This window comes from Rattus norvegicus, chromosome X (genome assembly GCF_021556685.1).
Source record: "Rattus norvegicus strain SHRSP/BbbUtx chromosome X, alternate assembly SHRSP_T2T, whole genome shotgun sequence".
NCBI classification, from domain to species: Eukaryota; Metazoa; Chordata; class Mammalia; order Rodentia; family Muridae; genus Rattus; species Rattus norvegicus.
In genome coordinates this window covers 119,911,440-119,983,528 of record NC_141554.1, presented here as the reverse complement: position 1 = coordinate 119,983,528, position 72,089 = coordinate 119,911,440, and the positions used below count along the sequence as shown (strand labels likewise).

General features: G+C 40.7%; 1 protein-coding gene and 1 pseudogene across 1 annotated transcript; one reads left to right on the top strand and one right to left on the bottom strand.

Moving 5' to 3' along the window:
* Positions 1 to 19,854: 19,854 nt before the first annotated feature.
* Hnrnpm-ps2 (heterogeneous nuclear ribonucleoprotein M, pseudogene 2) lies at positions 19,855 to 21,909 on the top strand (annotated as a pseudogene).
* Positions 21,910 to 25,703: 3,794 nt separating this feature from the next.
* Positions 25,704 to 66,564, bottom strand: Luzp4 (leucine zipper protein 4). Its single transcript, NM_001408923.1, is given in 8 exon segments — positions 25,704 to 26,341; positions 27,704 to 27,824; positions 33,056 to 33,105; positions 34,317 to 34,398; positions 43,184 to 45,456; positions 49,147 to 49,226; positions 49,938 to 50,063; positions 66,380 to 66,564. Coding segments are annotated over 8 exon segments (2,826 nt in total). The 5' UTR covers positions 66,399 to 66,564; the 3' UTR covers positions 25,704 to 26,266.
* Between the last annotated feature and the right edge of the window lie 5,525 nt (positions 66,565 to 72,089).

The window sequence follows — 72,089 nt, the reverse complement described above, 5'->3', positions numbered from 1 at the left end:
GGTGCCAAGGTATGTATGGCCTGGGCAGAGGCTTCTCAAGGACGCATGGGGAAGGAAAAGACCAGAAGATTGAATCTCAAAGGTAAAGTGTCTTTCAGCTCTGTGGTTCCCAAATCCTGAAAGTGAGTTTACTCAAGGCTGATTTATCCCCAGAATAGCTTCCAGTGACTCCAATCTTTGTTCTACCAACCCCTGTGTTGCACTCCATTGTCCATTGCTCTCTGCTCAGACCAGCTTTTTGGTCAGGATGTCCATCCACAGAAACGCATACATAATTCCATGTGCTACTGTGGTATGTATATTTGACTGATAGGAGATCAGGAGAAAATAGCTCAGGTGGCCATAAGAGATCATTTCAGCTTTACTACTTGAACATTTCTAGAACCATACCCACTGACCTGAACTCGGAACATCCTCTCCCCAGGAAATGCTTGAGACACTTAATAGAAACAGACCTATAATAACTGTATTTTCTGCCTTCCTTGCCAGCAATGTTTAGTAGAGACATCCACAACCCATATAACTAAGTACAGATATTTTCTCCACAACAATTCACAAAATTTTCTAAATCAGAAAAAAAGTCCATGAGAGCAGGCATTGCTGCAATTGGAAGCCGGGCTCTCCACTTACACTCAGCATGTGAGTTACTGTTGATCTGTACATCCCAGCTCGAAATTCTCCGATAAAAGTTAGATGCCCTTGTTTTTCACGTAACCCAATCAGGACAAGTGTGGACCTCCTATGGGAAGTCCTTCCAGTTGCCACTAATCCTTCCATAATGCCTGAAAAATCCATGTTCCAGCAAAGCAAAGGATCTCTTTCTTAAGCTAAATGCCTGTGGCATCTTGGGGACTAAGTAACGATGAAAGCAACAGTCAGGACTTGAGAGCAGCAGCTTTGGAAGAGGGATTTAGAAGTGGGCAGCCTATCTGAGTCGTAGACCATCCAAGAGGTCTGGGTTGGGGGGTCTGGCCAGTCAGTTGACTACTAATTCTGTTCTAAGCCATTTTTTATCTTTATTAACTTGAGTATTTCTTATTTACATTTTGATTATTATTCCCTTTCCCAGTTTCCAGGCCAACATCCCCCTAATCCCTCCCCCTCCCCTTCTTTATGGGTGTTCCCCTCCCCATCCTCCCCCCATTACCGCCCTCCCTCCAACAATCACGTTCACTGGAGGTTCAGTCTTAGCAGGACCAAGGGCTTCCCCTTCCACTGGTGATCTTACTAGGCTATTCATTGCTACCTATGAGGTTGGAGCCCAGGGTCAGTCCATGTATAGTCTTTGGGTAGTGTCTAAGCCATTTCTATCCCAAGCACACATCACTCGCCTTATCTTTCATCAGCCCTCCCTTCCTTGGGTAATTTTTGACAATATTGCTCTAGTAATGTGGTAAGGTTAGTACTGTTCCACTTACCCATTAGTAACTTCAGAGCATATAGCATTTTTCTTACTCTCTCCAACTCTGTGTATCACAGTCTGCACACTAATTATTTTCCCTTCACAGTGCTTCTCCAAAGACATTCAAGGAAATTTACCTGTACTCCAGTGCAACTTCTCAAGATAGGAAACTCATGCTCTTCAAAATAGATTTTATGAATGTCTTGATATCACAGCTACGTGAATTTCTGATCATGGGTGTGTAAAATGTACCTCATTGAAATATCAAGTCTTTAGGACAGCATCATTAAGGGGTGGGTGGTGGTCCAATCAGTGATGTGCTTGTTGTGCAAGCATGCAACATGAATTTGGATGCACATTGCCCATTTAAAAAAGCAGGGTGTGGTAGCATGTACCTGCCATCCTAGCCCTGGAGAGATGGAGACAAGTCTAGACACATTAGTGATGTGTAGAGGTTCAGTGAGAGACCCTGCCTCAAAAAATAAGGTAAAGAGCAACTGAGGAAGACAATGTACATTGACCAATGGCCTCCACATGCACACATATGCATGTTTGTATATTTAATAAGGAACTCTAATAACTATATGAAATTGGAAAGATAAACATAAATTATGTAATTTACTGGGAGGGGGCACAATATTTCTCTGTTTTAGGAGCCTTATGTGATAGAAAAGAACTAAATGAGCAAGAATGTGTGTGTGTGTGTGTGTGTGTGTGTGTGTGTTTGTGTATGATGTTTCATGTCACGTATTTTCCATAAGAAGCCTAACATTTGGCCGTTTAGTGATTGTGCACCATTGTGGTCAATAAGGTTGTTTTCAGTGGTGCTGCATGGATTGGCCCATGTTTAGACCTCTATTAAAAACTTGTATCATCATTTTCAACCATATTAAGTATATAAAGTAGGTGCTATGCCTGCAGCATCCTTGGTTTTGTCTACATGCCACAGAGAAGCCTAATAAAGTGAAGTGACCCCTTTGTGCATGGTCTCAGTGTGTAGCTCATGCTAGACATGAGTTCACTATGTCTCTCAGGCTGGCTTTGAATTCCTGACCATCTTCTAACTTCAAAGATAACAGACATGAGCTAACAGCATGTGGAAGCTGGTAATCTCCTTCCACATGGGGGACTCAAGGCTCTTTCTCAGCTCCAAAGGCTTGGGAGTTACCCACTGAGATAGCTCACTGGCCTGAGTTCCCTTCTCTTCAGCTCTCATTCTTTAAATCTAGGAGCTTTAGGCTTATCAAGTGACATATAATAGTGCCAGAATTCCCCCTTCCCCTCCTTCTGATTTATTTCATTTTCCTGGTGCTAGGGATTAAATCCAGGGCCTTGCAAGGGTTAGCATTGTGAGCTATATACCCACAGCCCATCTAATGAATTCCATTCAAGCTATAGAATAATGCCACAGAAATAAGTATTTGATACTTTAGTGATTAAAAACATGATTTGTATTTCAATGGAAATCTTACTCTAAAGATGAATATGCACATTGAAACAAAATTTAACATCTCATGTTGAAGCAAAATGGGTATGTCTGTTTTCTACAGGTTCTGTTTCAAACTCTCATAGCATCTCTGGAATATCCTGCTCAAGATCTAGCATCCATTGGAAACAGTGCTCAAAAATAATTTTTAATGTATAATCTACACCCTCACAAACAGATGGTCCTGAGTCATAGAGAATGATATCAATTTGCCTCATCATAGAGGGAGAATTGGGATTAGAAGGCACACAACTTTCACACCGTATAGTAATCTCTCATTCCTGCTTTCAGTAGAGACGTGCTATGCTTAACATATAATGTCTGAATACTTTGGATTCATGTGTTTTGATGTGAGGGGATACAAGTCTAGGCAGTCTAACTTCTGAAATTCTGTCCTTCATGTTGTAAAAGCACATGCCATAGTATCATTTACACAGTAGATGTTAAATATATGCCAATTCTTTTCTGGTCTTCCTAGAAGTGAGAAATATTTTAAGTCAGGGAAGTAAAGGAACCAGAAAGAGGAAACTAAACATTTGGCCACAGAATCAGAACAGATGGAGAGGCAAACATGGAGTTACTCTTCCTACTCGTAATCACCTCCTCTATTTCCTTCTTAGCATCTCCCCCCACCCCTGAAAATCATCCAGTTGGATCTTCTAGTCAATGTACTAGAGAGCTGGCTACCTTCCCACCCAGGACTTCATCCAAACCTACACCCACACAAACCATGTGTCTACTCCCTCCTGTATCTCATTAACGGCAATGTTGATGATCCAAACAGAGTGGGGAAATGATGTTTAAGAAGACACTGGGTGCCTGGATGCACTTGGCTCAGGCAGAATTTGCCTGTCTGCAGAAGTTCTCTCAGATGAAAGAGGGAAGGCTGCCTCCTGACTTCTCAGGGCACACCCTGTAATAAAGTGACGTTTGTGCTGAACGGTATCCTCTCTAAAGGGCTTCTGCAGAAGTGATCATTGGAGATCCTTACGTGGAACTTGTGAATGTGGCAGAGCTGGTTCATTTAGTATTCAGTGCATCCTACTGTATGCCCGACCTTCAGCTCTCCATGGATTAAGCATCTGAATAAAGTGAATACGTCCTCCTTCCAGCTCAAATCAAATCTCGCTCCACCCCCAGAATGTAGCGCCACCACTCACCAATTTGTTTTTTTAATGTATGTGTTCTGTGTCTAAGTGTGAATGAATATATTCGTGCATGTTTCGGGGCCAGAAACTACATGGCAAAAATCTTCCTCAGTAACTTTCCATCTTGTTATTTGGAGATGAAATCTCTCACTAAATCTTCAGCTCACCAGTCCAGCTTGACTGGCTGGTCAACAAGTGCCAGGAGTCTTCCTTTCTTCGCCTGTCCAACCCTAGGATTATAGGTGCACACAGAACCACAGCACACAGCTTTCTATATAAGTTCTGGGAGTTGACCACATGTCCTCATATTTGTGCCACAGGCACCTTACTGAACGGTCTCACCAGGTCCTCTGATTCTACTCCTCACAGGCCTTTGTTATATTATAATTCTATTGCAGAATTATTCGTTGGTTGTCTGGTTCTTCTGTTTGCACTGTAAGCTTCAAGAGGGTGAGGATTTCACAGTCTGCTAAAGGGCAACAGACAGGCACACCCAGAAAAATAATAAACTTGTCCTGATGTCTTGGCAAAAGTCTGTTTAGAGCAGGGGCCTAACAACAGAAGGAAGAAATTCTATTGCTCTTTGTCAGAAACAGCATCCCTGTGGGGGTTAATCTGATTTGATTCATTAAGTTCTTATAGGAGGAAGACTCATAAAAAGAAAAAGCAACACAGAATCATAAGGAGTAATGAAACAACAGTCTACTTTCTGGACATTTTGGTCTTTTCTTGAATGTGTAAGATTATAGTATGTGAATTAGTGAGAGAGGCATTTGAAGAAAACAGCTAGTCTGGGTGTAGTGTGTGATGCATACTACCAATATTTGGGAAACCAAGGCAGGAAGATCACGTAGATCTTGAGTCCGGGCAAGGCAAAATAGTGAGTTCTGGGCCAGCCTGTGTTACAGAGTGAGACCTTATCTTTTTTTTTTTAATTGGACATTTTTTTTATTTTCATTTCAAATGTTATTCCCTTTCTCAGTTTCCTGGACATAAGCCTCTATCTCATCCTCCTTCCCTTCTTCTATAAGGGTGTTCCCCTCCCCATCCACTCCACCTTTCCACCCCCTGACATTCCCCTACACTGGGGGTCCAACCTTAGCAGGACCAAGAGCTTCTCCTTCCATTGGTGCCCAAAAAGGCTATCCTCTGCTACATATGCAGTAGGAGCCATAGGTCAGTCCATGTGTAGTCTTTGGGTAGCAGTTTAGTCCCTGAGAGCTCTGGCTGGGTTGGCGTTGTTGTTCTTAAGGGGTTGCAAGCCCCTTCAGCTCTTTCAATCCTTTCTCTAATTCCTCCAATGGGAGTCCTGTTCTCAGTTCAGTGGTTTGCTGCTAGCATTCGCCTCTGTATTCGACATGCTCTGGCCGTGTCTCTCAGGAGACATCTATATCCAGTTCTTGTCAGCATGCACTTCTTAGCTTCATCCATCTTACATAGTTTTGGTGGCTGTATATATATTGGCCATATGTGGGTCAGGCTCTGAATGGACATTCCTCCAGTCTTTGCTCCAAACTTTGCCTCCATATCCCCTCTTATGGATATTTTGTTCCCCCTTTTAAGAAGGAGTGAAGCATCCTCATTTTTGTCATCCTTCTTCTTGAGCTTCCTATGGTCTGTGGATTGTATCTTGGCTACTTCGAGCTTTGGGGCTAATATCCACTTATCAATGAGTGTATACCATGTGTGTTTTTATGTGATTGGGTTACCTCACTCAGGATGATATTTTCCAGTTCCCTCCATTTGCCTATGAATTTCATAAAGGCATTGTTTTTGATAGCTGAGTAGTACTCCATTGTGTAGATGTACCACATTTTCTGTCCATTCCTCTGTTGAAGGGCATCTGGGTTCTTTCCAGCTTCTGGCTATTATAAATAAGGTTGCTATGAACATAGTGGAGCACGTGTCTTTGTTGTATGTTGGAGCATCTTTTGGGTATATGCCCAGGAGTGGTATAGCTGGGTCCTCAGGTAGTGCAATGGTGATACTGTATCTTAACCAGCCATAAAAACTGACCTACAGTTTCTCCTGCCTGCAGTGTTCTGGGACCACTGGAGCCTAGCAGAATCATCATCAGAGAGACCAAAGAGACTCCACCCAGCAAACAATGGGTGCAGAAGCAGAGTACCGCAGTCAAATATTAGGCTCTGGGAGTCCCAGAAGTGTGAGAAAAAGGATTGTAAGAACCAACAGTCTCTGGGATACTACAAGAACATGACCCACAAAATCAACTGACTGGGACTCAAGGGAACTCACAGAGATCAGGGAGCCTATAAAGGTCTGACCTAAGTACTTTCCATATATGTTGTAGCTGAATCACCTGGTGTTCTCTAACTCCTTTGCCTCTTTTCCTCCTCCTGGACAAGCCTTGATGTGGTGGTATATGCCTGGTCTTATTATAATTAATCGATGTTCCTGGAAGGCCTGCTCTTTTCTGTAAAGATGTGAATGTTGGGTATGCTAGAAGGAGAGGGGAAGTCAAGCTGTAAAATATGAAAGAAGAAAGAAAAGTTTTTTTTAAGACAGTTTCTAGAAGGTTTCCACTGACACTAAATGACTCCCTTACTTCCTGTCTGTGTCTAGCATTTTTGGTAATAACATTATTTCTATATTTGAAGTGGATGCTTACGGAACGTAGAAGGAAACTTATAAGATCCATTATGTGTTGTTTGTGAGCCCACAAGATACTGGGCAGGAACAGCCTTGACACTGGCTCTTTGCTCTCAGGCTTCCTCTGTTTGGTGAAGTAACTACACTGGTGCCAGTTAATCCATTTGTTATTTTCTCTTGGGCTCAGCTGCAGATCAAGCGTTGTCCACAACTCTTTCTGAGCTTTCTCAATGGATGCTTCTGGTCATTGTTTATTCATAGTGGTCAATGATTGTACATGGATGGGAAGTGGTCCTCAGCTTGTCCTTGCTCCTGATCTCTCACCTCCATTGGGGTGGGGGAGTTCTCATGTTTCCTCTTTATAATAGCTTATGGACGTGCTCCCTTTATTTAGAAAAAAAGAACAAAAACACAAAAAAAGGAACGAGATTCCCAGGACTTTGCATGTTGTGCTTTTCAATATAAACTGTACTTTTCTTTTTCACACTGATAGGAACCAATAATGGGGAATTTTCATTGCAATTACAATTAATCATGGGTAACAACTAATAATTTTATCTCCGAACTTTGAATAGATTTTCTTCTTTAAATCTTTTATTTTAAAAATATGTACATATATGTAAATGTGGGGAAAGTCTATGATGAGTTTAGTTGTAGTCATTATTCAGCCTCAACAGCCATTATATGCAACTCTCAATGCAGGCCAGTTATTTTCATGTCTTTGTCTCTATTTTCCATTACTAATTCTTTTTTGTTTGTTTGTTCGTTTGTTTGGCTTTGGATATCTGACTTAGGGCCATGCTACGTGCCTAAGCTTTACAGCCACCTCTCATTTCTGTTAATAGTTAACCCAGTTACATAAAGACTGGGTAAATTAAAAGTCAAGGAGTTCAGTTTGGCTCCTTGTTGTGTTAATTAATTAATTCATTAGTTTTGCCATGCTGGATAGTGAAGCTAGTGTCATGCAATTGACAGGTAAGGTCCCTGGCTTGAATTGTATTCCCAGTCATTCATCAGTCTTTCTTTCTTCTTTCATTCTTTAGTGAAAAACAATTTGTTTTATTTTGAGTTGAGCTCACTACATGGTCTGGTAGTTCTTGAACTTGTGATCCTCCTGCTTCAGCCTCCTGGGTAGTTAGTACCATATGTTTGTATCTCCAGGCTGAGAGTTTATGGCCTTCTTGCTAGAAGACTTCCAAGACAACCTGATTAGAGTCAAAAAGCTCATATGGGATATGGGACCTAACAAAACAAGATTTTATAGAAGACCATTTATTCAGGAATAAATTAATCCATGCTAGTGGTAGAATCCTGAACACCTTTTTTTCCCAGAAAAAAATTGTATTTATTCACTTTACATCCAGATCATAGCCTCCTCCTCTCAGGCTTTCCTCACACATCCCCTACCCCATTACCCTTCCTCTTCGAGTTTGAAAAGGAGGCGGCCCCTTTGGGTACCAATCCACCCCGGCACTTCTAGTCCCCGCAGGACTAGGCATCTCCCACTGAGGCCTCTCCACAATCAGGCAATAAAGTCAAGGTAAGGCCCCAACTCCAATTGTTGGGGGAACTGCATAAAGACCAAGCTCCACATCTGCTACATATGTGGAGGGGACTTAGGTAGAGTCCATGCATGCTTTTTGGTTGGTGGTTCAATCTCAGGAAGCACCCAAGGGCCCAGATTAATTGACTCTATTGGCCTTAGTGCCTATCCTGTTTGAGTCCCACAATCCTTCCCTTAACTCTTCCATAAGACTTTCAGAGTGCTGGTTTAATGTTCAGCTGTGGGTTTTTGTATCTGTTTCAGTCAGCTGTTGGGTGGAGCCTCTCAGGGAACAGTTAATCTAGGCTCCACTCTACTAGCATAGCAGAGTATTATTAATAGTGTCGTGGATTGGTTCTTGTTCATGGGATGTGTCTTAATTTGGGCTGGTGATTGGTCAGCCATTCCCTCAGTCTCTGCTCCATCTTCGTCCAAGTACCTCTTGCAAGCAGGACACACTTTGGATTGAAGGATTTATGGGTGGGTTGGTGTCCTTATCCATCCACTGGGGCTCCTTCCTGGCTATAAGGACGTTGCCACTTCAGGCTACATATCTGCCATGGCTAGGAGTCTTAGCTAGAGTCACCCTCATAGCCTTCCTGAAGCCTCTCCCATCACAAGTCTCTGGCACATCCTAGAGATACACCCCACCCCCCAGCGCCACACATAGCCTTGAACAAGTTGGTACAGGAGGTAACATCCTGAACAGAACAGCAAAAGTACAGAGACTAAGATCAACAATTAATAAATGGTATTTCATGAATCTGAAAAGCTTCTTTAAGGCAAAAGATACTATCGATAGGACAAAACAACATCATACAGAATGGGAAAAGATCTTCACCAACCCTACAACTGACAGAGTGCTAATATCCAAAATATATCAAGAAGATAACCCAAACCATCCAAATAACTCAATTAAAAATGGTGTACAGAGCTAAACAGAGAATTCTCAACAGAGGAATCTTGAATGGCTGAGAAGCACTTAAAGAAATATTCAAAGCTCCAAGTTATCAGGGAAATGAAAGTCAAAACAACCCTGAGATTCCACCTCACACCAGTCAGAATGACAACTATAAAAAACACATGTATTGTTGGGGGGAGGGCTGTAATCGGGGGAGGATGGAGAGGGGAACACCCATAGAGAAGGGAAGAGGGGGAGGAGGAGGGGTTAGGGAGATGTTGACCTGGAAACCGGGAAGGGGAATAACAATCGAAATGCAAATAGGAAATACTCAAGTTAATAAAGATGGAAAAAAACACACACACACACACACACACACACATGACAGCAGATGCTGGCAAGGATGTGGAGAACAAGGAACACTCCTCCATTGAATGGTGGGATTGCAGACTGGTACAACCATTCTGGAAATCAATCTGGCAGTTTCTCAGAAAACTGGGAATAGTTCTACATGAAGACCCAGCTATATCACTACTGGGCATATACTTAAAGGATGCTCCAACGTATAACAAGGACACATGCTCCACTATGTTCATAGCAGCCTTATTTAGAATAGCCAGAAGCTGGAAAGAACCCAGATGTCCTTCAACAGAGGAATGGATACAGAAAATGTGTACACAATGGAATACTACTCAGCTATCAAAAACAATGACTTCATGATTTTTGCAAGCAAATGGATGGAACTAGAAAATATCTGGTAACTCCAACCCAAAAAGACACGCATGATATGTACTCACTTATAAGTGGATATTAGCCATAAAGCACAGGGTAACAAAGAAGCCATAAATAACAAGGAAGGCCCAAAGGATGCCTGAGGAGTCCTCTTAAAGGGACTCCCTTCTCTGCCTCTTCCTGCCAATAGGCATGAAATCTCTATGTGCTTCAGAGATGACTGTATTCAAAACTAGCTGGGACTGCATTGCTTAAGAAAAGATATCCTCCCAAACTTAATGAAATTAAACCAACATAACATAAAAATAAAACCAACATAGCTTGTGATCTGGTGAGCTAAAAATAGGGTAGTTCTGATCCCCATAGCACCATCTCAGGCTATTCTATTGATAGGTGGGTTGGCCTGGAGGCCCAAAGAACGCCATTTTCAATTCCATGGGTTGATAGAAATAGAATATCTAAATGGAGGACTTTGGCATAGTAGTCTCTACACAGACTTCTTATGGTTTCCTTCTGAACAAGGATCCCAAGAGCACTCAGTGGGAGTTCCATGACCTGATCTGCCCCTGTTTTAGAAGACACACAACATACATCCTCTTCCACTGCTTATGAGTTATTTCTATTCTTAGACTTTTAACCGTTCATGCATGTCTCTTCTATACTCTCTTCATCTCCAGGGATTGTTCACAAGTGAATAGTGTATATCACCTTTCTGTCAAACTTCCTGAAAATACGGATTTACTTAATCATCGTCCCATTCTTAAAAGTCCAGAATTTTAATCAACCTTCTATAAATGAGGGGACATAAACCATGATATTTGGTTTCACTTGTCAAAAGCCACAAGACCAGCAGGGCGTGGTGGTCCATTCCTATAAAATTGGCATTTCGGAGGTGGAATCAGGAGGATCAAAAGTTCAAAGCCAAGTTTGGCTACACGAGGTTCCATTTTTATTGTTTTATTTATTTAAGTCACAAAACTAATATGTGTTTCAGACATGACCTGATCTTTAATTTACAGACTATGCCCTTTTCATATTTCAGTTTTATAATGGGGGCTCCTAGGGAACTATAAATAGTGAAATATATAGGCATTGCTTATTGAAAGGAATTTCCTAGCTGTAATGTAGAAGGAAGGCATATTGGAAAGGGCCAGAATGGACACAAAACCAACTCAAAGGCTGTAATTAGTCTAGGTAAGTCCTTCTAAAATTTTAATGTGCAGATGAATCACCCAGAGATCTTGTTAAAATTCAGATTCTGATTCCAGAGGGCTGGAATGACGCCCAAGATCCTTTCTCTAACAAGCTGCTGTTTGGCTGAAGGCCACATTCTGCAGAGCATGGGTGTAAGCAGGGGATGATGGAAAAACAGAGTGAAAAGACAGGATGTATAGGAATGGTATGCCAAGACGTTGTACCACTCCCAGTTTTCAATGGATTCATAGGGAGCGTTACAGGAGTTCAGATAATTATATTCCTAGCTAGCGACTGTGTAGCTTCATTTTGACTGGATTGAGAAACACGTAAGAGATAAAGCACAGTATTGATCAGAGCATTTTCCAGGGAGGATTGACTAAGAGGGGAAGTCCCACCCTGAATGGGAACCACACCTTCCCATGGGCTTGGTGGAAAGAAATAGATGGAAAAAGGAAGAGGGAGGAGATTGCCAAGGTGGACAGGTGTTGTCTCTGCTTCTGGGCCACCAGGTAGTGAGGAAGAGAAGACACTCCTTTACAGTGCAGCCCCACCTCCTTGGCTGAGCTAAGCACATAGGGCTCAGTGACTCGGCACTGAACTCTCTGAAACCTTAATTCAAGACAAATCCTTCCTTCAAGGGTGTAACAACAGAGGCACATACACTTAACTAAGGACAACTAAACTAGGGCTAGAACCCGAACCTGTCAACTTTTCATCCAGCTCATCTGCCATTGAGGGAATCCTACAGTGCAGTCACAAATTTCCTAAGCATATATTTCTTTATTACAACCCAACAACAAACATCTTGCACCTCACATGTTTTAATGTGCATTTGTTCTGTTTAAAGCTTAGTGACCTTATGTATAAATTCTTTGATTTTTCTAATTGGCACCATTTCTCTAGCATAAAGTTGACCATTCAATGAAAAGTCATTTGTTTTATTATATAAAGTTAAAAGTTAAGTAAAGAGGTATTTTCACATACACTCCTCCATTGTTGGTGGGATTGCAGACTGGTACAACCACTCTGGAAATCAGTCTGGAGGTTCCTCAGAAAATTGGACATTGAACTACCTGAGGACCCAGCTATACCTCTCTTGGGCATATACCCAAAATTGCCCCAACATATAACAAAGACACATGCTCCACTATGTTCATAGCAGCCTTATTTATAATACCCAGAAGCTGGAAAGAACCCAGATGCCCTTCAACAGAGGAATGGATACAGAAAATGTGGTACATCTACACAATGGAATATTACTCAGCTATCAAAAACAATGACTTTATGAAATTCATAGACAAATGGATGGAACTGGAAAATATCATCCTGAGTGAGGTAACCCAATCACAGAAAAACACACATGGTATGCACTCATTGATAAGTGGCTATTAGCCCAAATGCTCGAATTACCCTAGATGCACAGAACTCATGAAACTCAAGAAGGATGACCAAAATGTGAAATGCTTCACTCCTTCTTTAAAAGGGGAACAAGAATACCCTTGGGAGGGAATAGGGAGGCAAAGATTAAAATAGAGGCAGAAGGAACATCCATGCAGAGCCTGCCCCACATGTGGCCCATACATATACAGCCACCCAATTAGACAAGATGGATGAAGCAAAAAAGTGCAGACCGACAGGAGCCGGATGTAGATCGCTCCTGAGAGACATAGCCAGACTACAGCAAATACAGAGGCGAATGCCAGCAGCAAACCACTGAACTGAGAACGGGACCCCCGTTGAAGGAATCAGAGAAAGGACTGGAAGAGCTTGAAGGTGGCTTGAGACCCCATATGAACAAAAATGCCAAGCAACCAGAGCTTCCAGGGACTAAGCCACTACCCAAAGATTATACATGGACTGACCCTGGGCTTCAACCTCATAGGTAGCAATGAATAGCCTAGTAAGAGCACCAGTGGAAGAGAAGCCCTTGGTCCTGCCAAGACTGAACCCCCAGTGAACGTGACTGTTGGGGGGAGGGCGGAAATGGGGGGAGGATGGGAAGGGAAACAGCCATATAGAAGGGGAGGGGGAGGGGTTAGGGGTATGTTGGCCGGGAAACCAAGAAAGGAAATAACAATTGAAATGTAAATAAGAAATACTCAAGTTAATAAAGAAAAAAAGAAAAAAATGTTAATATGATCCACACCCTACAACCTCGCCTATTTCCCAGGAGACCTGCTCTAACCAGGGATACAGAGATACAAGTGAGACCTCTGCCTGGATAACCCCATCTGCTGGGACCACACAGAGTTTTGCAGACATGGGCTCTGCCCTGCCCTGTTGGCGCTCCATCTGCCTACTTGCCCATACCTCCACCTACACTAGATGCAGATGTGAGACCAAGGAAGCATTGCAAAGCTTGCTATGTAAGCCAGCCATCACCGTATGTGCTGTGATAAATAAATCCTATTTAGACTCCCCCCAAGCATCACATGTCCTTCCGTGGGTTTTGCCTCAGCAAAACACCATGTGAGTCTGTATCAGCTGACATATCTGGAAACTTCCACTTCATTCTGCCAATCAGCTCAAGTCTGAGGAAGTCACAAGAAGCCACCAGAACACCACCAGAAATTTTTTGGTGTTTCTTTCTATGAAGTTACAAGAATAACCACGGAGGAATGGCAAGGTGTACCAATACCATCCAGTGTCATCCACCGTCTGTTGGGTTATATTTATATTCCTTCTTAAAGTCATGTATCCTCTTTTGTGCTTCCTTTAGCAAAACAGCCTTCCACCTGTCTGCTCCAGTGAAACATTCCTTCACGAGTCTGCTTTAGCAAAACATCCTTTCACCTAAGTGCCCCAGAAAAACATTCTTTGACATAATTGTCTTTCCAAAGAAACCAGAAGTATCCACTACAGATGATGGTTGCCTATAAAGAGGCTATAAATAATTCCTTTAGAAATACAGGAAAACACAATCAAACAGGTAGAAGCCCTTAAAGACATACAGGAAAATACAGTCAAACAAGTGAGGGAAAGGAGCAAGGGGGTCCAAGAACTAAAAAATAGAAATAGAAGCAATAAAGAAACCACAAATGGAGTTAACCCTGAAGATGGGAAACCTAGGAAAGAGAACAATAGCAACAGATGCAAACATCATCAACAGAATACAAGAGATAGAAGAGAGGGTACCATAGAAGGAAGTCTCAATTCTGAACACCTATGCCCCAAATTCATAAAAGAAACACATTCATAAAACAATCTTTACAAAGGCTCAGAAAACACAGTGAATCTCATATAGTAAAGTAAGAGTCTTCAATACCCCACTCTCACCAATGGCCAGGCCATTGAAACAGAAACTAGACAAAGACACAGTGAAACTAACAAAAGTATGAGACAAATGGATTTGATAGATAACAACAGAAACTTCCATCCAAAAAAATAAAAGAATATACCTTCTTAGCACCTCACAGAACCTTCTCCAAAATTGACCATATAATCAGACACAAAACAAGTCTCAATAGATACAAGAAGATTGGAATAACCCTATTCATCTTATCAGCTCACCATGGGTTAAAGCTGGACTTCATCAACAACAGAAACACTGGAAAGACTACAGCATTCATGGAAACTGAACAACTCTCTACTCAATGATAACTTGATCAGGGAACAAAGAAAGAATTAAAAGTCTTTCTAGAATTAAACGAAAATAAAGGCACAGCATACATAAACTTATGAATGATAAAGAAAGCAGTGCTAAGAGGAACATTCCTAGCACTAAGTGTCCCCATAAAGAAATCGGAGAGATCTACTATTAGAAAGTTAACAGTTCACCTATAAGCTCTAGAACAAAAAGAAGCAAACACACACAATAGGAGTAGATGGCAAAAAGTAGTCAAACTCGGGCTGAAACCAATCACTTAGATTCAAAGAGAAAACAAGAATCAACAAAACCAAGAGCTGGTTCTTTGATAAAATCAACAAGATAGACAAACCCTTAGCCAAACTCACTAAAAGGCACAGAAACAGTATTCAAATTTACAAAATCAGAAATGAAAAGGGAGACATAACATTAGAAAATGAGGAAATTAAAAAATCATCAGGTCTTACTTCAAAAGCCTGTAGTCGACAAAACTGAAAAACTGGAATGAAATGGCTGATTTTCTAGACAGATACCACATACAGAAGTTAAATCAGGAACAGATAAACCAGTCAAACAACCCCATAACTCCTAAGGAAATAGAAGCAGTCATTAAAGGTCTCCCAACCAAAAAGAGCCCAGGTCCAGACGGGTTTAGTGCAGAATTCTATCAGACCTTCATAGAAGACCTCATACCAATAATATCCAAACTATTCCACAAAATTGAAACAGATGGAGCCCTACTGAATTCCTTCTATGAAGCCACAATTACTCTTTTACCTAAACCACACAAAGACCCAACAAAGAGAGAGAACTTCAGAACAATTTCCCTTATAAATGTTGATGCAGAAATACTCAATAAAATTCTTGCAAACCGAATCCAAGAACACTTCAAAATGATCATCCATCATGATCAAGTCGCTTCATCCCAGGGATGGGGATGGTACAATATATAGGGAAATCAATCAACGTAATCCATTATATAAACAAACTCAAACATAAGAACCACATGATCATCTCATTAGATCCTGAGAAAGCATTTGAAAAAATTCAAGGCTTCTTCATGATAAAAGTCCTGGAAAGATCAGGAATTCAAGGCCCACACCTAACCACAGTACAAGCCATATACAGCAAACCAGTAGCCAGCATCAAACTAAATGGAGAGAAACTTGAAGCAATCCCACTAAAATCAGGGACTAGACAAGGCTACCCACTCTCTCCCTACCTATTCAATATAGTTTTCGAAGTCCTAGCCAGAGCAATCAGACAACCAAAGGAGATCAAAGGGATCCAAACTGGAGAGGAAGAAGTCAAAATATCAACATTTGCAGATGATATGATAGTATATATAAGCAACCCCCAACATTCTACCAGAGAAATCCTACAGCTGATAAACACCTTCAGCAAAGTGGCTGGACACAAATTAACTAAAAAAACAAGAACAAGAACAAGAACAAGAACAAGAACAACAACAACAACAACAGTCCTCTTTTATACAAATGATAAATGAGCTGAGAAAGCAATTGAGGAAATCAGCCCCTTTCCAATAGCCATGAATAATATAAAAAATACCTTGGTTGGTGAAAGGCCTGTATGTCAAGTTTGTTATTGCTAAACACAAATGACCGTGAAGCCCCCAGAGCCCCGGAGGTAAGAGAGGAGGCCTGGATTTACTTAGTTCAACTGCTTGCTAGCCCTTGAGTCAGGGATAAGTTATTAAACTCCTTAGCTTCAGACTTCTTTCCAAAACAACAGAAATCCCAGTCATTTTATTACTTTTCAAATTTAAAATTCTATGACCATTCATTCCTTTTGTTCTAGGGATATGTCAAATTTAAAAGGGAACAAATGTTTGATATTCCCCACTTACCTGACAAGGGAAAGTGGCTTGGGGGAGCATTAGTTAGACCTGTGGGGGCAGAAGTATTGTTTAGGGGTCTGAATTACCCCTGCCCCTCTTTGAGCAGCTGCAAAACATATTCTCTAAAGGCTGCTCTTGAGGACAACTGTCAGATGTGGCTCTGAGAATGCCATTAATGCTACCATTCCTCTTGTTTACAAAGTGTCATAAGACAAATCATTAAACAGCCCCAAGATCATCTACCTAGATGAAACTGGGGAACAGCCCTGAAGAGCAGCTACTTTACAGTTTCTTTCCATTGTCCATTTTTGTAGTATCCAATGTGTTTAACGATAAAAGGACTATTATTATTATTATTATTATTATTATTATTATTATATTATTCACTTAAAGATTTTCATCATTAGGTTCTAAGTTAGGGCCAGGCTAATTTTTTTGGAGGTTGAATGCCGCCCTCTGCTGGCACTCTTTCAGACACAACAAAATGCAAACCCCACACAGCCACGTGCTCAGAAGTGAAAGCCAGAGTTAACATAATTTTACCCACAAAAATGATTACTTCTTTTATGATGTAAGTAAAATACGATTCTTTTAGAAAAGTATAAAATGTAGAAAATGCGAATAAGGAAACGTATACATTTCCCATCACTCTTCAGTCCTACACCTTGTTGAATTTTTTTTCTTTTCTTCTTTCCCTCTTTCTTTTCTTTGATCCCCCCTTCTGTGTGTGTGTGTGTGTGTTTTGTTTTGTTTGCTCGCTTGTTTATTTTGAAGTAGAACTTCCTATATAGCTGAGGCTGACCTTGAAACTGTCCTTTCTCCTGTGTGGGCTTCAGAGTACTGGGATATCAGGACATCACTACTCCCTGCCACGCAATCTGTATGTGCTCAGTGACCTCAGTAGATGCTGAAATGGTACTTCACTATTAAGCCCACCTGTTTTTTTTTTATTTTTTAGATTCTAAGACAAAAAGCATAACTTTTCTTGGTGGTCATGACATCTCATAGCTCTAAGCACTCAGGAGGTAGAGGCAGGAGGATTGCCATAAGTTCCTCATCTCATGTGGCAAGTTTGAGGCCCGACAGACACACATAGGGAAAAGGCGTGTCAGAGCAAAAGCAAACTCCACTATGAACGTAGAAATGAGTGGAAGAGCGCTTGATACATTGTTAGCTTACAACCTCCTGCAACTTCAGCTCTAGGGAACTCAACACTCCTCCATTCCCATATCCACACGCACCAACATCATTCAAAATAAAGCTGTTCTTTATCATTAGAAATGAACAGATTGAGACAGAGGGAGGACACAGAGCCCCACACAGAGACTTTAACGTCAACCATCCCAGGCAGCACTCTCAGTTGCTAATCATAATCGTTGCAGTGTGTCATCTGAGAGATTAAGTTTTTTTTTTTTAATGTGGGATTCTGAGGCCTGTAACTGGAGTCTCTTATTCAAGAGATAGGAAGTGGTGCTTTGGAACGTGCAAGTTCCCAGGTGATGCTGTCAATACTGCCCTGATGACCATCCTTGGAACATTACGTTCAAATGAGACAAGCATCGGGAATCGAGTTACTGTTGCTTTGTTCATGTACAGACAAGTGGAAGAATGCTTGGCTCTTTGAAGTGTTCAATATTATGATTTGTATTCCCTTGTTACTGTGTTAGTCAAGGCAAATAAGGAGAGACTTGTGAGTGAGTGAGTGACGCGGCTGAGGTTTAATCACTCATTCGTAGCAATTCTGTATTCTCAAACTATTAACATATGAGAAAATCTACCCTTTATAGAAGTAGAGCTGTCTGTTAAATAGTTCAATCTTTCAGAGCTGCCATTTATTATAATATATAGCATTGTACACACCCACCATTTGGTCTAGCCGTCTTCTAGAAACTAACCATATACAATGAATTAAACATATGTTGCAAATACATAGTAATGGAACTTCTCTATGAGCATAATTTAGCAAAAATCACTCTGGAAACAGCTTTGCAGTCCAGCAATGGAAATTGGATACATGCAATGGAGAACTTCATTGTGGAAGAAACCTCAGTGACAAGAAAAGAAAGGCGAAAGTAGAGAGAGCAAGTGGTAGATACTGTCCCTGTCCTTCCTCACTGCTCCCACATCCTGTGATGCCATAGGCAATCACTAGTTGTGCACAGTACACATTGAGTGGCAATGGGAAAAAATTGTAAACTGGTGGTATGCTATTTCTTACTCAGTGCTGCCATTCGTGTTTGATGCTCTCCTGCCCCCAAAACAGATTTTACTTTTGGGAAATAGATGCATTATATTGTGGATTCAAGTACTCTAGGAACCAAATTGTAAGAGAACATTATGCTGGAAAACAGGAAGGGCTGTACAGTTTGCAGACATCAACTATGTCCCTACTAAAGAAAATGGTAGAATAAGTACCAGGCTGGTGGCTGTCATACTGCTGGAACATGGAGATAGGGAGATAGCTATGACGTATTTAATGAAAAGGCCCTATTACTTCTGGGTTTGCATAAATATTTAGTTTGGTGATCTTTGAATTATGGTTTAAATTTCAAATTTGTTACTCCCCTCTCATACATAACAGAGGAAACTTTTTTTTTTACAAGTCAGACTGTTAAAGGAAAAACCTTTGGAGATGTGTTTTGTGGGCTGCTTTTGGATCCCATTCTGCAGGCCAACAAGGTCGAGCCACAACTCTTCCATCTATGAGACAGAAATTGCCCAGCAAGTACTCTTTACCTGCATCCCAGAGATGTTATCTTGTCTGAATCCTGGCATAATCTATTGATGCTTCCCAGGTATGATACTCAAGGTGAGAGAGGATGGAGACTTGACATACATAAATCCTGGGTTTGATCCCCAGAATTTTACAAGTGTGTGTGTTGCAGACCTGTATTCACAATGGCAGTAGGAGGTAGTAGCAAGAGAATCAGAAAGTCATCTGTGCATACATAGCAAATTCATAGCTACAGGGGAAGGAGAGAACCTGAGCTAGGCATGCCCATGCACCCTCACTCACACTTGTCAATACAACACCCAAAAGCATGACAACATCATTTTTTTAAACAGTGACAAGGGGCCAGTGAGATGGCTCAGGGCTTAAAGAATGTGTCAGGCAAACCTAGAGACTTGAAGTCAATCTCCAGAACCCAATAAAGGTAGAAGGAGATTGATTGGATCCGCCAAGTTGTCTTTTGCTCTCCACATGTGAGTCCCGGAAGTATTCACACTCTTGAGAATATGCAATCCCATACACACAAATAATAACAATTTCAACATTTTAAAAGTGTTAAAAATTCAGTTTGAAACCTTTGCATCTTGCAGGAGAAAGTCTGAAGGACTTCATGCACTAGTCAATTATCAGTATTAATAAAGAAAAATAGACACAAAGCCCAGACGCGGAGAAAATGGCGGCAGGGGTCGAAGCGGCAGCCGAAGTGGCAGTGACAGAGCCCAAAATGGAGGAAGAGAGCGGCGCGCCCTGCGTGCGGAGCGACAGCGGAGCTCCGGGCCTGAAGGGTGAAGAACGACCTACTCAGAAAGAGAAGAGGAAGGAGAAAAACATAAAAAGAGGAGGCAATCGCTTTGAGCCATATGCCAACCCAACTAAAAGATACAGCGCCTGCATTACAAACATACCTTTTGATGTGAAATGGCAGTCACTTACAGACCTGGTTAAAGGAAAAGTTGGTGAGGGAACATACGTGGAGCTCTTAATGGATGCAGAAGGAAAGTCAAGGGGATGTGCTGTTGTTGAGTTCAAGATGGAGGAGAGCATGAAGAAAGCTGCCGAAGTTCCAAACAAGCATAGTCTGAGCGGAAGGCCACTGTAAGTCGACGAAGATCCTGAAGGTGAACGTGCAAGGAGAGCAATGCAAAAGCCGGGAAGACTTGGAAGCACAGTATTTGTAGCAAATCTGGGTTATAAAGTTGGCTGGAAGAAACTGAAAGAAGTATTTAGTATGGCTGGTGTGGTGGTCCGAGCAGACATTCTGGAAGATAAAGATTTGAAAAGTCGTGGAAGATGCACGGTGACGTTTGAACAGTCCATGGAAGCTGTGCAAGCTGTATCTATGTTTAATGGCCAGTTGCTGTTTGATAGACCGACGCACGTCAAGATGGATGAGAGGGCTTTACCAAAGGGAGACTTTTTTTCCTCCTGAATGCCCACAGCAGCTTCCCCATGGACTTGGTGGTATCGGTATGGGGTTAGGACCTGGAGGGCAGCCTATTGATGCCAACCACCTGAACAAAGGCAATGGAATGGGAAACCTAGGACCTGCAGGAATGGGAATGGAAGGCATAGGATTTGGAATAAATAAAATTGGAGGTATGGAAGGACCCTTTGGTGGTGGTATGGAAAACATGGGGCGATTTGGATCCGGGATGAACATGGGCCGGATAAATGAAATTCTAAGTAATGCAATGAAGAGAGGAGAGATCATTGCAAAAAAAGGAGGAGGTGGAGCTGGAGGCAGTGTCCCTGGGGTCGAAAGGATGGGCCCTGGCATTTGACCGCATTAGCGGTGCTGGCATGGAGCACGTGGGCGAAGGCTTAAGCCATGGCATGGATCGAGTGGGCTCCGGCATCAAGCGCATGGGCCCACTAGGCCTTGACCACATGGCCTCTCCAGTATTGAGCGCATGGGCCAGACCATGGAGCGCATGGGTGCCGGTATGACCTTCGGCCTGAAGCGCATGGCTGCACCCATTGACCGTGTGGGCCAAACCATTGAGGGCATGGGCTCTGGTGTAGAGCGCATGGGTCCTGCCATTGAGCAAATCGGTCTAAGCATGGATTGAATGGTGCCCACAGGCATGGGGGCCGGCCTAGAGCGCATGGGTCCTGTGATGGATCCTTTGGCCACCGGCCTGGAGCGCGTGGGCACCAACAACCTGGAGTGCATGGGCCTTGAGTGCATGGACCTGGAACGAATGGGCGCCAACAGCCTGGAACGGATGGACCCTGCCATGGGCCCAGCATTGGGCGCTGGTATTGAGCGAATGGACCTGGCCATGGGTGGCACCGATGGTGCTGGTTTTGACCGAGGCATTGAGATGGAGCCGGACAACTTTGAAGGAAGCTTCGCAGGTTCCTTTGGCGGAGCTGGAGGCCATGCACCTGGAACAGCCAGGAAGGCCTGCCAGATATTTGTGAGAAATCTCCCATTTGATTTTACATGGAAGATGCTAAAGGACAAATTCAATAAATGTGGCCACGTGCTGTGTGCCAACATCAAGATGGAGAACGGAAAGTCCAAGGGGTGCGGTGTGGTTAAGTTTGAGTCTCCAGAGGTGGCTGAAGAGAGCCTGCCAGATGATGAATGGCATGAAGCTTGAGTGGTCGAGAGATTGATGTTCGAATTGATAGAAACACTTAAGCAGTTGCCTTTTTTAAACATCAATACCAGACCTCTGAATTTGTATTTTTTCTTGTTAACCATTTTAATTTGTTGGCTGGATATATAAAGATGTTTAAAAAATTCAGTTGCTTTTTGGGGTAATTTGAATTAATTTTTTAATGATTGGGGTTCCATTTGTTTGCATTGAGATTGCAATTGCACAAGTTTTTTTTTTTTTTTTTTTTTTTTGTAGTTGTGGCATATTGTTGACATCGAATATGACTTTGATAATAAATACCAGTTCCTGAAAAAATAGCTTATTTTTTCATAATTCAGCAGGCTTATGAAGACTAGTTTCTATTATTTACAAAAGGGACTGTCTAAATGTAAGATACATGCATAGACACTATACTCTCCATTTTATCATTTTATTTCTTTTTCTTGTTCCTCTTGAATAAGGAGGCACTATCAACATCTAGGCCCAGATAGCTATCATGAAAGTTTTTCCTGTACATTCTAGCATGTTTTAGCAGCATCTCTGGCGTGTACTCTCTAGATACTCCCTCATCTATCTTGGCAATTAAAAAATCCTGCCAACACTGTTACTTACTTGCTCCCTGGGAAGCAACTGTGCACCTGATTTACAGGTAATCCATTTCCTTGAATTTAAGTCCAATGTTTTGTTTAACCAGGAACATTTGCATACACCCACAACCCCAGCAACTTGGAGGTTGAAGCAGGACGATCTACCATTCAAATCTAGCTAAACAGCAAGGTTGAGTCCAGTCTGGCCTTTTTAAAGTGCTGTTTCAAAACAGTTGCTTTAAACTGTTTTGTTTTACTCCTTTATTTCCAGTCCCTAACACAGCAAAGGACCTGGAGTGCGACTTAGTAGATATTTAGAATTACAGGGGTGACAACTCTTTTTAGACCTGAGGCTAATCAGAATAGTGTGACTGAAAACTGTCTTTGAAATGATGAAACCTGGTTGACTGTTTTTATTCTGTCACTAACCTCTTTAAAACACACACACACACACACACACACACACACACACACACACACACACACACACACACACGTATGTGACTGTTTCAGAAAGCTAGCTGAGGATAAGCCAGCTAGAGAGCCAGTAAGCAGCCTTCCTCCATTTTCTGCTCTATTTTCTGATTATATTCTAGCCCCAACTTCCTCCAATGAAGGATTGTAGGCTGGAAGTATAAGATAAATCATCCCTTTCCTCCCCAACTTGCTAGTAGTCATGTTTGAATCACAACATCATAAAACAAACTAGAAGAAGGTGCAATATAGATGTTACAATGCTATGATTCATATATTTACTTTTGTTAACCTTCTTACTATGGTCTAGTGAGTTAATTTATTATTAACTTATTCATTAATATTAATATCAATAGAAATATCTTAGTAAAGATAGCTTGTTTCTTTTGTCACAATCACTTAGTGTAGAAATTTCAATTAGTCAGAGAGTTGTAGGGTTACGGGTCCTGGGTTCACTTTAGCCGCAGGGTATGGCCACTGGGAGGCAGGATTCAGGGAGTTTGACTGTGTTTACCCCATGCCTCAGCAGTCCGGGCAGACTGTAGGGAAGTGCCAGTGGGTGAGAAAGTGTAGTCTGAAGTACAGGACAGCCAGAGCTAGTTGGGGGTCCACAGGCCTGCAATGAGGTTCTCAGGCTCTTGGACACACAGGTGCCCTGGTAGCCTCACAAGAGTTGAGAATGGAGTTTGGGGCCTGCGGGCTGGGTCTAGTTCCTGGCCTGGGGGTAGCTCAGACCGATCCCACAGTGAGTCCTTGGTTTGGCTGGTGGTAGGCAGTGCAGAGAGGCCTTCTACAGATTAGACAGAAACTCTGTAGACAAAGACCTTTTCCATAGATCCCCACAGCGGATCCAGATGAAAATAGACAGTCTATGATTTCAAACCATTTATTGCCAAGTGTAAAACCATACACCATTTCTCAGGGTGGGCCTGAGATTAAATACCTTTTACAGGGAGGACTGTCTGGGAAGGAAAGTTTATTGGCTAAGCCTCCAGGCCTCCAAGTATCTCATTAGAATGGAGATCTCTGTCTTGAGCCTACATGACCACAGGTCTAGAGTCTTCTTTCCTATTGTCTTGGTCTGAGACGTTAGAGAGGCCTCATCTCCATGTGAGGGGGCTTGGGGCATTGCTCTTATGTGACTGATGCCACAAATCTATGGGGGCTGGGGAGCAGGCAAAGCTCCTACTGTCTCCAGGGCTTCAAAGAAAGCCTTTAGCTCAACAGAGGACTAGGCTACTTTCAATGTCCACTTCCCCACAGAGAGTGAGAACATTTTTCAACTCTTAGGAACACATTGCTAAGTGCAGTTTGCCAATAGGTAGCACTACAAGAATCACTTGGGTGTAGTCCTCTCACTACAGCCTTTTTAGCTTCGTGCAGAATTATTTAAAGATTTTTAAATAGGAACAAAATTGTGCTTTTTCTATTCTGAGATTCAACAGTCCAATTGCTACATGTGGGTATTTATGCTTTTTCAAATTTCTCTAATGACCATGTATTAATTTTGTATCATAAGAAATATTCTTGGGATGAAGAGTCAGCTCATTTGGGAGAGTGCTTAGTTACCATGCAGAAAACTGTAGGCATCTATAACCCCAGTACTTGGTAAGTGGAGGCAAGAAGCCCAGAAGTTCAGTTATCCTTGGCATCATAGCAAACAGGAGGCCAGCCTGGAATACATGAGTCCCTGTCCCCCAAAATGAAAATACATACAAATCTGTCACAATTCAAAATCATTTTTGAAAAGGGGGAAGAAATATTTTCTCTCAAAGCAATTTTTCATACAAATGGTATTAGGGCAGGGTCAGGCAAGGCAGGGCACATCTATATTCCTTGGATCTGGGAGGCCGTGGCAGAATAGGCACAAATTTGAGGCCAGCCTGGTCTCTACACATTATCTTTGGAGTAAGGATCAGGTCTTTGTAATATAAAGATAGCCAATGCTTTTGATGTTAAATCAAATGAATGATCACTTCGTATTTCAACCCAGTAATATAAATAATTGTCAGTTATTACTGTTAATTTAGTTAAGGAAATAGTGTCAAAGTATAGAGTTGATTTTTTTCTTGTATTGCCACAGTATATCTAATTGTCCATGCAGAAACTACTCCATGTGAGGACAGAACTTGCTATGTAATTCTTAAAAGTACTGGCTGCTTATTTACATTTCATGTCATTGTGCTAAAATACCCAGGTAAAAGCAACTCAGGGAAGAAAGAAAGAGGTACTGTAGCTCACTTTTAAGGTTACAAACTGCCAGGGGGGATGAAATCACAGCAATAGGAACTTAGGGACTTTTTCTCCTTTTCATACAGTTAACATTCACAGCCCAGGGAATGGTGCCACCCACAGTGGGTGGATCTTCCTACCTTAGTAGACCTAACCAAGACCATCCCCCAGAATCATATAGAGAGATCCTCTCCCAATTGACTCTAGATCTCATCAAGTTAAGAACTGGGATTAATCATCATACAAGCCTTTAGAATGTCTAACTAGGGGCTGAGGTCCAAATCATATTTTGATAATTCATCCATGCCAAGAATATTATTACTTAGTCCAAGTATTAATGGTTAGGAAAGGAATGACATTTATATTTAAATGTTATTTGAGCTGGAGAGATAGCACAACAGTAAATAAAGCATACCTACCATGCTTAAGGCCTTGGTTCTTTTTAAAATTATGTTGTCTTTAGTATGTGTGTGTACATGTGAAGGAAGTTAGATGATAATTTGTAGGAGCCAGTTCTCAGATTTAGTCAGGCTTGGTGGCAACAGTACTGTCTCACTGTCCCAAAGCCCTGCCTGCACTCTAGTCCGAGCACTGAGACAAAACAAACAAATAACAATGCTCAGTACTTTATTATCTTTCATGTGTTTGTAAAACCAACAATAAAAGAAGTTACATTTAGAATTATGACAAAAGTAAAAAAATTAAGCTGCTTTTCATGTTACAGTGTACATGTCTATAAAATGTAAAAGTATAAATGCTTCCTATTGCAATCCTCACACAGTTAAAGTCACTCACATGGACTGGTTTGTGCATAAAACCTTCTTATTGCTTGTATGGGTTCCGAGCTTAAGGATTACAGTAAATTACACACAGGTTCTCTAACATTGAAAAAAATCCATGTATTTCTGATAGCTGATTTCTTAAAATAACCCCATGGAAACCAGCTTTCTTCTTGCTCATCTCCTTGTTCATTTATGCAAACAGTGCTAAGCACTTATTCTTCAAATTGCTTAATATGAACAGAATCCTGACATCTAAATCTAAGAAAGAACATTAACAAGAACAGTCAGAAGTCTAACATTATATGACTGTATGTATGTTCTCAACTGTGGTTCCATGCAATTAGCTAGCAGCCAATGCCTGACAGGAAAAGGCAGTTTACTCTCCAGGTCTTCATATCCTATTGTTCATTCTGGCTTCTCTCAGATTCCTTAGTATGGTGAATCTAGCATGGAGCGACAGATCAGTCTGTAAAAGAGAAAATGTTTTAAGTTTGGGAGCTTAAAACTTAGTGAATACTCTTGAAATTTGGTTATTAAAAGTAGACTAGAGAGCCCAGTGTAGCACACACACCAGAATCTAGTACTTGAAGGTGGAGGCAGGAGGGCCAGGAATTCAACATCATCCTTTGCTACAATACTGAGTTAGACAGAAGTCAGCCTGAGCTACCTGTGACTCAAAAACCAAAAACAGAAAAAACAAGAAAGAAGGAAGGAAAGCAATCAAGCAGGCAGGTAGGTACATCGGTACATACCTGTACATCCAGATAATGGACGTTTGAAATTTGTTTGGCCAGAGAGTTGAAGGTACCAGAAAAAAGCAAAAGGAACATACTAGGATGGTTTGAGAAGACTGAGGAGGGCTGACATCTGTTTAGGTTTGGAGAATGTACGCCAACTCTCCTTGTGACTCTAGAATCTTGGGTAGTTTGCCTGACCCTTGGTCTACCCCTGAGGCTAATATTTAGTTCATCCATGCAAAACAGCAGACTCATAAACCTTTAATGGAAGAGAATATCACTACAAAGACCAAGCAGTGATATCTTTCACAGTGGAATGAATGGCAGGCTTAATTCTACATGCTCGAATTAAAATGTCTGCCCTATAATCAGAGGTTTTATAATCTATTGTGTGAGAGCACTCCTAGGTAGCAGAGTCTTCCTATTGTCTTTCTAGTATACAGCTGACTAGACTACCTCAAAGATTGCCTAAGTCAGACTTAATTCCAGTTTCATTTTAAATACATGACTACAAAGCCCAAGTTCTTTCCCCCGTATTTCAGACCTTCCCTTTTCAACATCATTTAAAACCCAAGTCAGAAAGTATTAGTATTGTAGTTTGTATGTTTTCTGTTTTCCATTATGAAACATAAAATTCATTCATTCATTCATTCATTCTCTCTCTCTCCCTCCCTCTCTCTTCTCCCTCTCTCTCTCTCTCTCTCTCTCTCTCTCTCTCTCTCTCACACACACACACACACACAGACACACACACACAGTGAAAGAGATAGAGATAGATAAATAGACAGACAAGACAGACAGACAGATGATACATAGAAAGAAACAGAGATAGAGACTCAGAGACGAATGTACAGAGACAGGCAGACAAAGATAGATCAAATACACATAAAGATAACTGAGGTTGGCTTATTTTCCTAATTTTTCTGTCTTTCACAAAGGCAGTGAACAGGAAAAGGTTCTTTAGTGTATTACAGGGTTCTCATTTTTCCTTTACGTAGAAGATAACCTTATTGAGTTCAAGTTGACCTAAACTAAACATGGCTTCTTTAATATCTAGTGAGCAAGCAATTCTACAATTCCATCATAAGTACCCGATTACTCTGTGCTCCAACATCGAAGTTCAGTCTCACTCCTTTTGGATGGCGTGTCAGAGTCTTAATGGCAGTGTATGTACCATCAACAAATTCAGCATCAACTTCAGGTCTCCAGCAACTGTCAATTACAGCATAATAATTACTAAGTCATTATAGTGACCTCTAATCAGATGAGCAACTTTGGGGCCTTCAACTTAGTGTCTGTAAGTTTCTTTTTTAGAGGTCTAAAAGAAGATACATTCAAATATCATCGATGCTCCCTTTAGAATCCATGGTCTAAATCAGGGAGTATGTCTACAGAATGCATTAATATGGCTTTCCCCTGCTGTTGAGAAAACTCAGGGCTCTAATGGACTAAGTGTGTGCTTTCTCACTCAATTATATTCCTAACCCTAGGTGGTATTATTATTAATTTATTTTACATCTTTAGGTGAGTTTTCACCTGTTAGATAGGGATACAGTTTTACTCTTCTTTAAGTATAGTATATTTTGGGACAAAAGTAATCACAACTTGCATAGGAAGAAAATGGATTTGTGAGTGCCTTGCACTGGGTTGCGGAGAACAGGGGAAAGAATGGTCTGAATGAGGAGCATGGCATTTTTGAGGTCAACAGTAAAAATATTCAAAAGTTAGATCATGATGAAGAATGCACATCTCTTAACCTACTAAAAGCCACAGACTTGAGTTGTCGAACTATATAATATACAAATTATAGCTTAGAGAAATTGTTTGAAGCTGTGCCTATAATCGTAGAACTCAGTAGGTAGAGGCAGGTTGATAAGGATTTAATGAATATCCTTGGAAACAGAAAGCTTGAGGCCAGTCTTGGCTGTGAGACCCTCTTAAAAAGAACAAAAAAAGAAACAAACAAAGCAGCTACTTGCTGATATGCACCTACCTACTTGCCTGAGTCCTAACTTCAAAAGTGTCACGTTCCCTTTCCCCATTTCTATCACTTTTTAAATAGTGGTTAAGTCCTAAGCCTGTTCTGACAGTCTGGGTATTCTTATTCTTTCTCTGCAGACTACTCTTCCCCATGAAGATGATTAATATGTTTGTTTTCTTGTGACTTCCTCTCTTTTGCTTCTCCATCTCCCTCCTCCTGGAAGCTGCTGATTTTTACAACTTGTCTGCCCTGTCTATGTCTTTTTTCTAACTCATAAAATTATTCTTAAAGTTAAACAAAAAAGAAATAAAAAAGGAAAAAAATTACAAAAATGTTAGCTGGAGGGTTAAGGGTCCAGAAAAGTGGTAGAACACTTGCTTAGCCTGTGTAAAACCAGACTTCCATTCTTAGCACAATAAATATTCCAAATGAAAATGGGACCAAAACGTCAGTGTGGGAGGACATATCTAGAATCCCCTAAAATCTGGAGACTGAGGCAGGAGGATTTGTATTTAAGAGCTACCTGATTACATAGAAGGTTGAAACTCTCTTATGATATCAAGATCTTGATGTCTCCCACCCAACAAAGAGACAATGGAAGACAATGTGGTAACACATACCAAGAATCCCCCAAACCAAGATTTAGGGCAAGAGAATCTTGACTTTAAGGGCAGCTTGGTTATATAGGAAATACTACAAAAGCCAGATTGGCTTACTTCAATATTTGTTGCAAAGGACCTCATTCATGTATGGCTGCTATTGAGTCTGGTTTGTGTTTTATTAGAATAGCTCTTCATGTAAGTAAACAGTACAGAAAAAAAATGAGATAGCATCTCATGTAGCCAAGGCTGGCTTAATCTCATTATATACTTGAAGATAACCTTGAACTTTGGATACTTTTGCCTCTACCTCCTGAGTGCTGGGATTTCAGATATAGGCCAGTACACTTGGTATGCATTTCTGGATACTGACTTAAGAGATTTATACATGTTAGTCTACCATCTGGACTATATCCCTAGTCTAAGAAGAAAATTTTAACTGGGTAGCTAAAATAATATCAGGGAATAGGTTTATCATATGCAGTCTCACACTGCTATAAAACAACAAATGTCCAAAGGCTGCATAATTATTTTGATATTATTACTTGAGTCCTTGTAGTCAGTAGTTCTGCGTAAGCCAGATACTTTCTATAACGACTTTCTGTCTTGTAATGAATATTGTTCCTTTTAGGCTTTGAATAGACTAAACACTGTATGAGGAAGGGGATAAGTGTTCAATGTATAATTAGATCAATAATATTTCCTTTCTCCCCTCCTTCCTCCATCTCTTCCTTTGTCCTTGCTTCCCTCCCTTCCTTCTGCAGTGAGTGCTCGGTATGGAACTCAGGGCTATAAAATTCTAGGCAAGCACTCTACTGAGTATTTTCATGGTAGTTTCCTCATAAATTTTCTGTTATATTTTCTCTGACTAACCTTTCCTTCCTTCTTTCCTTTCTTTCTCTTTTCCTTTAACAATATACCACTAGGCAGTGGTGCCACAGGCCTTTAATCCCAGCATGTAGGAGACAGACAGACCTCTGAAGTCATGGCCAGCCTGGTCTACAGAGTGAATTCCAAGACAGTCAGGCCTACATCGAGAAACCCTGTCTTAAAAACCAAAAACTGAAAACCAAACCAAAAACAAAACAAAACGCCCCCCCAAAAACCCCCTCAAACCAAAAACCCACCAACTTCCCCCACAAAAAAAAAAACTCAAAAAAACAAACCAGACCAAAACCCCAACATATACCTTGGTTATCCTAATGCAATCATAGGACAAAGGTAGAAGTGGAAACCAGGATGACTGACTGACAGTGAGAAGGATGTGTGGGTTGTGCTGAAGATGAAGCTGGTCTCTTTACAAGATGGACATGGGGGTAGTTCAAGTTTTGTTTTTGGAAGAATGGATTCTAACAAGCAGCAAGAAACAAGATTCTGTCCATAGCCAGAATGATCTAGGAAGTAGACACTTCCCCAGAACCTTCTATTAAGAGGGGACCCAGGGCAAAACCACAATTTCAGGCACGTGAGTCTCTAGCAGACAACTGGCAAGCAAACTTGGACAAATTGGGACAAAAAAAATACCTGGACAAAAAAACCCTGGACGAACCTACCAAACTGGGAGATGATGTATGGGGTCCTGTACTAAGGTATGGGGTGGTGAAAGGGCTACTAATGTTTTGAATGTCTTTTAAAATAACCCTAGCTTTCAAATCTGTTGAGTGACTGTTTGAGCTGAAGCCTTTGAAAAAATTTTGAGTCTGTGACTCATTCACTTCAGTTGACCCTGAGTACATTTTTTACATTGTACTAAATTCTCCACCTAGAGACATTTTGACATCATTTTTGTTTTGTATTTTAACATAAGGTATAAGATCTCTGAGCATGTTGTATAATATGCTAGGTTCCAAAGCAGCAGGTCTAAGAACATCCTTTCTGGAGGCCAAGGACATCAGGAGAATTCTATTTCTTGGTTTAGTATCTCTTCATTGTGCCTGGAAGCTCTGCAGGAAGAAGTGACTTGCGACAGAGGATTTGCCAGACACCACCTACTGGACTGACTTTCCTTCCCTAACCTCACATCAGCTTTTGTCCTAAGTTCTTAAAATAATCCCCAGAGTAGGACCTCAATGGTCCCCTGTCCCTGGAGAACCATCTTTCCTCTATAGGAACCATGCCTTCTTTCTTTTAAGCTCACTACAACAACATGCTTCTTCCTAAAACTCACCCCCCCCCCGGCCCTGTGGCCCAGGAAGGTCATTCTTCAAATGTGCAAGACAAGAATTAGAAAACAATTGTCCTTAGTGGATACTGAGTTTTCCAAGAGTCTACCTCTCTAATGCTGAGCTCACCAAGAACTGAAAAAGATACATGCCCCCACAACATTTCCCACATCACTTACTTGTTCAAATAATAAACCTCTTTACACTCCTGTTTCCTGGTTATGGTTATCCTTTTCCTACTCACCAAGACTGAATCCAATGCCTACAGCTATAGTAATTATTTAAGCAACAAAAGGTAATGAATATTCTAGTATTGCAAGAATCGCACCTCCTTTGTACTTCTTGTTGTGGAAAGACAATACTGACAGTAAAAACCCATATGGGCTTTGTAGAAACACAAACTGTATTTGACTATACCTTTTAGCTTTTATTAGCTAGATGATTTGGGTGAAGTTACAAAACAAAACAACACAAAACAAAATATCCCCTTCCTTGGCTGGAGCAGAAGTCCATGGCACAGTGGTATATCTTTTCACTTAGTGTGTGCACGTGATCCTAGGTTTGATTCCCAGTAGTGCCAGAATAAAAAACAACAACCACCCCTTCTTCAGTTTCAATCCATCATTGTAATATGGAAATGAAGTTCTAAGGCTAGATTAAACCCTGAATATAAAAGTACTTATTTAGAGCTTTCAATTATTTCGCAAGTACCTTTGCTTAGGTCCATTTCAAAGCTAGTATAGCAACATATTTCTCTTTCCCGTTTGTATAAATTCTCCTGGTATCTTTGGTAGAAAGATACCAGTGTATGAAGCCAAAATATATCATCCATCAACTAGCCTTTTCCCTGTAACAAATTAGTCATTTTGAGAAACACAAGACACATAAGCAGTTGTGGAAACTAAAGGAAAAAGTAAAAGTTGCCCTTTTATGACAGCTAGTCTCCCGTTATAAGCGTTTCTCTTCCTGCTGTATGAAGCGGCAGAAAAGCAATAAAGGCAGCCCTTGTTTTCCCTTCTTTTCCTGACCATCTCCCTGAACAGGCCTTTCCCTGTATCTCTGTTGCTTCAGCGCATGTTCAGCTCTGCTCTCGTGGTGTACTTGTGGTGAGCCTCACTGTCTCCCACATGTAGAGCAGGCAGTCATGTTACAGAACTTCAGCTTTTCTTATGTTTGCATTTCTTCCTGGTTTTGCTACAGGGGTTGATATCAACTGAGATATAAGAAAGTGTAAATAAACACAGAATTCTTGCCTCTCCAATGTCATCACAGGCTAAAGCCTTGCTACTAAAAGGTATGTTGCTATTCAAACAGACTAAAATGCCTGTTGTCATTCATTTAGCTTGTCTAGCACACACTGTTATTGCACAGAAGAGTTTTAAATTTTATGATTGAAATGAAGAAACAATAACCAAAGAGCATTAATTTTACCAGTGATAATTCCTGTAGAGCCATCCAGTTTAAATGCAAAATTATGATATTTTAGATGTGGTATCAGAATATGTTATATAAAACCTCAGAAGTAAAAATAAAGCTGATCCAGGCAGTTATAATTAAAGCTTTTCTAATGTGAGTAGGATTATTTATACAAATTGTTAAGGAGTTTCCAAAGTCAGATTGTAAGTCTATGTGCTGATTTTATATTTGATGCCAGTTTTTATATTTTCCTCTAAGAACTACACAAAGTCTGTCTAAAACTACCTGTCAAAACTTTCATCACTCTCTTCAGCGCTGCTGTAGCCGTCTTCTATCTAAATGGAAAAAGTTGAGATCAATTATTGAAATTACATCTTTAATCAACACAAGGTGATTTTTTAAAAATATAAATTGCAAGTCTTAGCATTTAAATGACAATATTTCCTCCTTTTCCTTGGTTCTTAATATTGTTAACTATGATCTTGGATATTTATTTATTTATTTTCACACTCCAGATTTTATTCAGATTTTATAAAGTAACCACATTTTCTGTATCCATTCTTCTGTTGTGGGACATCTAACTTGTTTCCAGCTTCTGACTATCACAAATAAGGCCATTATGAACATAGTGGAACATGTGCCCCTATGGCATGGTGGGGCATCTTTTGGGTATACTCCCAAGAGTGGTATTTTTGGTTCTTTTTTTTCGGAGCTGGGGACCGAACCCAGGGCCTTGCGCTTCCTAGGTAAGCGCTCTACCACTGAGCTAAATCCCCAGCCCAAGAGTGGTATTTTTGGATCTTTAGGTAGGTCTACTTCCAATTTTCTGAGGAACGCCCACATTGATTTCCAGAGTGGTCTTGGCCATTTTGTAAAGCTTTCACATCTTGGTTAACCATGCAAATTCCCACAATGAAGTGATTTTATTCCTATAACTATAGTAAACTGTTTTTCGAGATTCCTGCCTCTTTTACTGTTTGTGCTCTCTAGTTATGGTTAGTCAAGTCATATTGATCCTTGATATTCTTTAACTGAACACTGACTGGCTACTCTTAGCAATGACCAAGGTCCAGTCAAAAAGGAAGATTTCTGACCCCTTCTCCCTTTCCCACTTTCTAACTACTCTTGTGTCTAAGAGGGCTACTGGCTCTCTAGTTTCTTGAACTAGAGATCTCTCCACTACACATCTTTCCCCAAATAAAGCCTATGCTGTTATAGAGTGCCTCAGTCCTGTGTCTGTCTTTCATTCTTGCTAATCTTACAAGTGTAACATTTAATTTGATAGTGTACACACATGCAAGACTTTCAAAGGCAGTGTGCTCTTAGACATAAATCAGTCTAAGACTCCTTAACATGGCAGAAAACTGCAGCTTATAAGGTGACTTCCTCAAATCACAATCATGAATATAAATAAATACTAAAATTTTGAAGAAGTAAAAAAAAAAAACAAAAAACAAAAGACGCAAAAGGAAAGCCTATTAAAAAGAAAACACCACATGGAACCATGTAGCATTTTGAGGTGGAAAGTAGAAAGTATTACACTTACCCCTGCGTTCAGATTAAGTATCTCATTTCTTCGCCGTTCCTGAGCCCATAAGTATTCAGTTCTTTCTCTTATTGTAGAAAGTCTGGTATTTGTTATGAAAAATTAGACAAACATTAAAAAATCCATATCATTGACAGATTAGTCAGTATATGCAAAGGATTTATTTAATTTCATGTATGCATGCATGCATCTCTGTGAGAGTATACATATGTGTTGATGCATGTTCCTATATACACATGCAGATTCCAGACGAGGGCAGCATGTTTCCTCCATTATCAATCCCCACCTATTGTTTGAGGTGGGTTTCTCCTTGACAGTGGGTTTGCATTTTCTTGGCTAGTCTGGAATCTAGTAAGCTCCAGTGACTATCTTGTCTTTCCCTATTTCAGCAATTGGGCTACAGATTTGTGTAAGAACCCTGGTTCTTTGTATGGGTGCTGGGACTTGAACGCTACTCTCCATGGTATATCAAGTGCTCTAACTGCTAAGCTCCTATTTAACACTTTAAAGGAGAACATTGCTAATTATTTCTCTTTGCAATATTTATATGCAATCAGTTACTATCTGTATGCTACATCTATGAATTTTGCAAGGAAATATACCAAGTGAGGTAACCCAGATTCAGAAAGACAAATGCTGCATGTTCTACCTTTGCGGATTATCTGAATCCTTAGATATGAATATATAACCTCAGAAACCAGGAAAGTACAAGGGAACCTAGCAGGATGAGGAAGTCTAGAAAACAGGACAAAGGTGCTATGAAGGAATAATGAGAAAACAGGGGAGGGATTTAACTGAAAACGGGGAAGGAAATACAGAGGAAGAAAGGAACCCTAAATAGCACCAAGAATGGTTAACAAAGCCATAGGAAAACCTCAATTTTGTTTACTTAAAATACATACGTGTGTGCAGGTTGAAACAGATGTATGTAGTTGGAATGAAGTTATACAAGTCTAAGTGCCAATTCTCCCCACGAGGATCATAGACTACCCAAGAAAAACCGTGTGCTAGGTATGGGAACCTCCTCTTCAATTGTTAGTCATAGGAATAGAAGAGACTTCCAAAATAATATAGGCTATTGCTGTTGCCCTGTTTGCTTCATGTAACTTGAAGGTACAGCTGAAGACAGCTTACACTTCGCAAGGTGGGTTTGGAGGAACTGCTCAAAGATATACCTGGGCTGAGCTTGTGGCTTAGACGTAAATCACTTGCCTAATGTGCACAAGCTCTGTCATGATTTCAACAACAACAACAACAACAACAACAACAACAACAACACATACATGCACACTGTCTCTCTCCAATACACACACATACACACATACACTCACACATATACACATACACTCTCACATACACACAAACACACACAGAGGGGGAATCATCTGTCTGATAAAGACTTTTACGACTCTTTAAGAAAGGGTATAAAGGTAAGAAACAGATTGATTACCCTTACTTATATCCTATCATATCAATTTAGCATAATTTTTGATATATTATCTTGCCCACCAGCTTGGAAGATGCAAAAGCAATAGCTACTCTGAGTAGCAGATAGGCTTATTAGGAAGGGCCAGAAACTGGGAAACAAATTTAGGCAACTGCATGTGCATGTGAGTTTATATCATGAGCCACATAATTGTTCCAATGCTTGTCTGAATTGGAACAGGGTCCAGTTATAATACAAATTTGCTTATTAAGACATAGAAATGGGCCTTTCTACTGGGACAGACTGCTAGCTACTCTGCTCCCTGGAAGAGGCTATATCCTGAGGCATACCAGAGGAGCTGCTGCACTCAGCATTTGGTAAGAACCACACTCGCCCAGTCCCACAGCTGCCACTGGGGGCTAGTGGACTCAGGGACCCAACATCCTCCCACCTGACCAATCCCAATCCCCTTCCACCTGTTACTGCTAGACAGACTGCTAGTAAGTCTGCTCTCTGGAAGAGGCTCCACCCTCAGACATACCAGAGGACCCGCTACAGTTACAACATTTGACATCATACCCTGAAGCATACCAGAAGAACCACTGTAAGCAAAACATTTGATACTACATCCTGAGGCATCCCAAGAGATCTGCTGCACCCAGGGCATCTGATATCACAACTGGAGACATTCCAGGAGAACCACTGTACTCAGGACACCACAGCTTGAAGGCATCCCAGGAGTACCTCTGAACACAGGGCAACTGGGCAATTGATACCACAGACTGAAGACCTTCCAGGGGGCTCTGAGGCAAGCAGGGCAACTGACCCAAAAGACCGAAAGCCTCTGTGAGTGTGGCTACACACAAGGGAACAGAAACCACAGTCCATTGACTCCTTCCAAACTCCCTCCCCCAAGAACAGCTTCTCACAGTACAACAGTGTAACTGTTCCTCTGAAGACCCAACAGTCTGAAAGTCTCCCAGGAGATCTACTGCACTCAGTGCAACAAATCAGCACCCTCCAGTTGGAAGGCACCACAGGAGGTCTGCTACAGCCAGGACCACAGGCCTACCAGGAGACCTGGTGCAACCCAGGGAAAAAAGAGGCAGACTCCACACAAAGTCACCCAGACCAGCAAACAGTAGGGATAAACAGATGTCAAGAGGCAAGGGCAAGACTATACGCAACAGAAGCCAATATATGTGGTCATCTTTAGAACCCAGTTCTCCCACCACAGCAAGCCCTGAATACACCAACACCCTGAAAATCAGAAAGCTGACATAAATCCTATCTCACGAAGATAAGAGTCCTTTAAGGAGGATATAAATAAGTCAATGAATGATATACAGGAAAACACGGGTAAACAGGTACAAACCCTTGAAGAGGAAATAAATAAATCCCTTAAAGAAATGCAGGTAAACACAATCAAACAGGTGAAGGAATTGCATAAAGTGGTCCAAGACCTAAAAGTGGAAGTATAAACAATACAGAAAACACAAATGGAGGCAAACAAGGAAATGGAAAATTTAGGAAAGAGGTCAGGAATTACAAATGTAAGTATCAACAGCAGAATACAAGAGATAGAAGAGAGAATCTCAGGTGTAGAAGATACAGTACAAGAAGTGGGCACAACAATCAAAGAAAATTCAAACATAAAAAACTCCGATCCAAAACATCCAGGAAATTCAGGACACAATGAAAAGAACAAATCTAAGAATGATCGGAATAGAGGAGAATGAAGATTCCCAGCTCAAAGGACCTGAAAGCATTTTCAACAAAATCATAGAAGAAAACATCCTTAACCTAAAGAAAGAGATGGCTGACCCAAGTTCCATAGGGGAGTGCTGAACACTCAGAAGTGCAGACACTCCTGAAAACTCAGAGGAGACTACTCTCTGCCCACATTCCCAACCCAAGAGGATATCGCCTAGTGCCATCTGGTCCCCTGGGCACAGGGACCTAGGAGCAGTCAGGGGCAGAACCTTTCTGGTTTCTGACTGTGCTGAGAGCTGAAAGCCAGTTGCCAGGAATAACTGTACACCTGAGAACAGAGGTAAACCCAACTTTTCGCTACAAGTGACCTGTCTGGTGGACTCAGGACACAAAAAGGCAGAAGTCTTCTGGGACAGAGCACTTCCAGTTTCTGACTGTGCCTGGAACTGAGCTGAACTGATTCAACAGTTCCCCACACCCAAATCCTGTGGGGGAGAGAGCTGAACGGCCCGAAGTTTGGACAATCCTGAGACCACAGGACAGTGCACCACTTCTGCCCACCTCTCCCACATCCCTGGCACAAGGGGAACCTGAATAGTGCCCCCGAATAGAGGAATATAGGAGCAGTCAGTGGCAGGAACCTGTAGGGTCCGGCCTGCGCCCAGATCTGAACTGAACCTGTCACACAGCTCCCTGAACCCAAATCCTTTGTAGGAGAGAGCTGGTTCCTCAGAAGTGCAGACATTCCTAGGAACTCAGAGGAGACTACTCTCTGCCCACAGTCCCAACCCAAGAAAAAATCGCCTAGTGCCATCTGTGCCCCCTGGGCAAAGGGAGCCAGGAGCAGTCAGGGACAGGACCCTTCAGTTTTCTGCCTGTGCCTAAAACTGAAAGCCAGCTGCCATGCACACCTACACACCGGAGTAGCACAGCTTTCTGTTCCTAGATCTAGCTGAAAGAAAACAGGTCTACTGGAGTGCTGACACACAGGCCTACAGGAGGGTCAAGTCACTGTCAGAGACAGCAAGACAAGCTAACACCAGAGACAACCTGATGGCAAGAGGCAAGTACAGTAAACTAAACAACAGAAACCAAGACTACTTAGCATCATCAAAGTCCTCCCACCAAAGAAAATACTGGATATTCACACACCCCAGATAAAAAGACTTAGTTATAAAATCACATTTTATGATGATGATGGAGGACTTTAAGAAGGACATAAATAACTCCCTTAAGGAAATACAGGACAACAGAAGTAAATAAGTAGAAGCCCTTAAAGAGAAAACACAAAAATCCCTTAAAGAATTACGGGAAAACACAACCAAACAGGTGAAGGAATTGAACAAAACCATCCAGGGAGACAACTCTGGAGATAGAAAACCCAAGGAAGAGACAAGGAGAAATAGATGCAAGCATCACCAATAGAATACCAGAGATAGAAGAGAGAATCTCAGGGGCAGAAGACACCATAGAAAACATTAACACAACCCATCAAAGATAATGTAAAACGCAAAAAGCTCATAGCCCAAAACATAGAGGAAATCCAGGACACAATGAGCAGATCAAACCTAAGGATAATAGGTATAGAAGAGAGTGAAGACTCCCAACTTAAATGGCCAGTAAATATCTTCAACAAAATCATAGAAGAAAACTTCCCTAACCTAAAGAAAGAGATGCCCATGAAGAAGATACAAGAAGCCTACAAAACTCCACATAGATTGGACCAGAAAAGAAACTCCTCCCGTCACATAGTAGTCAAAACAACAAATGCACAAAACAAAGAAAGAATATTAAAAGAAGTAAGGGAAAAAGGTCAAGTAACATATAAAGGCAGACCTATCAGAATCACACCAGACTTTTCGCCAGAAACTATGAAGGCCAGAAGATCCTGGACAGATGTCATACAGACCCTAAGAGAACACAAATGCCAGCCCAGGTTACTGTATCCAGCAAAACTCTCAATTAGCATAGATGGAGAAACCAAGATATTCCATGACAAAACCAAATTTACACAATATCTTTCTACAAATCCAGCCATACAAAGGATAATAGATGGAAAACTCCAACACAAGGAAGGAAACCACACCCTAGAAAAAGCAAGAAAGTAGTCTTCTTGCAACGACACAAAAAGAAGAGAAACACAAATATAATTGTACCTCTAACAACAAAAATAACAGGAAACAACAATCACTATTCCTTACTATCTCTCACCATCAAAGGACTCAATTCCCCAATAAAAAGACATAGACTAACAGACTGGATACGTAAACGGAACCCAGAGGAAATAGAGAATGGATTGAAAGAGCTGAAGTGGCTTGCAACCCCATAATAACAATGCCAACCAACCAATGCTCCCAGGGACTAAACCACTACCCAAAGAGTATACATGGACTGACCCATGGTTCCAGCTGCATATGTAGCAGAGGATGGCCTTGTTGGGCACCAATGGTCCTGCCAAGGTTGGAATCCCAGTATAGAGGAATGTCAGGGGGAGGGTGGGAAGGAAGGGTCAATTAGGAGGGGAACACCCTTATAGAAGAAGAGAAGGGGGATAGGTTATGGGGCTTATGTCCAGGAAACTGGGAAAGGGAATATCATTGGCAATGTAAATAAAAATATCCAATAAAAATTTTATATGCATAAAAATTCACATGATCATATCCTTAGATGCAGAAAAATATTTAACAAAATACAACACCCCTTTATGTTAAAAGTATTGGAGAGATCAGAAATTCAAGGCCCATACCTAAACATAGTAAAAGCAATTTACTGCAAACCAACAGCCAATATCAGACTAAATGGAGAGATACTTGAAGCTATCCCACTAAAATCTGGGACAAGACAAGGATGTCCACTCTCCTCTTATCTATTCAATATAGTACTCAAACTGCTAGCTAGAACAACAAGGCAACAAACAGAGATCAAGTGGATACACACTTGCAAAGAAGAATTAATGGTATCACTATTTGCAGATGATATGATAGTATACATAAGTGACCCCAAAAATTCTACCATAGAATTTCTCCAGCTGATAAACAACTTCAGCAAAGTGGCTGGATATAAAACTAACTCAAGTAAATCAGTAGCCTTCCTTTATACGAATGATAAACAGGCTGAGAAAGAAATTATGGAAACAATTCCCTTTATAGCAGTCACATATAATTATAAAATATCTTGGGGTAACTCTAACCAAACAACTGAAAGACCTTTATGATAAGAACTTCAAGTCTCTCAAGAAAGAAATTGAAGATGATCTTGGAAAATGGAGAGATCCCCCATGCTCACGAATTGGCAGAATTAACATAGTACACAGATGGCCATCCTACCAAAGGCAAGCTACAGATTCAATGCAGTCGCCATCAAAATCTCAACTCAATTCCTCAAAGACATGAAAAGAGCAATTCTCAAATTCATCTGGAAAGGCAAAAAACCCAGAATAGAGAAAACAATTCTTAACAATAAAATGGCTGGGGAATTAAAAAAAACCTGCATGGTTTTGGTACAGAGACAGGCAGGTCGATCAAGGGAATAGAATTAAAATAAATTCTAGAAATAAACACACACTTGATCTTTGACAATGAAGCCAAAGACATACAATGGAAAAAGAAAGCATCTTCAATAAATGGTGCTGATCTAAGTGGATGTTTGTATGTAGAATATTTACCCATGTTTGTCACCATGCACAAAGCTCAAGTTCAAGTGGATCAAGGACCTCAACATAAAACCAGATACCCTGAATCCAATAGAAAAGAAAGTGGGAAAGATCCTTGAACTCATTGGCACAGGCAGAAATTTCCTAAACAGAATTTCAATGACGCACGCTCTAAGATCAAGAGTTGATAAATGAGGCCTCATGAAACTGGAAAGCTTCTGTAAGGCCAAGGATATCGTCAATAGGGCAAATCAGCAAATCGCAGACTAGGAAAAAATCTTCACTAACCCCACATGCAACTGAGGGCTAATATCCAAAATATATAAAGAACTCAAGAAGTTTACCACCAAAAAACCAAACAACCCAACCAAAAAATGGGGTATAGAACTAAACCAAGAATTCAAAATAGAGGGATCTGGAATGGCTGAGAAGTTCCTAAAGAAATGACCAAAGTCCTTAGTGATCAGAGAAATGCAAATCAAAACGACCCTGAGATTCCACCTTACACCAGTCAGAATGGCTAAGATCAAAACCTTAGATGTTAATAACACATGTTGGCAAGGATTGGAGAAAAAGCAACATTCCTCCATTTCTGTTGAGATTGTAAACTGGTACAATCACTCTGGAAATCAATTTAGATGTTCCTCAGAAAATCGGAAATAGACCTACCTAAAGATCCAGAAATATCCCAATATGCCCCACCCTGCCGCAGGGGCACATGTTCCACTATGTTCATAGTAGCCCTATTTGTGATAGCTGGAAACAACCCAGATGTCCCACGACAGAAGAATGGATAAAGAAAATGTGGTTCATTTACACAATGGAATACTACTCAGCTATTAATATTGAGGACATCCTGAGTTTTGCAGGCAAATGAATGGAACTAAAAAATATCATCTTGAGTGAGGTGTGTGCATGGTATGTTCTCACTAATAAGTGATATTAGCCAGAAAAGTACAGAATACCCAAGATACAGTCCACAGAACTCAAAAAGGTGTACAATCTAAAGGGTCCAAGTGAGGATGCCTCAGTTCCACTTGGGAGGGAGAAGAAAGCGACCACAAAGGGAGAGGGAGAGAGGGACAGAGGACGGAAAGGGGATGGCGGTAGGGGAAGAGGGAAACATGATCTGGTATTGGGTGGGGGGGGAAAGGACTGAAGCCCTGAGGCCAGCAGAAAGAATGGAAACAGGTCACCTTGGTAGGAAGGAGGTTGGGAGGACCCTTAGAATGTACTAGAGACCTGGAGAGCAAGAGATTCTGAGGACTCAAAGGAGGGGCCCTAAATGAAAGGCCCTTTACTGGATCCACCTCCAGCAGAAAGACAGGACATCAAGTGAGGGATGGGGTTGCTATCCCACAGCAAAAGCTCTGACCTATAATTCTTCCTGTCTGAAAGAAATGCATTGATGGAAATGGAGAAGATTCAGAGAAAAACAAAGTCCAATTACCTGCCCAAATTGGGATCCAGCTCAAGGGTAGACCCCAAGACCTGACACCATTACTGAGGCTATGAGTCACTCACAAAAAGGGACCTATCATGACTGTCTCCATAAGATCCAACAAGCAACTGAAAGTGTCATATGCAGATATGTGCACCCAGCCAATGAACAGAAGCTGTCAACCCCTCTGGCTGAATTAGGGAAAAGCTGGAGGAAGGCCACCATGTAGGAGGACCAGCAGTCTCAATTAACCTGGACCCCTGAGATCTCTTAGACACTGGATCACCAACCAAGAAGCACACACCAGTTGAGATAAGGCCTCCAACATGTATACAGCAGAGGACTCTTGGGTCTGGGTTCAGTTAGAGAAACCCTCCAGAGACTGGGGGCCCCAGGCAATTTAGAGGTCTGGTGGGGTGGGAGGGGTGGGAACATCCTTGTGGAGATGGGGGGTATGGGATGTGGAACCCTTTGGCAGTAGAGGGGAATAAAATCTGGAGTGCAAAAACAAACAAACAAACAAACAAACAAACAAGACAGCAAAAAAAGACACAGAAATAGAAAGCATGCTTAAATATTTCTATATCATTCAAAACATTGTACTAACATTGATAAAGTACTAATTTTGTTTCTACCTGTCAGTTTCAGACTCAGATTCTGGTGGTGATGCATCCCATGCTCCAATTCTTCCTCTTCGACCATGGTATCTTTCTTCTTGATTATGAACCACCCATGACAGGTTGCTACCAGCTCTCCATGAGCGGTCATAACGATCTCTCCGTGACTGGTTGTTCTGAGCTCTCCGTGACTGGTTGTTCTGAGCTCTCCGTGACTGGTTGTTCCGAGCTCTCCGTGACTGGCTGTTCCGAGCTCTCCGTGATGGGTTGTTCCGATCTCTCAGTGATGGGTTGTTCCGATCTCTCAGTGACGGGTTGTTCTGATCTCTCAGTGACGGGTTGTTTCGATCTCTCAGTGACTGGTTGTTCCGATCTCTCAGTGACAGGTTGTTCCGATCTCTCAGTGACAGGTTGTTATGAGCTCTCCATGACTGGTTACTATGAGCTCTCTGTGACTGGTTGTTTCGATCTCTCTGTGACTGGTTGTTATGAGCTCTCCATGATTGGGTGTTACGATCTCTCAGTGTTTGGTTGTTACGAGCTCTCCATGATTGGTAGTTTTGAGCATGGCCATGATAAGCTCTCCCTGAGTGGTCATGATGAGATCTGTTATCATGGTTGTGATGAGCTAGCACTGTGTGGTTATCATGAGCTCTCCCTCTGTGGGCTCGATTATCTCTCTCTGTGTGGTCATGATGAGCTGTCCCTGAGTGTCTAGGAAAAGCTCTCTCTGTATGGCTAAGATGAAACCTATTTGAGTGGCCATGGTGAAACCTACCTGCATGGTCATAATTTGGTCTACCTGAGTGGTTATGAAGTGGTCTAACTGAGAGGTTACGGTGTGGTCTATCTGAGTGGTCATGATTTGGTCTATTTGAGTGGTCATGATATGGTCTTACTGAGAGGTCATGATTTGGTCTACCTGAGTGCTCAGGGTGTGATCCTCCTGGGTGATCATGAGGTGGTCTAGCTGAGTGGTCATTAGGTGGTCTACCTAAGTAGTCATGATGTGGTCTATCTGAGTGGTTATGATGTACTCTAACTGAGAGGTCATGATGTGGTCTATCTGAGTGGTCATGGTGTGCTCTACCTGAGTTGTCATGAGGTAGTCTACCTGAGTGGTCATGAGGTGATCTACCTGAGTGGTCATGAGGTGGTCTACCTGAGTTGTCATGATGTGGTCTACCTGAGTTGTCATGATGTGGTATACCTGAGTTGTCATGAGGTAGTCTACCTGAGTGGTCATGATGTGGTCTATCTGAGTGGTCATGAGGTGATCTACCTGAGTGGTCATGAGGTAGTCTACCTGAGTTGTCATGATGTGGTCTACCTGAGTTGTCATGAGGTGGTCTACCTAAGTAGTTATGAGGTGGTCTACCTGAGTGGTCATGAGGTGGTCTACCTGAGTGGTCATGAGGTGGTCTACCTGAGTTGTCATGAGGTGGTCTACCTTCATTAAGTGGCCTACCTGAGTGGTCATGAGGTGGTCTACCTAAGTAGTCATGAAGTGGTCTACCTGAGAGGTCATGAGGTTGTCTACTTGAGAAGTCATGATGTGGTCTACCTGAGAGGTCATGATGTGGTCTAACTGAGAGGTCATGATGTGGTCTAACTGAGAGGTCATGATGTGATCTAACTGAGAGGTCATGATGCAGTCTATCCGAGAAGTCATGATGTGGTCTAACTGAGAGGTCATGGTGTAGTCCATTTGAATTGTCATGTTGTGGTCTAACTGAGTGGTCATGGTGTGGTCCATTTGAATTGTCATGTTGTAGTCTAACTGAGTGGTCATGGTGTACTCCATTTGAATTGTCATGTTGTGGTCTAACTGAGTGGTCATGTTGTGGTCTAACTGAATTCAGGTCATGGTGAGATCCATCTGAGTGGTCATGTTGTGGTCTAACTGAGAGGTCATGTTGTGGTCTAACTGAGAGGTCATGGTGTGGTCTAACTGAGTGGTCATGTTGTGGTCCAACTGAGAGGTCATGGTGTGGTCTAACTGAGTGGTCATGTTGTGGTCCAACTGAGAGGTTATGATGTGGTCTATCTGTATGGTTATCAGTTCTACCTGAGTAGACATGAGATCTATCTGAGCGAACAGGAGGTCTCCTGAATCGGCTATGTGACCTTCTGGAGTAGTGGTCATGAGATCTGCTAACATGGTGGTCATTAGATTGGGAGAGGCCATGAAGTCTCCTGAAGAAAAATTGGTTTCTTTGTAGTTGTAACTGTCTCTCTTCTGATTGGTTTCCATTCCTTCTTGTTCGATGGTCTCTGCTGACTTGTCTTAACTGCAAAGGATCCCAGTTATAGATTATAAATGAGACAGTCTATGATTTGATTAAGGGATATGGATATTTCTCAAAACCCTTCCTTCACTTCTTCCTTCTTTCATCCATTCCTCCCCTCCCTTCCTTTTTTTTTTGAGAGATCTTCATTATACTGTTTAGGTCAGCTTGATACTTTTGACTCTCATGAAAATTGGAATTATAGGCTTGTGCCAACCACATCAGCTTCTCAAGACTACTTCTATCAGTGATTTTCACCTAGAATGACACTATACCTACTTTTTATGTACTAGTTTATAGAACTAACCTATAGACCTAAGTCTGATGTACCATGTCACTTTCACAAGGATAATTATATGCATGTAACATAAAAATATGGTAAATTAGCTGTCTTGTGAATTTTACCAATGAAACAAACCATGACTTCCTAATTGAGGAGAGAGAGATATTGGGAGGGGGTGGTGTTACAGAATTGTTTGACAGTCAGTAACTCACACTACATACATGTCCAATTGTGAACTTGAACTTCTAACCTCCTGCTTCAACTTCTTCAATGCTAGGATTAAGGATACTTGCTACTACATATGATACTATATGATAATGATGATTAAACCTAGGGCTTCATGCATGCTAGTCAAGTACTCTACCAACTGAGCTACATCTACATTTAATAATGTTTTGTAACAAGTCCTTAAGATCAAAGGAAAACATTCCAAATTATTTGACAATTTCCCTTTCCAGTCATCATTAAAATTTACATTTGAATACAAATACTTAATTCTTTTTTTCAAATACTTAATTCTAAGGAGAAAAACTGAGTGGAAAAGGAATGGTATAAAGGTAGCAAAGAGTTGGCTTTCAAATAAATGGATCTGGTAATAACTCTTAAATCAAAAAGGCAGTAAGGTAAGCCACTCAAAAGGAAACAGTAGAAACTTTGACAAATGTCTGATATCCATAAGAGTAAATGAATAACATCATATGGACAGTGCTAAGAAAGCTAGCTTTATACTAGTATATGTTGCCTAGCAAGCAAAACTTCCCCTATATTTAACATTACCATGACCTGCTACAACACTGCTAAACAGTCAAAGTAACTGATATTAGGAGGAAGGTACTAGCACAAAGAATATTATAAGCACATACCTTGAATACAATTATAATCATACTTATGTAAGGAATATTTCCAGGGCTGAGATTGTAGCTCAGGTGTACAGTGCATACTCAGCATGACCAAGGCTATAGTTCCCATGAGAAATTATTTACATCAATATAGGTGCTATAAGATTTATAAACTTAAGAAAAGAAATACTCATTTTCTTTTAAGAGTGAAAAATTATTGTGTGTTTATTCATCTATGATATGTGTGGGTGTGTATGCCGTGGTGTGCATGCAGAATTCAGAAGTCAACTTTGCATGAACCTACATTTTCCATCCACTTCTACCAGGATCCCAGAGATCCAAATGAATTGGCTAAGCTTGTGGGTCAAGAACATTTACCATTTTCAAACCTATCAAAAATTATATATAGTCAGGGTATAATAGCTCATGCCTATAATCCCAGTGCTGTGGGATTGCCTTAGTGCTACCAGAACTTGGTTTGCATGCATGGACCACTATCCCCACTTTTGATTTCTTTACTTTTTTCAATGATTTCTGGTATGAAACCCTTGAATGTTTGAAAACTATTTGCAATGATAGATGATTTCAATTTCAATATACTTTATAATATTTTTAGTTGGGTATATCTTGGACTACAGTAAAAGGAAACACATGTTTTTCTTTCTAAACTTATCAATTGTACTCTAAACCTTGGGCTGAGGATACAGTTTAATTGGTAGAGTCCTTGTCTATAATACATATCTCCCTGGGCTGGAACCTCTGCACTCCATAAAACTAGGGGTAGTGGTACAGTGTCTGCAATTCCAGCAGATGGAAAGGAGAGAATCTGGAGTTAATGTCATCCATACACAGGAAGTGCAAGACCAGCTTGGCCTCCATGAGACATTGCAAACAAAGACAAAAATCAAGAGAGCCTTTAAGGAGCACGCATGTTGCTCAGTGGTAGAACACTTGCTTAGCACGTTTAAAGCCCTGGTTCCAATTCATGAAAATAAACAAAACAAAGAAAGAAAGAAAAATCGAAACCTAAACCAAACCAAATGAAAAGCAGCAACACAAATTTCATCCTACAAGATCTAGACCACGTTCCATCAACCTCTCAATTCTTCCAAATAGAAGGAAAATATTTCATCTCTGCAACACAGAATGCAGACTGTGCTTAAAATTGTAACTTGTTCTTTGCCAAAATAATGTTCCCAGAATCACCAGTGTGTGTGTGTGTGTGTGTGTGTGTGTGTGTGTGTGTGTGTGTGTGTGTCTGAGAGAGAGAGAGAGAAAGAGAGAGAGAGAGAGAGAGAGAGAGAGAGAGAGAGAGAGAGAGAGAGTGAGTGTGCACATTTACTTATGAGCTTCAAGGAGGTCAAGTGGGGGTGTCATCAGGTTTCCTGCTTTTACTTTTGAAATTATTTGGAAGATAGGGTCTCTTACAGTACTTGAAGCCAGGTCATAGCTAGTCACACCCTATCTCCAGTCCTACAACACTGGGATTACAGATGCATCCTTGACCAAGCTTTGCTTTTTGTTTGGGTTCCAGGTCCTCATTCTTTTGTTGCAAGTGATCTTACCCAGTAAGCAATTTTCCTGTTTAACCACTGTTTATCACTAAATGCTCATATCATGGCTTAAGGATAACTAGTTCTCATTGATAAGCTGAACAACTGATACCTTTCAAAATTTTGCCCCATGACCCATTTACCCAAACAAGTTAAATGTAAAGGGCAATACAATTTTTCCCCCGGGGTGGGTTCTGGAGTGTGTTTCACATCCTATTTCAATTATTTCATTTTTCTTTATTTATGTGTGTGTGTGTGTGTGTGTGTGTGTGTGTGTGTGTGTGCGCGCGCGCCTGTGTGTGATTATGTGAGTTTAGGCCATGTGTGTGTGGGTGCTCACAGAACCTAGAGGAGGGATTAAAGCCCTTGAATCTGAAGTTATAGGACATTGGGTGTTGGGAACTGAATTTGGGTCGTCTGGAAAAGCAGCAAGGGCTCTTAACCACTAATATATCTCTCTAGTCCTGATTTCTGGTACATCCAATTCATTTTTAAGGGTAGTAAACTATTTTCACACTATAGCTTAAGATAAAAATTTATGAGGACAAAAACAGAATAATTATTTATGATGAATGACAATCACCTACTATCTATTTTTTGCACTTTATAAATTCAAAATTCCTGATGATTAACATAAAAGATGTTCATTGAAATAGTTGTAGAGGCCTGCTTCCCTGCTGCCATACACTGCCCACCCCATGATGATCATGGACTCTAACCCTCTGGAACCATAGGGTTTGGTAAACTCGTTTGTTTATAAATTGCCTCGATCATGGTGTTTTGTTATATAAAAAAGTAATTATGATACCTAACATACAACACATGCTTTTAGTTTCAGCACTCTGGAAGACTGAGGCAGGAGGAAGATCAGAAGTTCCTTGCCAGCCTCAGCTACACAGTAAATGATATACTACCTTATTCTATATAGCTTTTTGCAAGACCTTGTCCTCAAACAAATGAACACATGCATCTTAAAAAGACCTATGTTATATTTCAGACTCAATTTCTGTTAACTTACCAGATGAATTAGAGGATGATTTGCTGGATATCTTTGTCTGAAAAAATTACCATTTCTTCCCCTACTGCCACGTCTGTGTCCTGCATATTATTTGACAAAAATTATTTTTCCATATTTGCATTAGTGAATTTAGAATCTTTCAGAAACAGTTTTTCAATGCTAGGCCTTGTTTCGGAAAACATATCGTATTTCATCACTCTGCCAGTGTCTGCTTGTCTCACCGAGTACTATACAACAGTGTTTGCCCGTCCTATCTATACTCAGCACTTCAAAGGGGCAATTTTCAGTTTACACAGTATTCAAGATTTGGTTGTATATGGCACTAAACTTGAGACCTATCTAGAATTAATATAAAGACTATGCCAACATAAAAATTATATTAAAATATGTTCACTGTCCCAAGCAATGCTGTTAGGGTTTAAGATATTTTTCACATTTGACATCATTCCCTTCACCCAATGACATTTCTTTCTAACAAAATGTCTTTGCTATAGTGCTTAGGCTATTGATCATGCACTTAACATTCCTGTATTGCCTCCCAGAAGTGGAGCAGCCAGGCTAATTGAAAACAATTACCTCCATTGTTAATTTCTCACTCTGCTCTCCATTAGAAAAGCAGCTCTTATCAATTAAACATTTCTTTCATCTGAACTGGAATAAACTCTTACCAACCTTGTACAAGTCCGTGTCTGAAAAAAATGAAGCATGTAACACAATATAACGTTAGAACAGTGCAAGTTCTAAAATCTGCATGTTCCTTTATACCACACGTGCTGTTTAATGTACTTTACCTCTGCTCTGCGGACACCTAGGAGTAACTGCTTGCCCTCTGGAGCTTTGTGACTGTGCGCCACTCTCCACATTGTGTTCTTCTTCCGTGTTAGTGGTTTCTAGATGTCTAAGCTGTCTAATTTCATCTGCACCAGATTATAGGAAAAAGTAAAGAAACTGAAAAGTCAAATGACAATAATGCCTTCTTAGCCACCAATCTACATCATAATTCATCAAATTAAAGAATATATATAGAACTGTTAACCCTTAAAGAGTCCTAACACAATATAGTTATAGGAATAATAATTTGTGATTGTAATAAATTTGGAAATCCATAGCAAAAGCAAACAATATAGAGCTTTTAAGGTCCCCCTGTCTGTCTGTCTGTCTGTCTGTCTCTTTCATACACACACACACACACACACACACACACACACACACACACACACACACGCACACACAGGTGCGTCAGAAGAACATGTTAGATCTCTTCTCCTGGAGCTGGAGCTGGAGTTATAGGCAGGTATTAAGCACCCTGCTTAGATGTAGGAACTGAACTCCAGTCCTCTGAAAGAACAAACACTCTTATAAAACCAGTTAAACCTTTTTTTCAAAAATGAATTCTTTTAGAATTTCGTAGATCTATTTTGATCATATTCACCCTACTCCTCCCAGATCTACCTTCCCTTCCTTACCCACTCGACTGTGAGTCCTCCTATTTTTAAAACTCATTAAGTCCAATCTGTGTTGCCTATATACCCTTGGACATGCAGCGATCCACCGGAGTGTGGGTAACATGCTAGCCACCACACCCTTAAAGAAAACTGACTCTCTCTCCATCCAAGCAGCTATCAGTTGCCAAGAGAAATTGCCCACCTCTCCTCAACATGCCAGGAGTTTGTTTGGCCTGAGGTACTGGGCATTCTGGCACTACCGTTTCTCCAGCTTCATGAGATTTGGCAAGTTATTGTAAAGTATTTAACAGTTTCCACACTTATTTTAAATTCAAATAAGCATTGTTCATTTATTTGGTCAATTGACAATGATCCTGTCCTAGGCATCCCTACAACACAGAAAATTTCAAGAATCACCAAATGAATTCAGCAATATTCAGCAATTCTACAGGTTATAGAATCAACTAGGACATTTCAGTAGCTTTTCTATACACAAACAATAAACCTACAGATAATAAATGTCTTGTATATGTACATTATGCAATATTACTCTGCTGTGAAGAAAAATGAAATCATGAAAACTTTGAAGGCCAATGGCTGAAGATTTAAAGAAAGATCATTTTGAGTGAAGTAACTCAGACTCAGAAAGATCAGTGGTGCATATTGTCCCTCTCTCTTCTGAGGTTCCTAGCTCTAAATATTCAGATATGAGTATATATCCTAGAGTAACTACAGAAAGTAGGAAAGAAAAAGTCACCCTTGCTGGGGTGGGAGCGTAGGGGAGCTACAGAGAGGCGGCTCTAGTATATAAATAATCTGGTCAGGCAAATACATAAGAGACCTCTAATTACCCAAAAGTGAGTGAGATAAATATAGAAGGGGTACAATAACAGTAAAGATGTTTAGGAAAGGCATGAGGAATAACTTGAATCTATCTATGTAAAGAAACACTTATAACACATACAATTCTATAGACAAATGCACATATATAATTTAAATGACAAATTTTCATCTCTGCTGAAAATGCTTCTTACAAGAGCCAAAGGCAACCTAACAAACTCACCAATGCCCACCAAGACATGCCCTTTTTTGAGTTATTTGTCAGGGTTGTTCAGGAGACTTCTAAACATTACAAGCCATTTCTATTGCCCCTTAATGCAACTCAGAGTGAAAGGTAAGTTCATATTGGTGAAGAGACCATGCACATCAGATGCTGGGTCCAGAGACCTCTGAGCTGAAACTGACCTAAAAGCATCCTCCCTGAGGCCTAGCACTCATGGTACCATAAGGACATCCAAGTTCCTAATGAATAGAAGCAACCAACAGTCCTACCCACTTATGATACCTAAAACCCACACCAATCAGCATGGCGTGGTAACTCTAAGAGTATAGTTTTAGTACCAATCCTTGCAGTAACTGACTGCTCTTTAATCAGACTTAAAGACTCACTCAACAAGTGGGAAATTGTGCCTGGTACTTTATTTTTTTTGAACAGTTAAAAATTCCTTAATTTTTTATTCCTGGTACCACTACAATTTACAGGGCAATAAACCTGATGTAATGAAAAGAAAAAGAAAAAGAAAAAGCTACAACAGATAAAAGACCTCAGGAATGTACATCTAATCTCCACTACAGTGCATTAGTCAATGGCTGCACTTTTGCAAACTGTGGTTATGACAGTCCTGAACAAGAAGAGCTTCCTGTTTAAGCTGCAGTAACTTCTCTGACTAGGGATCATCGTTCCTTCTGTGGCAGATTTTTACAGTTCCTCTAATGCATTTAGGACAACTGTCTCAAAGTAACCTGCAGCTTTCCTGACAACTCCTTGCTCTCTCTCCTGCTAAGAACTGTAGCCATTTGTTTGTTTTATTTTAAAACCTTCTGCTACCATAGCCACCACTTCCACCTCCAGATCCATAGCCACCACCACAGGGACTGCCTGAGCTTCTTCCACCAAAACTGCCCCCTTCGTGGGTCCACAATTAGATTGTTGCTGTCCACTATAATTTCCAAAGTCATTATAGTTCCCACCACCACCATAGTTACCTCCACCAAAATTTCCTCCTTCATTGTAACCATCATATCCTCCTCCTCCACCACCATATCCACCACCTTGGTTTACATATCCTGGTCCACCACCTCCATAACCTCCTCTACTACTGTAACCAGGACCACCACCATAGTTGCTACCATCACATCCAAATCCATGATATCCACCATCACCACCTCCATAACTGCCTCTGCTGCCAACCTCCACCACCATAGCGTCTTCTTCCACCAAAGTTTCCTCCATGACCAAAATTTCCTCTGCCACTACCAAAGTTTCCTCCATGTCTCATAAAGTCGCCAGATCCTCCTCCACGACCTCTCTGTGACCCAGCAGACGGCATCTCTTGTTTAGAAAGGGCCTTTCTCACTTCACAATTATGCCCATTAATAGTGTGGTACTTCTGAACAACAATTTTATCAACTGTGTCATGATCATCAAAAGTCAAAAAAGCAAATCCTCTCTTTTTCCCACTCTGCCTGTCTTCCACAACTTCTATGGTTTTAATATTGCCATAACTTTTCAAAGTAGTCTCTCAGATTATATTCTTCTGTATCCTCTTTAATACCACCAACAAAAATCTTCTTCACCATTAAATGGGCACCAGGCTTTACAGAATCCTCTCTAGAAATAGCTCTCTTTGGTTCCACCACATGCCCATCAACCTTGTGTGGCCGAGCACACATTGCAGCATCCACCTCTTCCACACAAGAGTAGTCACAAAACCAAAGCCTCTGGAACGTTCTGTTTGAGGATCTCTCATTACCACACAGTCTGTAAGTGTGTCCCATTTCTCAAAAATGTTCTCTTAAGCTATCATCTGTGGTTTCAAAGCTTAGACCACCAATAAACAGCTTCCTCCGCTGCTCTGGTTCCTTTGGATCATGGCCCTCCATTTTGAGACCGGACTCGCCTCTTCCAATAATATATGCCTGGTACTTTAAATCTAGCCAAATACCAACGTCTAATGAAGCCATGGATCATGAAGAAGAATCTACGACTACTATATTACTTAATCAGACTAATCTCTAATTTCTTTTTAAATGTTTCTTTTTATAATCCCCAGATAAATACGATCCATATCAAGAAAAATTCTCTTTGTAAAAGATTGAGACAATTACAGAAAACTAAAAGTAATCCAAAGATTTGTGGATTCTAGTCTAATGCATTAATACACCAATAAAACAGAGAGCATACTTGAATATTAAGCAATATCAGGGAAGAGAAAGATGAAAGATTTTTAAGAGTCAGAGGAATAGTGAGTTTGTTGTCATAATATATCTGCCCAGAATGCCAGAAGCTAAACTCTGTCTGCTTATGCGAGAACTGAACAAGAATGTCGACAACGGACATGTTAATGTGGACAGTGAACACTCAAGGGGACTCAACACTACATAAAGAGCTTCAGGCAACTGAAGAACACTGAGAGGAAGAGAAATTCTCTTTTCCAGGGAAGAGCACAATTTGTTTATCACAAAGCAAACTTCAACATAGAAGAAATATTAAAAATACTTCTCATGTTGTATTTATATTTTAGGAATGCACATTAACACATATACATACACATGATGGGTGGTTTGTGACAATTCAATGAGTAAAGAGGACAATATATTTGAAAATAGCAAAGAGGGGTAATATGGTAGGTTTGGGGAGAAAAAAGGGAAGGGAGAAATAGTGTAATGATATTATATCAAACATTAAGTAAAGGTACACAGAAAAATAGTAATGTAAAGTAAACAAATGTAAAAACTACATTGCTGGATGAGCCTGCATTACTATGTACTGTCTCAGCACTTGGAAGGCTGAGGCAGGGGCTTCCTTCCAGGCTAGCCAGGCTGCAGAGTGTGTTTTAGGTCAGCCTCATCTGCACATAAATAACCTATCTCAAAAAGAAAAATAAATCCAGCAATATTTAAACTGAATTGTTATGAAAATGATTATTAAAAGTGATATATATGTTCCCATATTAGAAAGGTGTAATGAAACCAAAAAGAAACATTTTAAATTGCTTCATGAAAATATATCAAATATTTTAACAGTGACAGCCCTTTAAATTTATAAAATAATTTATTTTCTAGATCCTTTTAGCTAGACAACAAACTAGAAGCGGGAGGGGAATACTTCTGTTTCTTACACGTTCTGTTGGAGGACATTTGTCACAGTTGGTAAACACTTGCCAGGCAAGATTTAGGACCTGAACTGGATCACCACAGTTCTGGCAACCTTCCCCTTTGTGAGGACCTGTGTGATAGTTTAGTGGGTAAATACATTTCTTGCCATGCCTGACCACTTATATTAGATTCTTGGGACCTCCATGTTGAAAGGAGAAGAGCAGCTACTGCAAGTTGATCTCTGATCACTATATGTACACCGCAGCATGTCACAAGCCCTGAACCCACACAAAGGAAACTAATAGGAACCTTAAAAGGTTTCAGCCATAGGGTAAATACATTGTAGACTACTAGGATAGAAAAAGACAGGAGAATCCCTGAGACTCACTGGATAGTCAACCTAGCCTAATCAATAAACTGCAAGTCTCAGGGAGAAGCTTCTTCTTCTTCTTTTTTTTTTTTTTACCATCCTCTTTTTTTTTTTTTTATTAACTTGAGTATTTCTTATATACATTTCGAGTGTTATTCCCGGTTTCCGGGCAAACATCCCCTTCCCCCCTCCCCTTCCCTATGGGTGTTCCCCTCCCAACCCTTCCCCCATTGCCGCCCTCCCCTCAACAGTCTAGTTCACTGGGGGTTCAGTCTTAGCAGGACCCAGGGGAGAAGCTTCTTTTAAAAGAAACTGAAACATGTGCATGGCTCCTGGGGAATAACACTCCAGGTTGGCCTCTAGTTTGTTTTCAAACTTTTACAAGAATTCCTACAAATAACAGTTAGTTTGGATGCACACACATGCTCAAATACATGTACAGACAGACCTACAAATGCACATGTATACACGCCCACACACACTAAATTCTGTTAGGAAAAAAGCAAAAGAAAATTTCTCAAGTTACACAGTATTTGATCACAACATTAAATGGGATTGGTATGTGATATTTTTTAAAAAATTGTTTTCTTAAGTGTCTCCATATGGCATGTCAAAAATACTGTATATTATTTGTGCCCCTGGAACAGCACACATTTCAGAGCAGGAAAAAGTAACACAAAGCCCCAATCAATTCTGCCTGGTTTGGTGGCGTACTGTAATAAATTCCAACACTAGAGGGCAGCAAAGACAATAGGAAAATAAGGGGCAGCCTGTGTTATACAGCCCGATACTGTCTGTCTAAAATAGGACATCCAGGATCACAGCTCAAGTCCGGGTGGATCAAGGACCTCCACATAAAATCAAATACACTGAACCTAACAGAAGAGAAAGTTGGGAAGAGCCTCCAACACATGGTTTCAGAGAAAAATTTCCTGAACAGAACACCAGGACTTCATGTTCTAAGAGCAACAAAAATTGAAAAGCTTCTATAAACAGCTGGGGCTGTCCCACAGTCCTCAGACACAAAACCTGCCCGAAGAGATCTTGTCTTCCAGGAGTACTCTCACTCCTAAGCTCATGGCCCAACTCTCTCTCTATTACCTGTCAAAAGACATTACTAGGGCGAGTGCACAGGGCTCAAGAGTCACGGAGTGGCTTGGGGCTGGACATTCTGGTCTCTATCTGTGCAGAGCTGGGGCTGTCCCACAGCCCTCAGACAAAAAAACCTGCCCACAGACAGCTGGTTTGCCTGGAGTACTCTCACTCCAAATATCATAGGTTCACAGGCCCACAGAAGGGACAAGATCCAGTCAGAGGCAGCAAGACCAACGAACATCAGAGACAACCAGATGGAGAGAGGCAAGGGCAAGAACATAAACAACAAAAACAAAGACTACCTGGCATCAAAAGAACCCAGTAATCCCATCACAGCAAATACTGGATATCCCATCACACTGGAAAAGCAAAATTTGGATTTGCAATCACATCTCATGAAGAAAGAGGACTTTAAGTAGTACATAAATAACTCCCTTAAAGAAATACAGGACAACACAGGTAAACAAGTAGAAGCCCTTAAAGAGGAAACACAAAAATCCCTTAAAGAATTACAGGAAAACACAACCAAACAGGCGAAGGAATTGAATAAACCATCCAGGATTTAAAAATAGAAACAGAAACAATAAAGTAATCACGAAGAGAGACAACCCTGGAGATAGAAAACCTAGGAAAGAGATCAGGAGTCACAGATGCAAGCATCACTTACAGAATACAAGAGATGGAAGAGAGAATCTCAGGGGCAGGAGATACCATAGAAAACACTCACACTATAGTCAAAGAAAATGCAAAACGCAAAAAGCTCCTAACCCAAAACATCCAGGAGATCGAGGACACAACAAGAACAACAAGCCTAAGAATATTAGGTATAAAAGAGAAAGAAGATTCCCACCTTAAAGGGCCAGTAAATATCTTAAAAAATTATAGAAGAAAACTTCCCTAAACTAATGAAAGAGATGCACATAAACATACAAGAAGCCTACAGAACTCCACATAAATTGGACCAGAAAAGAAACTCCTCCTGTCACATAGTAGTCAAAACACCAAATGCACAAAACAAAGAACGAATATTAAAAGCAGTAAGGGAAAATGTCAAGTAACATATAAAGGCAGACCTATCAGAATCACACCAGACTTCTCGCCAGAAACTATGAAGGCCAGAAGATCCTGGACTGATGTCATACAGACCCTAAGAGAACACAAATGCCAGCCCAGGTTACTGTATCCTGCAAAACTCTCAATTAACATAGATGGAGAAACCAAGATATTTCATGACAAAACCAAATTTACACAATATCTTTCTACAAATCCAGCCCTACAAAGGATAATAGATGGAAAACTCCAACACGAGCGGAAAATCTACACCCTAGAAAAAGCAAGAAATAATCTTCTTGAAACAAACCCCAAAGAAGATAGCCACGCAAACATAATTCCACCTCTAACAACAAAAATAACAGGAAATAATCACTAATCCTTAATATCTCTTAATATCAATTGACTCAATTCCCCCAATAAAAAGACATAGACTAACAGAAAGGATATGTAAAGGGGACCCAGCATTTTGCTGCCTAGAGGAAAAGCACCTCAGAGACAAAGACAGACACTACCTCAGAGTAAAAGGCTAGAAAACAACTTTCCAAGCAAATGGTCCAAAGAAACAAGCTGGAGTAGCCATCCTAATATCAAATAAAATCGACTTTCAACTAAGAGGCTTCAAAAAAGATGTGGAAGGACACTTCACAGTCATCAAAGAAAAAATCCACTAAGATGAACTCTCAATTCTGAACATCTATGCTCCAGATGCAAGGGTACCTACATTCATAAAAGAAGCCTTAATAAAGCTCAAAGCACACATTACACCTCACCCAATAATACCCCCTGTCACGAATGTACAGATCACAGAAACAGAAACTAAATATAGATACAGTGAAACTAACAGAAGTTTTAAACCAAATGGATTTAACAGATACCTATAGAACATTTCATCCTAAAACAAAAGAAGATCCCTTCTTCTCAGCACCTCAAAAACTGACCGTACCATCGGTCACCAAACAGGTCTCAACATATACAAGAAGACTGAAATAATCTGATGCATCCTATTAGATCACCACAGACTAAGGCTGGTCTTCAATAACAACAAAAATGACAGAAACAACACTTACACATGGAAGCTGAACAACTCTCTAATCAATACTGACTCCGTCAAGGAAGACATAAAGAAATTAAAGACTTTTTAGAATTTAATGACAATGAAGGCACAACATACCCAAACTTATGGGACACAATGAAACAGTGCTAGGAGGAAAACTCATAGCTCTGAGTGCCTGCAAAACAAAACAAAACAAACAAACAAACAAAACTGGAGAAAGTATACACTAGCAGCTTGACAGCACACCTAAAAGCTCTAGAACAAAAAGAAGCAAATACACCCAGGAGGAGTAGAAGGCAGGAAATAATCAAACTCAGAGCTGAAATCAACCAAGTAGAAACAAAAAGGACTATACAAAGAATCAACAAAACCAGGAGCTGGTTCTTTGAGATAATCAACAAGATAGATAAACCCTTAGCCAGACTAACCAGAGGGCACAGAGAGTGTATTCAAATTAACAAAATCAGAAATGAAAAGGGAGACTTAGCACCAAAATCTGAGGAAATTAAAGAAAATAATGAGATCCTACTACAAATCCTATAATCACGAAAACTGGAAAATCTGGATGAAAAGGACAATTTTCTAGACAGATACCAGGTACCAAAGTTAAATCAGGATCAGATAAACCATTAACAACCCCATAACTCCTAAAGAGATAGAAGCAGTTGTTAAAAGTCTCCCGACCAAAATAAAACAAAACAAACAAACAAACAAAAACCAAACAAAACAAAAACAACAACAACAACAAAAAACCGCCCAGTACCACATGGGTTTAGTGCAGAATTCTATGATGACCTAATACCAATAATGTCCAAACTATTTCACAAAATAGCAACAGAAGGAACACTACCCAATTCCTTCTATGAAGCCACAATTACGCTTATACCTAAACCACACAAAGACACAACAAAGAGAACTTCAGACCAATTTCCCTTATGAATACTGATTCAAAATTACTCAATAAAATACTTGCAAACCAAATCTAAGAATACATCAAAATGATCATTCATCATGATCAGGTAGACTTCATGATCAAGGATGCAGGATGGTTGTTCAATATGTGGAAATTTTGTCAATGTAATCCACTATATAAACAAACTGAGAAAAAAACTCCACACGATCATCTAATTAGAGGCTGAGAAAACATTTGACAAAATTCAACACTCCTTCATGATAAAAGTCCTGGAAAGATCAGGAATTCAAGGCCCACACCTAATCACAGTACAAGCAATATACAGCAAACCAGTAGCCAACATCAAACTAAATGGAGAGAAACTTGAAGCAATCCCACTAAAATCAGGGACTAGACAAGGTTGCCCACTTTCTCCCTACCTAGTCAATATAGTACTTGGAGTCCCAGACAGATGAATTAGACAATAAAAAGAGGTCAAAGGGATAAGAATTGGAAAGGAAGAAGTCAAAATATCACCATTTGAAGATTATATGATAATATACTTAAGTGACCCCAGAAATTCCACCAGAGCACTCCTACAGCTGATAAACAACTTCAGCAAAGTGGCTGGATATAAAATTAACTCAAACAAATCATTCACCTCTGTCTACTCAAAGGATAAATAGGGTGAGATAGAAATTATGGAAATGATAACCTTTGCAATAGCCACAAATAATATAAAATACCTCAGTATGACTCTAACCCAATAAGTGAAAGATCTGTATCACAAGATATTCAAGTCTCGGCTATTAGCCCAAATGCTTGAATTACCCTAGATGCACAGAACACATGAAACTCAAGAAGGATGACCAAAATGCAAATGCTTCACTCCTTTTTTAATAGGGGAACAAGAATACCCTTGGCAGGGAATAGGGAGGCAAAGATTAAAACAGAGACAGAAGGAACACCCATTCAGAGCCTGCCCCACATGTGGCCCATACATATACAGCCACCTAATTAGACAAGATGGATGAAGCAAAGAAGTGCAGGCCGACAGGAACCGGATGTAGATCTCTCCTGAGAGACACAGCCAGAATACAGCAAATTCAGGGGCGAATGCCAGCAGCAAACCACTGAACTGAGAATAGGACCCCCGTTGAAGGAATCAGAGAAAGGATTGGAAGAGCTTGAAGGGGCTTGAGACCCCATATGAACAACAATAACAACCAACCAGAGCTTCCAGGGACTAAGCCACTACCCAAAGACTATACATGGACTGACCCTGGACTCTGACCTCATAGGTAGCAATGAATATCCTAGTAAGAGCACCAGTGGAAAGGAAGCCCTGGGTCCTGCCAAGACTGAACCCCCAGTGAACGTGATTGTTGGGGGGAGGGTGGTAATGAGGGGAGGATGGGGAGGGGAACAGCCATATAGAAGGGGAGGGGGAAGGGTTGGGGGATGTTGGACCGGAAACTGGGAAGGGGAATAACAATCGAAATGCAAGTAAGAAATTCTCAAGTTAATAAAGATTAAAAAAAAAACAAAAAAAACCCCACCCACCCACACACACACACACACACACAGAAATTCAAGTCTCCAAAGAAATAGAAGAAGATCTCAGAAAATGGAAAGATCTCCCATGCTCATGGATTGTCAGAATTAATATTGTAAAAATGGCCATTTTGCCAAAAGCAATCTATAGATTCAATGCAATCTCCATCAAAATTTCAAATTAATTCTTCATAGAAATACAAAAAGCAATTTGCAAATTCATGTGGAGTAACAAAAAATGCAGGATAGTGAAAACTATCCTCAACATTAAAAGAATTTCTCAGGTAATCACCATCCCAGACCTCAAGCTGTATTACAGAGCAATAATGATAAAAAGTGTATTGTATTTGTACAGAGACAGGCAGGTAGATCAATGGAATAGAATTCAAGACCCAGAAATGAACCACCCAGTGGAAAACAGACAGCATTTTCAACAAGTGGTGCTGGTTCAACTAGAGGTCTGCATGTAGAACAATGCAAATTGACCTTTTCTTATCTCCTTGTACACACTCAAGTACAAGTGGTTCAAAGACCTCCACATAAAACAAGATACACTGAAATTAATAGAAGAGAATATTGGGAAGAGCCTTGAACACATAGGCACAGGGGAAAAAATTTCCTGAACAAAACACCAATGGCTTATGCTCTAAGATCAAGCATCAACAAATGGGACCTCATAAAACTGCAAAGTTCTGCAAGGCAAAGGACACTGTCATTAGGACAAAATGGCAACCAACAGATTGGGAAAAGTTCTTTACACATCCTACATCCAATAGAGGGCTAATATATATTAATACATCAAATATTAATCTAATATATACAAAGAACTCAAGGAGTTAGACTCCAGAGAGCCAAATAACCCTATTAAAATGTACCAAGCTAAACAAAGAATTCTCAGCTGAGGATATCGAATGGCTGAGAAGTACCTAAAGAAATGTTCAACATCTTTAGTCATCAGGGAAATGCAAATCAAAACAACCCTGAGATTCCGCCTCACACCAGTAGAATGACTAAGATCCACTCACAAGTGAATATATACCACGTATGTCTTTTGTGTTGAGACCAGGTATCACTTTGCATCTCAGATTTAACTCAAACTCATATAAACCTGCTTCACCTGCTCTACTCCTCTGGCTACAGGGTGAGCCACCATGCTCAGTCTTCTGTGAAGAGCCTGGATAAAGTCTGTGGATTCTTGCGTATTAAACTGAGGGTCTAATGAATATAAAGTTCAGGCATCTATCACTATGCTCCATTATTGAAGGGAGGGGATTATAGACATATACGATTACATTCAATCCAGGCATGTAAAGTACCAACTGAACTACATTTCCAATTCTATGCTCTCCTGTTTTAGACAAGAATGATCCCATAAAAATTTATTGAGATCGCAAGCACAAAAGTCTTAGACTGAGGAATCTGATTTGCATATAAATTCTGTTAATATTTTTATCTTAAGGTGTGATTTTCTGAATAAAGCATTATTCTGTAATTACAAAAAAATTAAAACACATTTTTTTCTACACACTGAATCACAGCTGAGAAAGAATTTCATATCGTGGACAGTCCAAAGAATGTGACAGGGGAGATGGGGGGATAATTCATGAGTCTCTGCTCCAGTGTATAGGAGATACCGGGTGTCATCGCCTGCATGGACAGAGGGGAATTAAGTGACAAGTTCCTCTCACTTTCTGAGATTCAAGCTATACACACTTTCAGAACCCATAAAACAATGGGGATTGTATATATTTGCTTAGTGGCATTCTTAGCTAGACTATTGGATATTTACGAAGAGAGCATTGCTTATATAATATAAGACTGCCAAGTGGTGAATTCATAGTATACACTCCATAAATCCTTGTGTGACTGTGGTTAAGCACATCTGTTAGGTTGTTTTTTAAAGGCAAGAGAATACCACAGAACTTTTAACTAGGGCTCTTTTGCCTTAGTGTCCAACGGATAGATATGGTGAACAGAGAATGATAATATTAAGCATTTTTGCCTCTAATTCCAGTTTTAATTCCAGTTAAGGCAATAACAACACTAACATGGCAGCCCATGAAGTGGCTCTTTCATTCCTTCCTCCTCAGTCAACTTCTCTCCAGGCTAATCTACTTACATATCCCAGATAAAAACATATCTAACCGTTCTTCACAGGACATCATTCATTACTTACATCAAATATTTCCCTCTAATACCAAAGCCATTCTATCTTTCCTAGAAAACCACCTATATTTCACCCCATTATTTAGGACTTTTAAACAATAGAACCTAGGATGTATGTCAGTGGACTAAACTGCATCCACTTTACAACCTGCAAGTTATAAAGGCCTGAATATATAAATAGTAGTCTGAGGATATAAATGCAAGTTGTAAATGTCTAAGGAAAGTATTATAATATCCGAGGATATTAAAGCTTATATAAGGTATAAGGGTCCCAGAAACTGATTTAAGGTATGAGTCTGAAAATATGATTCAAGATATATGAGAAGTCGGGGCTTGGGGATTTAGCTCAGTGGTAGAGCGCTTGCCTAGCAAGCGCAAGGCCCTGGGTTCGGTCCTCAGCTCCGAAAAAAAAAAAGATATATGAGAAGTTGTTTCATATTTCTTCCCCTCACTCTATACCATTGTGTAGGTTCCCAAACTATGACTCTAAGACATGCACCTACTGCCCTTTCTCCAATATGGATTTTCATAGATTACAAACAGTAATAAAACTTTTATCTCTTTTTGTAAACTTAAAACAATTGTTTTAAGTTTCAGGAAATGTACCTAAATCTACCTGTCACAGGTCAAATGGAGTCCAGATAAGTGCTCTTGTCAACACTGTTTCTTCATCTGCCTATTCCTGGGGTTGGGATCTCTCCCTCTTTCCATGACTATCACCCCCTTTCTCTGATCTTGGGACTCTCCTCTCCCAACTACCAGGGCTACATGCTTAAAAGTTTCAAATGTACACCCAAGATAAAAAAAATGTCCCCTAGACTCCTTAAAGTTTACCTTCTGTTCCTAGTAAATGTACTAGCAGATTTCAAATCAAATTACAGACTACTTCAGCAAATTGACAGCCCCAGATTCTCCCTCAGAATCTGCATCTTAGTCAGCTCCAACGTGGCTAGTTCTAGATGGGCCATCTGAACAGATTTGGTTGAGCACTGCACACAATGCCCTAGCCCCAGATGTTTCTACAGAGCCTGGACAGCAACTGCCATAACCTGCCCTTCTAGGCCTTGTCCAATATTACACATTCCTTGGGTCTCTAGGAGTGATGCCCCCAAATCAGCAGGAAATCCGCTAGAAGACTGATGCCCACGTACCCAAAAACTCAATAATAAAACAAAAGTGTGGGAACGAAATGTCCTCTAAGAAGTCCGAGCATTACAAACATAGTACTGACAGGTTTTGCCCTTCTCACTTCCCTCCCGCTTGCCAAGCTATTAGATTACATTTCTAAAGGGAGCCTCCAAGGCCTAGTCACTTGTTTTGAGACAGCCTCATTCCTGAAACTGAACACCACAGTCTACTTATCCAATCACCAAGGGCCACCCATCAAAATTCATTATTTGACTAAATACTGCCTAACCTGTCCAATCTGGATTTAGCAATTAATTCTAACACAAACTCCCTCTTTTCTCCTGAAAACCCCACTTCTGCAGAAACACGTTTACTGTCTTTGTCTGATCCAGAGGCAACCCTCAGATGATTGTCCCTCCACGGTGATAAATCTATTTGTCCTAAAAACTTGGTGTCTGGGTATATTCTGTGCTGATTACAGGGTCCCAGTATGAGGGAGGGTCAACAATTATGAGAAAATGGAAAAGACATGAAAATTACAAAACATTTTTAATGGATTATTTTGGAATACTTAGATATGACACCAAAACATATAACAACAACAACGACGACGACGACAACAACAACAACAACAAAATCCAGAAATTGATCTATCACCATTAAAGGCTGCTAGGCTGGTAAAATTGTTATGCATAAAATAATAACAAAAAACGGAATTTTCTGGAGGAAATATTTCTAAGCTGTATAAAGATCTAAACCCGCAATATATACTATCTCAAAGAACTCAATGATGAAGAGACAGTACGTTTTCATTTTGAACAGTGATATTTTTGTTCTCTAGTCTCCCATACTGATTTCTAGGGTTCTCATGGCGGCCTGATTTACTTGCATATGTCGTTCTCTTAACACATATTTCTAGACTTCCTTCTCCCTATTTACTGAGACATTTTCAAAGTACACATTCCCTGCTACTTCATTCAGTTGCCATATATAAAGACAGCTCCTATTAACACGGTGATCTTCTCTCTCTCTCTCTCTCTCTCTCTCTCTCTCTCTCTCTCTCTCTCTCTCTCTCTCTGCATTTGGAACATGCTTCTCATCTGCATATTCTAAACAGGCATCCACTCTTTACCATTGACCTAGCACACAAGTCTTGCTCTTAAGTTTTCTGTGGTCTTCCATCCCTTTTCTACCTTTCCCTTTAAAACAATGGCTGCTTTCTCCCCCACTGCATCACTGAGAACTTCCCTTCTTCCTCCCTTCCTGTTCCTGAGGTCTCCTGTTACCTACTCACCATCTGCTCTCCTGCCCATACAGCATTATCCTTGTGACAAGAACTTGCTATCATGCCCAAGCAGCCTTCAAACTACCAGGGTCAATCACTCCCCGGCCTCCAAGTTTGAGTAGCTGACACTACTACTGAAGCTACTGTATCACTGTTAAATTTGTCTCCTGACCCGCAAGGATTTGTCCCACCTATGTCCCCTTCATTTTTATTGTTCAGTCTAAGTACAATCCCATTTCCAGCCCTGAGCTCCTACTTGGCTCCACACCATCTTCAAACCTCTATTTCCTATATTATAGATTTTCCTATATTATACCCTGCCCTCCTCCCCACTGTGCCTTATCCTACTTTGGCAATCATCTCTCTGTCCCTTACCTGCTGCATATACTGACTGGAGCTGGCTGACAGAGAGGATGGACTTGGAGGACCACAAAAGAGCAGGAGAAGGGCAAAGGCAGGGGTAAAACAAGTAAAGGGTCCAGGAAAAAAAAGCTGGTGGGGGGAAATTGGGGGGGACATGGTGTGGTACATTGTGGTCAAGGAAGAAATGTCAGGTTAAGAAGCTACTTAGAGTTATTACACCATGCCAAGCTACCAAGCAAATAACCCTGCATATCTTTCTGGCATTTTAATTCGCAGATACCTAGAAAGCTAGCCCTAGGCTCCAGCTATGCGATCCTGTGGTTAGGAACTCAGAAAGCCCCTTGACTTCACTCGAAAATAAGGGCCGTTTTACTCCCTGCCCCTTTCAACAACCATCAATCCCCACGACATTTTAAAGTTTCCCTTCTAGAACTTAGGGATGGACGTGGTAGAGGGGCGCTGGTCCAGAAAGGCTGAAAGCTCCTCCTGGAGTGAGGAACTCGGAGAGGCAGAGTGAGAGTCCTCCCTGGGAAGCTCTACACCACCAGGCGCCATTTTGTGAGACCCGCGCTATGCCGAGGTCTCCCAGTCAACTTCCTTTCTGACCTGGGGGGACCCCGAGGAGGGACAGGGGTCAAACTGCTACTTTCAAATTGGAAAGAACGATTACCTTCATGGTTTGTCATCATGTTGCCACCTCCTGTGGGATTCCCAGCCACCTCAAAGCACAGTGAGCCCCATGCTGAGGTGTCTCTTCCCTGGACTAGTCTGGCGTTCTCAACACGTCCCTAAAGCCATCCTCCAATCACTGTGCTTCCTACACTGTTGCCAAGGCTCAGTGGGTAGAGTTCAGTTTATGCCAGTCCACGCCATGCCTCCAATCACAATGGAGGGGCGGGGAAAGCAGCTATCACATGCCTGCGACTCTGCTCCCGAGGGTTATTTTCACAACTATCAACGGCTGGAAAACGTCTAAGAACCGAATCATGCCACAAGCTTTTCTACCTGCTCCTTAAATGTATTCTCTGTTGCATACTAGGAATATCGTGATCATTACTATTGGGCCTTATATGTCACTGTTCCTTTGATCTGAATTTGTTTTATTTCTTTTAATTTTTAATTTTCAGTTCACAGTTTTGGTTATTTTTGCCTCCGTGTTGCCTGTGACTCAAGTGTGTACCTGATCTTCTACAGTCCAGAAGAGGGCTCGATTCTGTTGGAAGCTGGACATGTACATGGTTGTGAGCCAGGTGCCTGGAATCAATCTGTATTGTCTGGGGAACAGCCCAATGTTATTAATCATTGAACTAATAATCCACCCAGTGTTTTCTTTTCTTGGAGTGTGTGTGTGCATGTGTGTGTGTGTGTGTGTGCGCGCGCGTGTGCACTCGTGTGCATACTCATGTGCAGGCACCCAAAAAAGGGCGCATGTGCACACAAGTCCACAGGCACAAGCAAGAGAGCTCACATTCATGTGGATCTCCGAAGTCTGTACTCATTGTCCATTTCCACTATGTGGAATCTAGGTTGTTAGGCAAGTCTCTAGGTGCCTTAACCACTGGCTTGTCTCATTTGTCCAGTGTTCTGTTTTGTTTTGTAATTATATCAAATAGCTCCATATGGTGTCACAATCAGAATAAATAGCATATAACTAAATGCTTCCATCAAGTCGCATAGAATCCAGACTATGGTTTTATAATTGTAAGCCCCAATTAAAACCAAATGAGGGGGAACTTTTAATCTTTAACATACTTCACATTCACCATGGAAGGAAAAGATATATGTGACGTACATTAGTTATTTATGTTTTTGTTGTAGCCTATTCTGCCCTTGAACTTGTGTTATAGTGGGATTCTGTAAAATGTAATCTTCCTGCTAGACATTACATTTTTGAACCACCAAATCTTCCATGACACTATGTTTTTGTGCATTTTCCTGTGGATTAAACTCCCATTTTGCATGCTTGCTAAGCATGAACTATATCCCAGAGCTCAGCCTAGACAACATCCATTGAATGTTCCATTACATTACATAAGCCTGGTACTTGGAATTTTTTTTTAAACAATCGCACCACATTGTTGGAGACTCCAGGTAGCATGGTGCATAGCTAAAATGCCAGCAGTTGTTAAGAGCCGATAGAGCAATTTACTCTCATCCTGTGCCATAGTGTGTATCTGTAGCCAGTGTGTTTTAAAGGAGACTCCTTCTTTTGAAAACATCCCAAACAAATGAAATTCTTACATTTGTAAATGAGCTTTGCATGGTGGATTATATTTCTAATCATAGGCCTTAAAATGGTGAAGCAAAAGGACTGCATTTTGAGGCCAGGCTCAGGACCTACTGGGTTTTAGAACAGCCTAGTCACATCATATTATTTCAAGACAGCTTCAGATACACTATGAGAACTTGGGACCAAAGAAGTAAATGAATTAATTAATGTAGAACTGTCTAACCTGAAGTCTAAGAAAATGGTAAATAGATAACATTTCTTTGCTCCCAAATTATAAATGTACCAATGAAAGAAGAGTAAACTACTTAAATGTATTACCTGAAAATAGAATGATTTACCAAAGATATTCCTCTAATTTTTTCCTAGTAAGTGGTCATTTGATTTTCTGTGTACTATCTTGCTAGCTAGATTGGAAAAAAACAGGAAATACTTGGTTTTTTTCCTGTTAAATGAACAAGAGAGCCTTCTGGTTTCTGCTTGTGCCATGAGCTGACCCTATGCCTCAGCTCTCTATACCCAGATCCTGAGGTGGGGGAGAGGTGGTCTCTCCAGAAGCTGACACACTCAAGAGCATAAATGAGACCACTGTTTCTGCTCACATTCCTGGCCCAAGAGGAACCCATCTGGAGCCCCCAGGACACAGGTAATGAGGAGTAGTCTGGGACAAGGTCCTTCCTTCTTCTGCCAACACCCTGAGCTAACCCTGTGACACAGTTCTGTGTACTCGGATCCTGCTGTAAGGAAGCTTGTGTCTCAGGAATGCTGACACACCTGAGAGCACAGGTAAGACAATCACTTCTGCTCTCAGTGACCAGCATGGGGCCCTCAGGACACAGGAACTGAGGACCAGTCTGGGAGAAGATCATTCTGGTTCTTGTCTGCGAGCTGAGCCACAGATCTCTGCATCCAGATCCCCCTGGGAGAGAGCTGGTCTCCGAGGAGTGCTAAAACACAGACTTACAAGAGGGCCAAGGCACTGTCAGAGAAAGCAAAAACAGCTAACATGGTGAGAGTCAAAGGCAAGAAACTAAGCAACAGAATAGAAGACTGCTTGGCAATATGAGAACCCAGTTCTCCCACCACAGCAAGCCCTGGATACTGCAACACACCAGAAAGCAAGATTTTGGTTTAAGATCACAACTCATGATGATGTTAGAGGACTTTAAGAAGACTTAACAGCCTTAGAGCAGTAAAGGACAACATGTGTAAACGGGAAGAAGCCCTTAAGGAAGTAACACAAAAATCCCTTAAATAATTACAGAAAATCACAATCAAACAGGTGAAGAGATTGACCAAAACCATCCAGGAACTGTAAGTGGAAATAGCAACAATGAAGAAATCACAAAGTGAGAAAACCATTTGTGACAGAAAACCTAGGAAAGAGATCAGGGGTCATCGATACAAGCATCACCAACAAAATACAAGAGATAGAGGAGGGACTATCAGGGGAAGAACATACCATAGCAAATATCCACAAAACAGTCAAAGATTATGCAAAACACACTTCCGGTTTCTGCCTGTGCCCAGAGCTGAACTGCTACCACAGTTCTCTGTACCCAAATCCTGTTGGGGCGAGGGCTGTACTCTCAGAGGTGGGCAATCTTGAGAACTCAGGGTAGACTGCCACTTCTGCTCACATTCCTGGCCCAAAGGGAACCTAACTACTGCTCTCTGGATACGGGAACCTAGGAGCAGTCAGCAGCAGGAACATGCTAGTTTCTGCCTGAGCCCAGAGCTGAAAGCCAGTCCGTTAGAGCACTGACACACCTGAGAACAGAGGTAAAACCAATTCTTCTGCTCCAAGCGACCTGCCACGAGGCTTCAGGACACACAAAATAGGAGCAGCTCTCTGTTCCCAGATCCAGCTGAAAGAAAACAGGTCTACAGGAGTGCATATACGAAACACACCTCAGAGACAAAGACAAAAACTACCTCAGAGTAGAAGGCTGGAAAACAGGTTTCCAAGCAAATGGTCCCAAGAAACAAGCTGGAGTAGCCATTCTAATGTCAAATAAAATTGACTTTCAACAAAAAGTTATCAAAATAAGCAAGGACACTTCATATTCATCTAAAGAAAAATCCACCAAGACGAACTCTCAATCCTGAATGCCTATGCTCCATATGCAAGGGCACCTACATTCATAAAAGATACCTTACTAAATCTCAAATCGCATACTGCTCCTCACCTAATAAGAGTGGGAGACTTCAACATTCCACGCTAAGCAATGGATAGATCATGGAAAGAGAAACTAAACAGAGACAGAGAAACTATCAGAAGTTATGAAACAAATGGATTTAACAGATATCTATAACAAAAGAATATGCCCTCTTCTCAGCACCTCATGGTACCTTCTCCAAAACTGACCATATATTTGGTCACAAAATAGGTCTCAATAGATACAGGAAGATAGAAATAATCCCATGCATTCTATCAGATCACCACAGATTAAAGCTTGTCTTCAATAACAACAAAAATCGACAGAAAGCCCACATAAACATGGAAGTTGAACAATGCTCTACCCAATGATAACTTGGTCAAGAAAGGAATAAAGAAAGAAATTAAAGCCTGTTTACAATTTAATGAAAATGAAGGTACAACATACCCAAACTTATTGGGCACAATGAAAGCAGTGCTAAGAGGAAACCTTGTAGCTCTGAGTGCCTCCAAAAAAATAAATAAATAAAACCTAGAGGGAGCACACAGTACCAGCTTGACAGCACTCCTAAAAGCTCTAGAACAACAACAAAGAAGCAAATACACCTAAGAGGAGTAAATGGCAGGACTAATCAAACTCAGGGCTGAAATCAAGAAAGTAGAAACAAAAAGAACTATACAAAAAAATCAACAAAACCAGGAGCTGGTTTTGTCAAGATGGATAAACCTTTAGCTAGACTAAACAGAGGGAAGAGAGAGAGAGAGAGAGAGAGAGAGAGAGAGAGAGAGAGAGAGAGAGAGAGAGAGAGAGAGAGACAGAGAAAGAGAGAGAGAGAATATGAATCCAAATTAACAAAATGAGAAATGAAATGGGAGACATAACAATAGAATCTAAGGAAATTCAAAAAATCATGAGATCCTACTAAAAAAGCCGATACTTGACAAAACTAGAAAATCTGGATGAAATGGACAATTTGCTAGACACACACATGGTACCAAAGTTAAATCAGGATTAGATAAACCATTTTTAACACTTTAAGATCTCCTGAAGAAATCAAAACAGTTATTAAAAGTCTCCCAAACAAAAAAAGCCCAGGACCAGACGGGTTTAGTACAGAATTCAATCAGACCATCACAGAAGACCTAATACCAACACTGTCAAACTATTCCAAAAAATAAAAACAGAAGGAACAATACCTAATTCCTTTTGTGAAGCCACAATTACTCTTATACCTAAACCACACAAAGACCCTACAAAGAAAGAGAACTTCAGACCAATTTCCCTTATGAATATTGATGCAAAAATATTTAATAAAATTCTTGCAAAGCGAATCCAAGAGCACATCAAAACAATCATCCACCATGATCAAGTAGACTTCATTACAGGCATGCAGGGATGGTTTAATATACAGAAAACCATCAAAATAATCCACTATATAAACAAACTGAAAGATAAAAACCACATGATCACTTCATTAGATGCTGAGAAACATTTGATAAAATTCAACACCCCTTCAAGATAAAAGTCCTAGAAAGAACAGGAATTCAAGGCCCATACCTAAACATAGTAAAAGTCATATACAGCAAACCAGTAGCTAACATTAAACTAAATGGAGAGAAATTTGAAGAAATCCCACTAAAATCAGGGACTAGACAAGGCTGCCCACTTTCTCCCTACTTATTCAATATAGTTCTTGAAGTTCTAGCCAGAGCAATCAGACAGCGAAAGGAGCTCAAGGGGATACAGATCGGAAAAGAAGAAGTCAAAATATCACTATTTGCAGATGATATGATAGTATATTTAAGTGATCCCAAAAGTTCCACCAGAGAACTACTAAAGCTGATAAACACCTTCAGAAAACTGTCTGGGAATAAAATTAACTCAAATAAATCAGTAGCCTTCCTCTACACAAAAGAGAAACAATCTGAGAAAGAAATTAGGGAAATGACACCCTTCAAAATAGTCCCAAATAACATAAAATCAGTGTGACTTTA